General features: G+C 47.4%; 1 protein-coding gene and 1 pseudogene across 2 annotated transcripts; both read right to left on the reverse strand.

The window, feature by feature from the left end:
* Window positions 1-6,489: 6,489 nt before the first annotated feature.
* LOC308347203 (putative spermatogenesis-associated protein 31C2) lies at window positions 6,490-9,475 on the reverse strand (annotated as a pseudogene). Its single transcript has one exon. The product of its transcript is annotated as a putative spermatogenesis-associated protein 31C2 (transcript).
* Window positions 9,476-10,349: 874 nt separating this feature from the next.
* Window positions 10,350-59,517, reverse strand: LOC308347139 (serine palmitoyltransferase 1-like; the record flags this gene model as incomplete). The annotated part of the gene is given in 14 exon segments (XM_080810278.1): window positions 10,350-10,537; window positions 10,786-10,839; window positions 12,362-12,515; window positions 25,615-25,704; window positions 28,868-28,997; window positions 35,676-35,807; window positions 42,410-42,482; window positions 43,037-43,122; window positions 43,125-43,129; window positions 52,763-52,857; window positions 54,524-54,631; window positions 58,555-58,740; window positions 59,029-59,419; window positions 59,501-59,517. Coding segments are annotated over 10 exon segments (1,095 nt in total). The 3' UTR covers window positions 10,350-10,537; window positions 10,786-10,839; window positions 12,362-12,515; window positions 25,615-25,704; window positions 28,868-28,995.
* Between the last annotated feature and the right edge of the window lie 12,572 nt (window positions 59,518-72,089).

Below are 72,089 nucleotides of genomic sequence, written 5' to 3' on the forward strand. Positions count from 1 at the left end.
TCATAATCATAAAAAGATAATATCAGGAACTCTGATTGTCCTTTTTGTAAAGCATTCTAATATTATATACGTTAAATTACATTTACTTAGCACACACTGTCTTCTTAAAATCGGTCATAGATCGTGAATGATCTGAGGGACTGGCCCGCTCAGACGGAGCTGCATAGCCTACTGTGCTAGATGTCCTGACATCTTCTGATTCATGTTTTAAGAAGTTTCGTAGTGTTTTAAGAGACTGTGGCAGAAGTATGACTTCATCTGTCTCAATCATTTGTCAGGCAAGGTCCTCCTTCTAGTGTATTTTACACAATCGGAATTGACTAGTCATAAGCCATGGCTGATTGTCATGAGAACAGGGTCAGTCATGAGCAGAGAAGCAAGGATTTGGTGTGGAGAGGAACTGAGCTGTTGTGATCCACTGTGCAGGAAAAGGGCTCTCTGAATTCATCAGGCATCTAGGATGCAGGACACCTTCTAGAAGTCTGGTTTAGTAAGTCACTTAGCTTTCCCGGACCACATGTATTTGTAATGAAGATTCTGTTTTCTGCCAATACCACTGTGTTGTGAGTGGGGGAGGTTAGTCCCCCTTGTGGGGTCTTTAAGGAACATTACAGCGTGGTTGTGGAAGTCATGTGCAGGAAAGCCAAGAAATGACTGGATTTGTTATGCTCACAGGTGCTTGGGCGGGAGGCACAACCGGCACTCCTTGCTGGTGTCCGCACAGCAGGCGGGCCCAGGAGGTGACCATATCCAGCAGGTGCAGACCTAAACCACTGAGAACCCCTGGGCAGGTCCCTGTATTCCAGGTTGGGATGGCCACAAAGCCTTGAGGGGATTTCACTGTTATGTTTGGAGTCTCTGGGTCACAGACAGTGGAGGGTGAGATGGGGACCTTGTGACAGGGGCCAGCCTGACCACCCTGGTGAGTGCTCACCAGGAGGGGGCTCACAGCCTCTGCCTGGCGATGTTGAGTCATCAGGGAGAGAGGAAGTGCTAACAATTTACGATCTGTCTTCACCCTTTATTCTCATATTCAACCTTATTTTCCTTCTCAGGTAAGAGAACCAAGACTCTGGTACTGCCAGAGACAGTTCCAAAATATATAAACAGTCTTTCATCACCTGCAACTGACAGAGAGGAAACATTTCTGTTCATTAATGGTGACGTGGAACTGAGATTTGTGCATTCTGATGAGGCTCAGGGGTCCATGGTGTCCGCTGGGCCCTGGACCCCAGCTCCTGGCCACCTTTCAGACTCCTCGGTGCATGTGTTACTGTCTGAAAGAAAAGGACACTGCACCATTTGGTTTTCGTTCCTTCTTTTACTTCTTTCTTCCTGGCCTGGTTCCACAAATCATCAGCCATGGGATACCTGTGCTTTCTCTCAGTCTACAAATCACAAGCACCCCTTCCCTCCTCCATGGTGGGGGCTAGCCAGGGCGTCACTGTCCCCTCAATTTTGCATGGAAGGAGTGGAAGTCCATGAAGAGTCAAAGATTTACGCACGGATGTTGCAGGACAGTCAGGAACTCTGCATTAGAGCTACTTAACAGATACTGTTTTCTTCCCTGGTCCATCACTGCCTAAGATTACATGTATGTCACTTGTGGGCAGAAGGCTCTCAAAACCCTAGTTTGTAGCAGCCACCACTGTGTCCTGGGAGTGGGTAGCCAGGAGCTGAGGTGGGGTGCTGCCCCTGGCGAGGGAGGCAGGGAGCCCAGGGGAAGCAGTGCTAAGCGTTGTCACTGCCTTTGATCTTCTCTGTTACTACCCTGGGCTGTGGTAGGACTCTGTGGGCAGATCATGTGGTCTCCAGGGCTCTCCCAGTGGGTCCAGCTGAGAAGCCAGGATCCCAGAAGACAGACCCCCAGCGGTCCCGTAAACTGTTGGCCGCATAGAGCGGGGCAGGTAAGCCCAGTGATGGGACAGGCAGAGCCTGCACAGAAGCAGCAGAACATGTCAGTGGCTCCTCTGGGCTGAAGTGAACCTTTGAGTAACAGGCATTGAATGGAAAACACCACCCTTGTGTCAGGACACCCAGCACACTTAGGTCACTTTCAATATACAGCATTCTCAAAAACAAACTAAAAGGCTTCGAGGCATGAGAATGTAACGAGAAATTATATCTTTTAATATTTCCACAATATTTGAAGTGTGTTTGTAGAGTGAAAAAAGGTAGTCCAAGTATTTTTTCTAAATCACTGCTTAAGCAGCTATAAACATTGAGAAGAAAAATAGCCCAGGACGGAAATATAATAGAGACTGCACACATTCATGAATCTGTCTGACCCCTAACAAGCTTAGCTTGGGAGGCATGGAGCATTTCCTACATTAGAAGCAGAATTATAAAACGCTAAAATGCCCACTTGATCACAGTACAGAACATTTTTATGGCTTCACTTGAATGATCACTTAAGAATTTTCTCTGAGGGGCAACTGGGTGGCTCAGTGGGTTAAGCCTCTGCCTTCAGCTCAGGTCATGATCTCAGGGTCCTGGGATCAAGCCCCGCATCGGGCTCCCTGCTGAGCAGGGAGCCTGCTTCCCCATCTCTCTCTCTTTGCTGCCTACTTGTGATCTCTGCCTGTCAAATAAATAAAATCTTAAAAAAAAATTAAAAGAATTTTCTCTGAAGTGTACTCAGAGAGAGACAGTTAAAGAATAAAAGTGAGGTATTGTAAGACCATAATACTAACTTAGGAATAGTTGTGGTAGAAACCACTTCCCCTGGCTCAACCTTTCCTCATGTTTTGTTTGTTTATTTTTCGGGTGGTAAGTTTTGAATGAAGGAAGTGTGGTCTTTCCATGCTTACAGGAAGGAGTGCCAGAATTTTCTGCCTTCCTTCCCATGCAAAGCAGGCCTGTGAGGGGCTAAGCTGTACCTTTCTCCTCCAGATGTCCCTGGCTTCTTCAGATGGGGAATCTTGGCTCTCTCTGCTGTCCTTTAAACTCCTGGGCATTAGTGAAACTTGTCATGGGGTCTTTCTTTTAGTCAGAGTTTGTAGGGCTTCTGAGCCCATCCGTCCAAACCCTCTGCATTCTGATGGGGTAGCTGAAGGCATGAGACAGATGAAGGATTGACTAAAGACAGTCATTCAGTACCCTATTCTCAATGTTTCTTTTTTGGTGTTTCCCCTGAGAATTCCTACTGAGTGTTTCTATCACTCAGCAGTCCTATTTGGTAGGAAAACCGAGGAGTATGTATAGATAAAACCTCCCATCAGCAAGTGGATTCCTCTCAGCATATGCCCTAGTGTGGGGGATGTTATTCCGGAAACCTCCCACGCTCAGTCTCAGGGGCAGGCCTCTCGGGGGATGACCCCTTGGCCAAGAAACTTTCCCGACCTCAACATCTGTTTTTCTTTGTTTCCATAAAAAACAGCCTGATTAACCTTAACAACCAGGGTCATGGCATGGATTTGTTGAGATCCTGCTTATGAAAAAAATCATGTTTAGTGTCCTGGAAACAGATCCCAGCACAGATGAGCCCCTTTTCTTCAGGTGTCTGTCTGGTTCAAACCAGCAGAGGCTGATGGGGGGGGGGTCCTCTTCCAGGCTCCATGCCAACCTTGTCTGTTTGACAAATACCTTTGGATGAATAAATGAAGGAGAGAAAGTGACTTAAAAGAATGGCACAAAAGGGTAGTTCCATTTCAGAACGGGACTTCTCCACACTGAAAACCTTTTACGACTCATGGTAAATCAAAAGTTCGAGGCCTCACCGGCCCCTTGGACTCTGTGGGAAAGAATAGGAGGGATGTCTTGAAAGACAGTGACCATTTCTAGGATTTTTTCAAATCCCACATCATAGTTGGCCCCGTGATTGCAAAGTCGTCATCGCTTATTAGTATCGTCCTTATCTATAGTTGATCTGCTGCAGGTCTCTGCTGGTCTGCTTAAGCCTCAGGTGTGAGGCTTCAATCACTAATTCGCTATCTTGCTTTGTTAGCATTTACATGAATGAGATAAATCTTTGATTTTATTCATTTGTAGAAAATATTATGTATTACATTGGCATTTCTGAAATGTTTGTAGGAAAGGTTTGTGATAAAATGTGGGAGGATTCAATCTCCTAGATGAGGGAGAACTTTCTTCTAAAGCTTTGTCTAATGTCTGTGAAATAATCCAGAAGAGCAGTGGCAACAATCAACCTTGCTTTACAAAGCAGACAACAGCAACAAACTTTCCTGTTCTTCGTCACTTACATGGATTGATTCCTGTGCACGTGGGAGCTGTTAGAGGAGTAGTTAGGGGAGTGGTTAGAGAAGGGGTTAGGAGGAGGGGTTAGGGGAGCAGTTATTGGGCATTGTTAGAGGAGGCTTTAGGGGAGAGATAAGGGGAAGGGGTTGTGAGCAAGATTGTGAGCAAGGTGCTCTAAGCCAAGGTCCTGACTCAGGGCTTCATGCAGAAGAAACCTTCCACAAGCACAGAACATCACTGTCATTACCATTTTGTGAATACTTCGGTAACGTATTTTCTCCTCTCTTGCGTACTTCGAAAGTTAGTTAAAAAATGTCAGGGGCACCCGGCTGGCTCAGTTGATTAAGGCACCTCCTCTCGGTTTCAACTCAGGTCATGATCTCAGGTCCTGAGATCCGGTGGCCTGGGCTCACCACTCAGTGGGGAGTCTGCTTGTCCTTCTCCCCTTCTCCCTTCCTCCTTTGCTCCTCCCCCTCTGCCCCTCCCCCCCAATAGATAGAATCTAAGAAACAAAATTTTTAGTTAATGTAACTTTCACTAAATTTTAGAAACCGATGGTCTTCAGTTACATAAGTGGTCAAACACCATCAGAAATGGATGGCGAGGATGCGTAGCAAAGCTCCTCTGTCAGAGGGGGAAGTGTCCGTAGTGGTGTGCACACAAGCTTCTGGAGGAGATCCTCCTCATAGGAATTGGCAGTGCAGGATGCCTGCCCTCAGAGCGCCCTCCCCACTCCCCTATTCGCAGTGGGCATTCATGGCCCCTGCCATGGTGTTTGTCACAGCCCAACAGCAACAGCTGCCAGGGGACTCTCAATACAGGATGGACTTGGTCTTCGGGTGTTTCTGAGAAAGCCCTGCTGTCTACAAAGCGGATGATAATTAGTAATCGTAACATAAGCAGAAACTTAGCCCTGCCCCTGTGAGTCTCTGGTGGAGATCTCTGTGTAGGCTTGTGCTGAGGGGTCTCTGTGCACCATCTCTGTGTGGGTCTTTGTCAGATGTCTCTGCACGTGGTCTCTGTCAAAGGTCACTGTGTGGGGTCTCTGTGTGGGTCTCCACCAGAGCAATGTATGGGGGGCCCCAGAGGACGATGTTGGGCTGGAAGCAGGGCACGCAGGGGGGCAGCCCTCCTAGACTCCACCCTCTTTCTGGACATCTCCCTTCCAGCCGGGGGTGGGACAAGCCCCATCCGAGGGTCTCCTGCCCCTCCAGACTCTGGGGTAATCAAGACCGGGAGCCAGGCCAGTCCCTTGGCCTCTGAGTTCCCACCAGTCCCCTGGGAGCCGTCCTTGGGCCACATGTGTACGTAAAGGGCACAGACCACAAGTCCGCCCTGGGCCTCCAGTCCTACAAGTTTATCAAATTGTGTAGAAGTTAACTTCTCTGCCTGAAGGCCTTGCTGCCTCTGGGCACCTGGCCATCCAGGTGGGAGCCCAGGTGGCTTCTGTACAACCCCTACCCCACTACCCCCCCCACCCCTGGGCTTGGCAGCTGGAGTGGGGCCGAGACCCTGCGGGGACAGCCCTAGGGCCTCTAACTTCTCCCCTCTGGGCCTTTGGGTAGCAGTGGGATACCAAGGGTCTTCAATCATCACAGCAGGCATGAGCATACCCTGTCACTCAGCCTCCTTCCTGGACTCCCACCCTAAGTGCAGGGTCCCCCCGCCCACAGCCACACACCCTACATCCCCCAGAAGGGGAAGGGGGTGCTGGTGAGCAGGCCTCCTTAGTGCCTGGGGATGGGCAGGCTCGTCCCTGGGGGTCTCTGTGGCACCCCCCCACACACCTTCAGAGCCGGGAGCGAGCTTGTCCCTTGCTGCTCCGAGTGTGAGAAGAGGGGATGCATGGAGCTAAGATGGGACTCCCTGGGGAGAGAAGGCTCCTGGGGTAGCCGTCCTTTACTCCCCGAAGGAGACTGGGGGGGGGCAGGATTTCTCACCTCTCCCTCAGGGCCAGCCTTGTGCCTCCCAACTGCGGGCCCTGCTCTGACCTAGGTCTCCATGTTCCTGGAGACTGAGCAGGATTTCTGCTTGGCAGACCCTCCCTACAGCCACACAAGTTCCAGGTGGAGGGAAAGCAGGAGAGGATGGGCAGAGCAAGGTTCTGTTCTGGGTCTTGTTCACCTTGTCGTGGAAAGCAAAGGAGAGCGAGGAAGGGGGTGGGGGTGGACCCCTAGGTCACCCATCCTCCAAGGCCCCATTTGTTCTAGAAGCCAAAACAGGCCCTTGGGGAGAGCAGACCCTGATCCTTCCCCCCCACTGCAGCAGGGCACACAAAGAGGCCAGTAAGACTCATGAGAAAAACACAAAAACCATATGTTTTGAGGAAGCAAAATAATTGTGGCACAGAGAAGCCATTAGCTCACAGAGCATGTACCAATGTGAGAAAAAAAAGTTTTTCTCTGCATCGTTTGCAGTTTTCCTTGGAGGAAAGTTGTCCTCCCAGGAAAGGTGTGAGAAGCACACAGTGGCTGGCCAGGTGAGATGTATCTTTGAAGGAGGCAGTGCCTGGGGCAGTGGGGCTGCTGGGTGCGGCCTGAAGGGCCCAGCACCAGGGACCCATACTGGCAGGGTCTGCCTGGGCACCCCGGCACACTGGTGATGAAGGGCAACCAGATCCACTTGGTCTTGTTGCCATAGCTGCGGCTCCTGGGGGTGCCGTGTCGACTGTCTCCCTCATCACTCTCCTCTTCTCTTGCTAGGAGAGGACACTGTGGTAGCAGTCACTGGGGTCTGCCAAAGCCTGGAGATCGTTTTTGTACCAGCTGAACACTGGGGCCCTTAGCCCCTGGTGAAGGCATCATTTTCTCCTCTAGGATCCACTCCAGTGGTCACGACCACCTGAGCCTTGGCAGAAGCGCTGTCCATGGCTGACCTGCCCATGACTTGTTCCCGGCCCTGGGATGATGAAGGCTTGCCCTTTTGAAGGGAATCTTCCAGTCTTTTGCCTCTACTGGGAAAGAACCACTGTAGCAAGTGTTTCATCCTTCTCCTGAAGTAGTTTTCCAGAGAGGCCGTCTTCTTCAGCAACATCTCACAGACCTTGCTTCCCGAGGCCTCTGCTGACTCCTTGCTCTGGATGGGACGTCTCACCTCACTGATCTGGAGGACCTTCAATTATGACAACTCTTTGGCAGGCTCTCTCCAGGGGGACCTCCTGGAGCTCTCTCTCCTGGGGGGGGGGGGAGGGGAACACATGACCTGCTCAGGCTCTTACATTGGTGCCACAGTCCCAGGGGTCCTGGCTGCCTGTGGGGTCTCTGGCCATTGGATCTTTAGCCATGCAGCACCTGGGAAGTCGATGTGTCTTCAATGGACCCGCTCTGGAAGCCAGACAGAGATCCCTGAGAAGCCAAGACGTCGGCAGTGAGGAACACGGACTGACAGTCTTGGAGACTCTCAGTGGCACAGTACTGAAGGAGGACCCCATCAACCTCGGGGGCTCCGATCCCATGCTGTGCCTCTAGGCGTAACTCTTCTGGGTCTCGGGCAACCAACTTTGTAGGTTGCAGGGGCTGTCACTTTTCCCTGAAGACCCTGATATTCTCAGCTCGCCATGGAGGCCTTGGTTGTTGGCCAGCACATGGGGTTCTAAGATGACTCCCCAGGCGGGGGCCTCCTCAACCTTCCCAGCCTCCCCGGGCTCTTTGGCACTCAAATCGTGGGACGCTAAGTTGAGCTCTAGCATTGTCTCATCCTGTGAGACCCAACCCCTATTCACCCTCCTTGGCACCTTCATAGCCGTTCCTGGACTTGGACTTGATGCCAAGGTGCTGTTCATAAGAGTCCTCAAGGCAGTCTCACTGTGCCAGATTCTCCCCACAAAGCTGTATGTGAAGGTCCGAGAAGGTAGCCTGAATTCCTGTCCAGTCTGAGGGCCACCACCAGGTGAGGTCCCTTCCACAGCCTGATGGATTTCCTCACATGTAGGCTGGGGAGCACCGAGGGGAACCCCCCCCCCCCACTCCTCAGGTGGGATAAGACTCTTCATCACCTCTCCTTGAAAGGACTGAGGAGGATTTCCCACGAACTTAGGCCCAAGCTGGCCTTGGATACGCAGGTGGCTGAGCCGGGAGGGGAGGACCGGGAGAGGAAGAAGCCCTTCTTCAACTTGAAGAGGTTTATAGGCTTGAGAACCCTGAAGTGGAGGCCCCACCAGTGCTTCACCCCAAGCCTTATGATATGTGCTTCTAGCATCCACTGAGTGTATGGACTGAGAATGGAAAAATCGTGGGAGGTGGTCATGCAGGGTTCCCAACCCTTGGAAAGTGCTGGCTTTCCAGGTTTCCCGTGACGGCTTGGCTTTCCAGGAAGGTCCAAGGAGTGGTGGGCAGTGAGCCTGGAAGTATGAACATCCAAAGGGATCCAAACCTCTTTGAACTGCCCCAACTTCCTGAAATGGGCTCTCAGATCCTTCTCTGGGCGCTTCTCGTCTGCCCTGCTTGTGGAGGGCTTCAGATCTGTGTCTGACTCCTCAGGATTTATTCCTGGAGCACTCCCTGGAGAGATCGTTGCACCCCTGTGTAGATGTTTCCGGATCCTCCCTGCACTGGACCTTGAATCCTTGCCCAGGCTTTTCCCTGGGACGGTCCTTCCTGGCTACTTGGATCCAGTCTTCTGTGCAGCCTGGCAGCTTCCATCCGTAGACTCAGACGCAGACGTGGGACTGTGCCAGCCGTGTGCCTGAGACACCTTCTGGAACTCGTGGTGAGGCTGTATCTTCAGGGATAGCTGGATCCTGCGGGGCGGGCCCCTTTCTTGCTTCATGAACCTCTTCCAAAGGTGCCACTCCAGTTGCTCCCAGAGTGCAGAGTCCATCAAGTCCCCAGAAGGACAGAGACGGACCCTTGGCCTTCGGAGGAGTGGCTACTCTGGGGAAGGTCGGGAGGACCTGGGCTAAAGACTTCCTGAGATTTTGTCACCACAGCGGGTACCTTGCTGCTTTCTAGTTGCTTCTTCAGAAAGTGACATTCCAGGTTTTGAATGGCAGTTGACATGTAAGACTATGTCTTCTGGGCTACAGGGCAAGACACCTCACAGGTTCTCATCTCCAGTGGCAGAAAAGGTGGTCCCACTGGGACAGAGGGTGCAAGGTGGGCCTGGGATGGGACTGAGCTAGAGGCCGGACCTGGGCCTGGTCCAGAAGCAAAGACTGGGATGGGGACAAGCTCAGAGTCAAGGGTTGGGGCAGGGCCAAAGTGTCATGTAAGTCCTGGGTCAGTGAGAGGCGGGGAAACACAATGGCCTGAATCCGGACTGGCAAAGCATGAGAGAGCTCATTGAATGTGATGGGCGGGAACTCCAGTGAGGTTATCGGTCACCCTGACAGTGGCCACCACGGACTCACTGTGCAGAAAGGGGAAACCCCAGATGAGCTGGCTGCATTTCTGCTCCAAATTGTCCCCTGGAATCTTGGGATGTAGGGGATTCTCAGGACCAAGCAGGTGTTTTGCTTTGCCCCTCATGTTCCAGAAGGACGGGCAGCCCATGGTGTCCTGCCCATCACCTGGGGACTTGAACATTCTCCCGAAAGAGGTCAGCTGGTAGTTTGACCTTTCCTTCTTTTCCTTCTCCTTCCAAAACTTCAGTTCTAGTCTCTTGGCGATGAGTATCTCCAGAGGCTTCTGGACGTCTGTGTTGACAGGGGGGTGGTGGTGGGGGGATCTAGTCTCTCCCTGTGTGTGTGGGATCTCCCCAGAACAAGGCCTCTGGTGGGCCATGGGACAGAGGCGCTTGATGGGACTCCAAGTGTGTTGAGGTGGACAGGTTATAGGCTTTGGCAGCTACCTGCCACCAGGACAGAGCTGAAATGGGGCAGCATGAGCGGCCCAGGCCCGAGATGGCTGGGACAGGAGAAGCTGTCCTGTCAGCTGACCAAGGCGTGTGTGGAGCTGAGTTCTGTGGGATATGGCACAGCGAGGGTGCCCTTGAGTCACACTGAGGGAGAGTCAAAGGAGAGTCCGGCCGCTCTGGAGCCAAGGAGGCTGTCAGAGGCCGAGGGGAGGCCTCCGAAGGATGGAGACCTGGTGGGGAAGGGGGAAGAGCAAGTGGCTGGTGTGAAAAGCTATCCAGGGGGAGGAAAGGCTCTGCCAGCCAGGAAGTACACAGGGAGGAGTGTGAACCAACAGAAATTGAGGAGGTCATTGGTCCTGCTGGCAGGGTGGAGGCAGGAGGCCGAAGGGGCCCTGTCAGTGGAGCACGGGCAGGTGATGGGGCCACGGTGGGAGCAGCATCTTCCACAGGATCCCTGCATGACTGATGGGCTTCTACTGGCAGTCCTCAGTGCACCTGTCCAGGGGTTGCTTGCCGTAAGAACTGGTCAAAGAGCCTCACCAGGTCGCTGCAGGAGACAGGAGGCGTGAGCTGCTGCTGTAGCAGCTGGGGCTGGGAAGGGTCCCCATGGCCCTCCACATCCCACACCCATGTCACAATGCTCCTGCTGTCCCTCCCCCCTGGCTTTGGTCACAGTCTGTCGCCACAGCTCCTCCCAGCCCCCCGAACAGCCCCAGAGGCCATTCCCTGCAGCCCAGGTGTCACACCATAGACTCGGGGAGGTCCACCCAGGGGAGAAGGGGGCAGATTCTTTACCTCTGCAGAAGGGAGAACAGGTCCTGAACCTCTTCCAAATCTTGCAGGAACTCTCTGAAAACGAAACAGGAAACTGGGTCACAGTGGAAGGCAGGGCCCAGGGGTCTTATGGGAGGCTGGGTACAATGTGCCTTTAGGGGAGACCTTTAGAGGATTGGACTCGGGAGCCCCAAACAGCATTGCCCAAGGCCACATGCCCGCATGGTGATTACAGGATTCATGATGGGGATCGCTTTGTCTTTTCCAAAGTGCTTCCTCGTTCATGACGTTGTTGGGCGAGGAAGGACCATGTGGCCTCACAGAGGAATCTGAGCAGAGTTGAACAGCTTGTCCACAGTGGGAGCGGGAGGTCCTGCCCCCAGTCCAGGCCCTGGGGCCCCTGCTGGGCATCACCCATTTCCAGCTCCTCAGGGCTTTGTTCTGGCCCAGAATCTGGGAAGCCTCCAGGTTCCCCTCTTCCTCCCAGGAGCCCCCCACCTCCCACCCAGTGCTCTGCTTCCTGAGGGAGGGGCTCAGTTCCTGGTGTCCTGGAAACAGTGGGGTGAGCCCTAAGAGCAGGGGTTCAGTGTAACTGGGGCACACTGGGGTGAGTAGCAGATGCTCACCTACCAGAGTCTGGTTTTTCTTCCTTTTCTTGCTCCTTCTCCGTGTCTCCCCTTCGTACTGATATAAGAGAACATGGGGAGGCTGGGACCCCTGCCCCAATAGCAGGAGACCCAGTGCTCAGGGGCCTGACCTCCGCTAGAGGGGTAGCTCTTAGCCTCCGGTCCTCGGCCACCGGTCACTGCATTTGGGATGCTGTCCTGGACCCCTCCACCACACCTGGGCTCCGGCCCAAGATCTTCAGGGAGAAATCCTCATGTCCCTCTAACCCCTGCCCGGTCTGGCTTGTCCTGGATAGATGGTGGCCTACTCTCTCCTGAGAATACATGTTCTATTCTTTCCCATCTCAGGAGTCTCTCCATTGACTCAGAAAAGTGGAAAGAATAATAGAAAAGAAGATAGAATCACACTCTGCTGGGTCTGGGCCAAGGGTCCCTTACCTTCCTGCTCTTTCTGTATTTCTTGCGTGGTGGTGAGGACGGATCAGGCTGCCAATGCGAAAGTAATAGGAAGAAGTGCCCCAGTCCACATATGAAGGCAAGGATGGCATTAACTGCCCAGGAAGTGGGACTGGAACTCAGCCAACCATCAGTAAAGAATTTCTGAGGAAAGAGATAATTCTCCATCTCTTTCCTCTGTAAAGCATTAGTGTCCGATCGCACTGCTGCCCTCAGGTAACTGAGCCCTGAGAGTTAGTGACCGATCGCACTGCTGCCCTCAGGCAACTGAGCTCTGGGTGTGTCCCCGCAGACACAAGCCCCATGCCCACATCACAGAGCTGTGGTCTAGTCACAAAGGGCCCTTGAGGGCAGGTAAGGGACACAAGTAGCTGGACCACATCCCCTTTCCACCACCAGCCCTGTAGCTCTGTCATCCCTCCACCCTCCGAGGCCTGACACTCCTACCTGCTCACCGTGCTACAGACAGAGCTTTGTCAATTTGCCTTTCATTCTGCGTGGAGCTCAGAGAATACCTGTTCCCCTTGAGATCTCCAGTTGCGCTCCATCAGCGTCACAGCTTTTAAAAATCTGGAGTTGTCCTTGGAATTTTGGTTAATTCCCAGGAACTTCTGTCCTCTGTCTGCAGCTCCAGTCTCCCCATATAGTACGTTCTTGCCTTGCTTCACCCTAGTATAAAAGAAACTCAAATTTTTTTTTGTGCTTCTTTAGCCATGTGCATTTTGAAAACATCTTAAGATGTTTTATTTCAATTAATCTTCACGAACTTCAGCTAGAGAGACTTAGAAAATTAATGATTATTCAAAATTTACAAAGCTAAGGAAGTACAAAACAAAGTGAAATAGTGAAACCTCCCAGGTATGTTTCTCAGTCCTTTGTAGTGTTTTTCCTTCTGAGATCAGGAGAGAGTAAACTGCAGAAATACTTTCACGACATTCTGTATAGGCACACATGCACATGCTCGTGCACATTCCTCAACAAATCCAGCATTTTCAAGTCTTGGAATCAAGTTTTCATTGTGTTTTGCTTTTGTTTTTTTTTCGGTTCAAAGATTTCCTTTAGTAATTCTTGTAAGTTTGTGTATCTGGGAATATCTTTATTTTGCCTTCATTTTTGAAAGATTTGCTAGGTATGGAATTCTGGGTTGACAATTTTTTTTTGAAGGTTTGAGAGAGTATGTGTATGTGCACGAGCAAGGAGAGGAGCAGAGAGATAGGGAAGGAGACCCCCCACTGAGCAGGGTGCCTGACATGGGGCTTGATCCCAGGACCCTGAGATCATGACCTGAGCTGAAATGAAGAGTCAGATGCCCAACAGAATGAGCCACCCAGGCACCTGGGCAAGTCTTTCTCTTTCAGCTTTTTGACTAGTGTCATTTCAGGGCCTTTCCCCGACTTGTCCCGATTGGAAGTCAGTGGTTAATCTAATGTGGGCCTCTGTATATGAAGGGACGTTTTTGCCTTGCAATTTCAAAATTTCTCCTTTGTTTTTCCATGGTGTGACTGTGTTGTATCTAATAGCAGATCTGCTTGTTTTTATTTTACTGCAGGTAAATAATGACTCTATAATTAAGGGTTTCCATCAAATTTGATAAGATTTCAGCCATTATTTCTACAAATATTCTGTCTTCCTCCCCATTTCTCCTTTCTTTCTGAGAACACTCCTTTAAGTAGATAAGAACTTCCAAATGAGTCCACATTTCTCCCAGGCTTGCAGGGAACTGCTACCCGAGAGCCCGTTTCTCAACATTCACATCGGAGTCAAGAAAGTAGCTTCAATTGAGAATGTCTTGGGTATGGAGTGTTTTGCTGATATCATGGAAAGATGCCTGTGTGATGATGTCATGCCTGTGCCCATGGGCTCTGACTGTGGTGGGGCTGTGAGTTAGAGCCATCGCTTTGGCAAATGCTTCACTATGACCTGGTACAGGCTCAAGAGAGCAGGCCTTTTGAAAGAGTGACTCTGCTGCTAGAGCTAGAGAAAACCCACCATTTTGTAGTAATAATAAATGGGGACCAACTCAGTCCCGTCTAGTGGAAGGTATGTGCTCTGCAGTATTGTGCTCAAGTTACAATGAACTACAGCGAAACATTGTAAGTTACGTAGACATGCTTCCAAGGAAGAGATAAAAGCAACTTGCAGAAAAAGTGTGCAGGATGGTTGCATTTGTTCTAGTTTCAAAACTATATAAAATCAAACACAATTTAGTGATGCATTTACTTTGGTAAAAATATAAAGAAAACACAGAGAATAGTGAACAGGACTGATGGGACAGAGGGAGGGATGTACAGATGACTCCAAAGATGTGGATGATACCGCATTTCTTAGAAAGGTTAGGATGTGTACAGGTTTCTTTTCCTTATTCCTTACATCCTCTATATAATTAAAAAATGTCAGTTTGTAGCTTTTTTTTTTTAAAGATTTTATTTATTTATTTGATAGAGATCACAAGTAGGCAGAGAGGCAGGCAGAGAGAGGGGAGGAACAGGCTCCCTGCTGAGCAGAGAGCCCGATGTGGGACTCGATCCCAGGACCCTGAGATCATGACCTGAGCCAAAGGCAGAGGCTTAACCCACTGAGCCACCCAGGCGCCCCAGTTTGTAGCTTTTAAACAAAAGATACACGATAATGTAAAGAACCCCTTTGGAAATAAAATTAGACATAGCAAAAATAAAATGGCCAACAGGGAGGGAGGAGAAAAACCGATTGTAAGACGCTTTGTGCCCTGCAGGGGTCTTTGTTGCCAAGACCTTAAAGATCCCAGTGTGACTTTCAGTTTTGAAACTTCCCCACTGCCCTGTTTATGACAAGGTGAGTCCAACTAAGATCACTTTCTGATGGTTCCCAAACCTAAAAGAACAAAATGCAGACCTGTGATTCTTAGTGGACGGCACTTGCTTCCTCCTGGCTGGAGATTTTCAGCAGTAAATGAAGGTATTGAGCTGTGGCTGTTAGCGGGCTGCATTCTGACTGTGCCAGGCAGCAGGACCTGGGTCTGGCTGGCCCTGACCCACCACCCAGGCTCATGGAGCAAGGTGATGGTGACTCGACAGAAAACAGATCAGACCAGGCCTCACACTTGTGGATGGATTTTAATTAAAGCAAAGAAGAGGTGGTGAAAATATCTGAATTTAGGCCAGGGACTTTCAGGCTATCAAGCCCTGAGCATGCCTAGTGATGGAGAAAAAGGAGTTTTTCATAAATAAAACATGGGGAAAAGTAAACATTTGAGATACATAGCACCTTTTGAAGAAATTTAGATGGAGCTTTCAGGTTTGGAGCATTTTGCTTGTTTAGTTATAAACAATGATCTACATATTTATGTGTAATATGTATCTTTTTGTAAGAAAAGCACAATGTTTCCATGTATTTGTGCTGGGCAGACACCTGCACTATTACATGCCTTGTAATGACACTGATGCTCACAGAGATGGATTCCACTCCTGTTTTCCTCTTCCTTGTGCTTCATCTGATACATTATAAAATCTCCAATGACAGAACACAGGGTGTACCACCCTGCCTTTTCTGTGATGAATGCCAAGGTTTGAGAAATGTTTTACCTGGGAGTGCTCACTCAATAGCCCAGGTTGTAGCAGTGAGCACATTTGTGCCTCTGTGTCATCTATTCAAATCCGGGAAGGTCAGTTGAGGACCTGCCCAAACTGTGGACAGGAGAGACACAAGCCCCAGATTATAGAACATTCCCTGAAATAGATAAGAACTTCCAAATGGTTCTGTATTTCTCCCAGGCTTATGGTGAAACCTTCTTAATATTTATGTTAGTATCTAGAGAAGGAGTTTAGGTTCCAATATAAATATTTTTGTAAATAAAGCCAGTTCAGTGAGACCTGAAGGATTTTTGTGGTCCCTTTTACTACACAGAGGATACTTCTGCTGCATATGATCTCTAGCCTTTTAGCTTGCTAGGATTATTTAAGTTGCAACCACTTTGCGTCCTACCTGAGTCTTCCATCGACAGAGCGAACTGAACACATTGGAGGATATGATAATGCATTTCAATCATCAGATTGGCTAAGCTAAAAAATGATGCTGGGGAAGGAGCAGGATCACAGGTGCTCTCATATGGACTGGTGAGGTGTGAGTGGTGGTCATCCACTCCAGAATATTCCAGGAAGAGCTACTGAATTTTAAAAATGGGCTTACGTGCATGTTCTCAGAGCACTGAAAAGTATGGTGCACAGAAAAGGAAACCATCAACATGATGAAGACAACCTACCAAATTATCCCAGGATCAAAGCGGGATATGCACAAATGTTTCAACAATATGTTTTATTGTCATCTTTAATTGACAAGGAAGTGACAGTCCCTCTCTAGATATGATATTGGGAGATTTTTTTTTTTTTTAAGATTTTATTTATTCAATTGAGAGAGAGACAGAGAGAGAGATAGAGACAGACAGAGGGGGAGGGAGAAACAGACTTCCCACTGAGCTGGGATCCCAACACAAGGCTGGGTCCCAGGATCTAAAGATCAGATAGAGGCAGACACTTAACCATCCGAGCCCTGACCCCCCCATTAGGAAATTTTTATGAAATGGTACTAATTAGCTTCTTGGATCCTCAGAAGTCCAAGCAAGTTCAAGTGAACCTGAAGCAGGCTTTACTAGGATACTGGATCATGCTGAATGTCAAATTGATAAGACCTGTTCTATTACCAAGGCAGTTGTAGATTCTGATTCTGCCATTTACGAGAAAACAAATGATGCATGGCTCTTCCTTGACAGTGAGACAGTCACTGGTATTTATAGGGGGCAGGAGTAGGAAGTTGTCAGGGCTCCTCTCTCTGCCGATGTTTACACCCCATTACAGCAAGTTTCCTTTAAAATGCACTTCCATGGGCAGACTTGACTAACTCCCTGGTCCCAGTGACCCCAGCTACAGTCACTCGCCCGACTGGCTGGCCACGTGTGTTTCCACCTGCGCTGTTCGTTACATGAAAGTATGGGAATGCTGTGTGGTCACGCTTTGTGGATCACAGTGGTGCTCGTCCTTCTCTGGAGAACACAGAATGCAGAATGTGAGTTTTCCCAGGGCATAAATCCGTGCTGTGGCTACATTGCCTCTACCCCTTTTTAAAAATGGCCAATGTGAGCCAGAAAGGGACTGAAACTGGTTCCTAATACAGTTTCACTTAAAAAATTATTTTGAACAAATGTGTGCTTCTCTGAAGCTCCTAGAGGTTCTTGCAGCTTTACTCAACAGCAAAACCCATGGGTCACCCCGAGGTTTCCCACGATGCTAAGTGCTGACTGTCCCTTCAGGTGGTACATAACATCCGAAATGGAAAACAGTATTTAAACTCTTCTAAGATTACTGCTTTAATAAAAATGTACAATTTACTTAACAATTCTGAGCTCTCGCCCTCTCTCTAAACAGACCTGGGAAGATAAGCTGTACTCCATGGCTTGGCCCCTGAACCATGTCCGTAAGTAGACAGCACCCCACAGACACCATCACGGTCACAGCCAAATTGACATCCAGCCCTGTTGCCCAGAAATCCTGGAGCACCGGACATTGCCTTACCAACGTATTCTCTGATGCCAGGTTCATTGCTCCTGCCTGTTATCATGTTCATGCTCTATGTAACAGCATTCATTCCATACCTGTGCCATAAATATTCAGAAGAAACCCAATGAGTGGGCAAGAGAAGATGTCCTTGGAAATACTTTCCAAGGGAACATTTTTTAAAGGCGACAGATTCCACCCCCCCCCCCCCGAGTTTGGCTTGTTTTGGAGGATGGGTTGTTCTCCACTTTCTTCATTATCATTTTGAAATCTGAGATGTCATGATGACTCACTGGCCGTTCACTTTGTTTAACTCTGCAGCCTTTCTTATCATTCTTTTTTAAAAAAAAGATTTATATATTTATTTGGGAGAGAGTGTTAAAACCACAACAGGGGAGGAACAGAGAGAGAGAGAGAGAGAATCTGCAGCCAACTCCCTGCTAAGTGCTGGTTAGCCCAGCTAACCCTGAGATCCTGCCCTGAGCTGAAATCAGGAGTCAGGCCCTTAACCCACTGAGCCATCCAGGTTGAGTATCAGCCAGCCACGAGTGTCCACGTTTATTTCTTTGTTATGCATCTCCACCCTGCTCAATCTGACCCACTTCTTAAGCTAATCAGGGAGCTAGTCAGATCTCCCAATCCGGCCCGGGAACAGCTGACCCCAGAGTCATGCGCCCTGGACCCGGTGTGAATTCCAACGTGAGTCACCTGGCTTCCGAGCTTCCTAACCAGGCTCTTCTCTGTGAGAGGATATAGCGCTAGCTTGGGGGTGAGAGTCATTCTTAAGAATCATAATTGTGTAATTGTGGCTGACACTGCTCTTCTTTATGCTCAGGCTTATGCTTAGTGTGTGACAGATGGTCTATCAGCAATTCCCCGAAGGAAAGAAAACCACGGCTGAGCTCTTCAGCGGGTAGCTCTCTGCTGGAGGATCAGACCCAGACTGGCTTGCTCAGAGTTTGGAGAAACCCAGCATCCTGGCTCCATTGCCTCCAGGAGAAGCAAATCCCATGCTCAAGTTTTGTTGATGTCTGGTTATATGTCCCTTCTTAGCTGCAGTTGTGTGTTTCTTATTTGATTAATTTTATTCTTACGATCACTTTGCCTACTACTTCATGCAGCTACTGGATTTTCATTTTTTTTTTTTCTGGGATTTGGTATATAGCCTAGTCCTTTTCTATACTTTCTTTGAAGATGCTTGTTAAGAATTTACTAGAGACTTCTGTTAGAATTTTTATAATTAATAACCAAGGCACATGCCAATAATTTCTGAGTAAATATGGTACCCATCTTCCATTCTTTATTCATCATTTTCTTAATTACAAATGTGAAGTACTTTCTGTAGTAGCGTTCTAGAATGTGTGTTTGTGTGTGTTTACTGAGAGAGAAAAAGAGAGATAGAGACAGAGACAGACACAGAAAGAGAGAGATTTATTTTAAAGAAATTTGCTGACTGTGAAGGCTGGCATGTTTGAATTCTGCAGATTGGTGGCAGACTAAGCTGATGTGGCAATTCGAGTCTGAATCCTGCCTGGAGGCAGAACTCCCTCACACTTGGGGGACCTCAATCTTTTCTTTTAAGGCCTTCAACAGATTAGATGAGACCCACCCACGTTTATGGAGCATAATCTGCTTTTTTCAAAATTTAAGTGAAAATCACATATAAAAAAATACCTTTGCAGTTACATCCAAACATGTATTTGATCAACTGTCTGGGTCCTCTGGCCTACACAGTCTGTCACATATAATTAACCATCACAATTAACCCTTCTCAATTTTGGACCTGTACACGTCTCTTCAAGTCATGCTTAATCTCCAAAAAACAGAATAACAAGGTTATACTTCTGTCTATCATGATGCAACTATCTTACATACAACTTAGAATGCACTAATACATTCCCTAGCAGAGGATACAAAGTCCTTGGAGATGTTCCTTCTTCTCCCTGATAACCTGTAACTTCAATACTATGGTGTAAACTCCATATGTCATATGTTCTCTGATAAGAGACCAAGAGAAGGAAGAGAACAGATGGACCAACACAAAAATACTCATAACAAAATAAGGAAGAAATACTCATAAGAATTAGAGTCCTTGGGCGCCTGGGTGGCTCAGTTGGTTAAAGCCTCTGCCTTCGGTTCAGGTACTGATCTCAGGGTCCTGGGATCGAGCCGCGCGTCTGGCTCTCTGCTCAGCAGGGAGCCTGCTTCCCTTCCTCTCTCTCTCTGCCTGCCTCTCTGCCTACTTGTGATCTCTGCCAAATAAATAAAATCTTTAAAAAAAAAAAAAAAAGAATTAGAGTCCTGGAATGCCCAGGTGGCTGAGTTGGTCAAGCATCCGACTCTTGGTTTTGGCCCAGGTCATGATGTCAGGGTCATGGGATTGAGCCCCACATGGGGCTCTGTGTTCAACATGGAATCTGCTGGAGATTCTCTCTCTCCCTCTGCCTCTGTCCCACCCCCCACCTGCACTCTGAACAAAGAAACGAACGAACAAAATCTTATGAAAAAAAGAATTAGAGTCCTTATTTCTCTAACTGGTCACATAGTCATAGCTGGTTTTCTACCTGCTACTTTGGCTGCTCATTCTACATTACATTTGCTGTGAACAAGCACCTCAGCTGGTCATGATTCTTTTTCTGGTGGAGTGACCCACCCCTTCATTCCTGAGTTTTCTGGACTACCAGTAGTCCTGCCTGGACTGGGCAGTTGTCATTTTTCATTGACTTTCGTCCCAGGGCTTGGTGATTCTAAGGAATGTCTCATACTGCAGACATGCCCTGCATTTCCTCCACGGTGGATTAACAGTCTCATTTTTCTGCATAGTCAGGATCATTAAACACCTTACGTCTCATCTTTATGTGTTTATTCAAAGGCATGAGGAGCCCAAGGTGGCTGAGTAGCCGTCTTAAGTTCCACTTTAATGGAACCACAGTATGTCTCCTGGTGGTAGCATTCTTCCCTTTGAATGAGGGTCTCTAGATCCGCAGGGCTTGAGGTCACAGAATCAAGGAGCAAAGATTTCCTAGTGACGTCACTAGGGTAATACAGGTGTCCCTCCATTTCTAGCCCTAGCTTCCTGGATCCGTGAATCCTGACTATGGGAGAAAGAGCATCACATGCGGACGCATTGATTCAGAGCATACCCAGCCTCCTAAAGAATGTTGCCCCAGGACAAATTTTTCCTGCAAGTGATTGCCATCCAGCCAGCTCTGTAACTGAGTCTTCAAAAGGCCATTCTGTTGTTCTAGCAAGCCAGTTGCTTCGGATGGTGGAAAGCATGGTACGACCATGAATTCTACCATCATGGGTTCACTGCTGCCCTTCATCTGCTATGAAACACATTCCTTGACCAGGCGCAACACAGTGTGAGACACCATGCCAATGAGTAAAGCATTCCATAAGTCCAAGGATAGTAGATTTAACAAAGGCACTGTTTGCAGGGAAGGAAACTACTTATCCAGAGCAGGTGTCTATTACAGATGTGGAACTGAGATTTGTGCATTCTGGTGAGGCTCAGGGGTCCGTGGTGTCCGCTGAGCCCTGGACCCCAGCTCCTGGCCACCTTTCAGACTCCTTAGTACATCTGTTACTGTCTGAAAGAAAAGGACACCTCACCTTTCTGGTTTCATTCCTTCTTTTACTTCTTTCTTCCTACCTGGCCTCATTCCACAAATCATCAGCCATGGGATTCCTGTGCTTTCTCTCAGTCTACAAATCACAAGCACTCCTTCCCTCCTCCATGGTGGGGGCTAGCCAGGGTGTCACTGTCCCCTCAATTTTGCATGGAAAGAGTGGAAGTCCATGAAAAGTCAAAGATATATGCACGGATGCTGCAGGACAGTCAGGAACTCTGCATTAGAGCTACTTAACAGATACTGTTTTTTCCCCTGGTCCATCACTGCCTCACTAAGATTACATGTATGTTACATGTGGGCAGAAGACTCTTGTAACCCTAGTTTGTAGCAGCCACCACTGTGTCCTGGGAGTGGGTAGCCAGGAGCTGAGGTGGGGTGCTGCCCCCGCTGAGGGGGGCAGGGAGCCCAGGGGAAGCAGTGCTAAGCATTGTCACTGTCCTTGATCTTCCCTGTTACTACCCTGGGCTGTGGTAGGACTCTGTGGGCAGATCATGTGGTCTCCAGGGCTCTCCCAGTGGGTCCAGCTGAGAAGCCAGGATCCCAGAAGACAGACCCCCAGCGGTCCCGTAAACTGTTGGCCGCATAGAGCGGGGCAGGTAAGCCCAGTGATGGGACAGGCAGAGCCTGCACAGAAGCAGCAGAACATGTCAGTGGCTCCTCTGGGCTGAAGTGAACCTTTGAGTAACAGGCATTGAATGGAAAACACCACACTTGCATCAGGACACCCAGCACACTTAGGTCACTTTCAATGCACAGCGTTCTCAAAAACACAAACTTAAAGGGCTCCAAGGCACAAGAACGGAACGAGAAAATTACATCTTTTAATATTTCCACAATATTTGAAATGGGTTTGTAGACTGAAAATAAGTAATCAAAGTATTTTTATATTTGTATATTTATCTGTAGGTTTTCTTATTATTCATGTTACTTTTTTGTTAACACAGCGGGAAACTGAACACATGCATGCTTGCATCCGGCTTTCTCCCCCTCCAATGTTTACCTGATTTACCCCGAAATACTATGAACGTGATCAGTTTCACGGGTGAATTAAAGTATAGTAATTATCAACCACTAAAATTTCGGTGGATTTTTATTAACAATGGATAAGCTAATCTGGGGAAAATTCTATCTTTTCAATACTGTTTCCATCCATTAATATAAATGGAACGTTTTATAAGTGAGAAATTTTCTAAAAATCATGTTTTAGAAAGTTTTTAATAGTATCATGACAATACTGGTACATAAACACACAGACCAGTGAAACAAAACAGAAATCCCAAAGTCAAACCCTAATCTGTATCCTATCATCTTTACATACTCAATGCTAATATGTATCTGACCTGTCCCTTACACTTTGAATTTCGCTTCACGGCTTGGTTGCATTATCTGTCCATTGGTACTGCTCTCCCACTGCTGCAGTGCTAACCACGCAATGCTGCTATCTTTTGGCCACTGTCACCCCGATATGCTTCTATCGGCCTTTGGCGTGAAAACAGGAAAAGGAAAACGGATACATCTCTTCCAGGATATTTAAAGATGTATTTAGATTTCCTCAAGAAACAGTGAAAAACTTTAAAAACAAGATATGAAACCCTTATTCTGAATCCCCATTCGACTGATGGACTCAGATTCCAGTTTCACTGGCTGAATGCAAAGGCAGTTCACCGTAGGATAATCTCGACTCTGTTAATAGGATGAAGGAAAACCACATGATCGACTCATCAACTCATGCAGAAATAGTACCTGACAGAATCCAAACCTGTCATGGTATAAACACACAACACATTAGGACGAGGGGCAACTTCCTCAACCCGAGAAAGGGCATTTATGGAAAACACGCAGCTAATATCATAGTCAGTGGACGTAGCCTGAAAAGCTTCCCCCTCTCGCCACTCCTAGTCAACACTGTGTGGGAGGTTCCAGCCAGAACAGTCAGGCAAGAAAAATAAAATAAAAGGCATCCAAAATGGAAAGGAAGAGGTAACACTATCTCTACTCATAGATTACAGGAGCTTACATACAGAATATTCCATGATACAAGATCAAATCACAAAATCCAGGGGTGCCTGGCTGGCTCAGTTGGCAGAATCCAACTGTTGTGAGTTTGAGACCCATGCTGGGTATAGTGAATACATTAAAAATAAAGTCTTAAAAAAATAATAACAATGAATTAAAAAATAAAAAAACCCATAAAATCAGTTGTATTTCTACAAACTAGCAGTTAACAATCCCTAAAACAAGTCAATTTATAACAGCATCAAAAAGAATAAAATACTTAGGAATAAACTGAACCAAAGAGATGTCAGACCTGATAGTGAAAAAAATAAAACACTGCTGAAAGAAACTAAAGATCTAAATAAATGGAAATATTTTTGTGTTCATGGATTCAAGGACTTAATATCATTAAGACAGAAATACTTCCTAAAGCAATCTACAGATTTAATACAATCCTGATTCAATACAATCCCTATCCAAATTTCAATGGCACTTTTTTTTTTTTTTTTTTTTTTTACAGAAATGGAAAAGCTGATCCTAAACTTCAAAAGGAATCTCCAGGGACCGCAAATAACCAAAAACAATCTCGAAGTTGGAGAACTCACATGCCTTGATTTCAAAATTTACTATAAAGCAAAGGAATTGAGATGCTGTGATACTGGCAAAAGGCTAGACATACAGACAACAGAACAGACAGAAGAGTCCTGAAAGCTAGAGAGCTCGTCTCTCTACGGGCAAAAGACCAGGACCACCAATGGAAGACCACAGTTCCTTCAGCAGATGGTCCACGGACAACTGGAAACCACATGCAGAAGAACGAAACTGGACACACACAAAAATTAAGTCCAAATGGATCAGATGGGGCGCCTGTGGGGCTCAGTCGGTTACACGTCTGTCTTTAGCTCAGGTCATGATCCCAGGGTTCTGGGATCAAGCCCTGCATTGGGCTCCCTGCTTGTGGGAAGTCCGCTTCTGCCTCTCCCTCTGGGCTCTCTTTCTCTTTCTCTCAAATCAATAAATAAAATCTATAAAAACAAAAACAAACAAAAAACCAAGATGGATCAGGGCCCTACAACAAAGCTAGAACTACAAAACTCTCAGAAGAAAACATAGGGGTGTATCTTCATTACTCTGGATTTGACAACAAATTTCTCAGCTAGGAGACCAGAAGCACAAGCAACAAAAAACTAGACAAACTGGCCTTCATCAAAATTAAAGACTTCAGCACATCAAAGGACACGAATCAAAGAAATGACAAGACAACCTACAGAACTGTGGGGAAAATACTTGCAAGTCATGTATCTGGTAAGGGTCTAGTATCCAGAACACAGAAAGAACTCTTATAACTTCACAATAAAAAGACAAACAACCCAATTTGAAAATGGGCAAAAGACTTCTGAAGTCTCTTCCCCAAAGATATACAAATAGCCAACAAAAACAAGAAAAGAGGCTCATCATCAGTCTTCCGGGAAATGCAAATCAAAACCACATGTTTCACACCTACTGGTGTGGCAAAATCGAAAACAACAACCGAGTGTCAGTGAGGCTGTGGGGAAACTGGCACCCTGCCCCGCTGCTGGCGGGGCAGGGGGTGTAAAATGGTGCAGCCACTGGGGAAAAATGTCTGGCAGGTGCTCAGTAAGTTAAGCATAGAATCACCATTTGATCCAGTAACCGTACGGCCAAGAATACGCACAAAGGACTGAAAACAGGGATTCAAACAAGTGCTTGTACACGAGCTCACGGCCGCCCTCCCAGCAGCCAGAGAGCAGCAGCGATCCACCCCATCAGCACAGGAGCCATGCAGCATGTCCACACAATGGACTGCGACTCGGCGCTACGAGGGAACGAAGGACTGGTGCACGCTGCAAACCGGAGGCACTACGAAAACACGGCAACTGGAGGAAGCCAGACACAAAAGTTCATAGATGGTATGATCCCGTTTATCAGAAATCTCCAGAATGGGTGAATCCATAGAGACAGAAAGCGGACTGGTGGTTGCTAGGGGCTACGGGCAGGGGGAAATGGGGAGTGACCGCTTAGTGGCAGGGGCCTACTGGGAGAAAACTAGACAGCTGATGGTCATGTAACACAGTGCCTGTGCCAAACGCCAGAACCGTACTCTCTAAAACAGCTAATTTTATCACTGAGCTTCACCTCAGTGAATGAGAAATCTCAGCAGTAATGCTTTCTAAAAACAGTATATTGCTTTTCCTGTTAAAGGAGCTGTTTGGGGGCACCTGGGTGGCTCGGTTGGTAAAACATCTGCCTTCAGCTCAGGTCATGATCTCGGGGTCCTTGGACTGAGCCCCACATTGGGCTCCCTGCTTCTCCCTCCCCCTCTGCCCCTCCCCATGGCTTGTGCTTTCTTTTGATCTCAAATAAAGTAAATAAAAGTCTAAACAAAAAAACTGTACGCTTGTAAGTCAATTACACCTCAATACAGTAGGTTTTAAAAAGCTGAGTCTTGATTATTGCTTAAAGACCAGGGTGGGCACGTAACGCTCATCTGCTTCCTGGATACGTCAGAGCCCGTTATGCAAGCAGTGCAAGCGTTAGACATGAGAAGTGCACATAAACAAACTGCAATGCTTGGTGAGCGTAGTGGCTTACCAGTTCTGGGAGAGGACAGATAGTCCCAGTGTTCATATGTAGCCCTTCCATGATGATGAAACATCGGGTGACCCGAGCCTTGCGAGGATTCTTTAAAAGGAAAAAAAAAAAAAAAGACATTTTAAATCTCAGTAACTCCAAATGCAGAATCTGTTAGATGCTTCCTAGCACTCCACCCGACAAAATCTATTCATCTCAATAAGTAAATCAATAGACAGTCTGGGTGAGTTTCAAGTTCAAGGTTTTATACCCTGTTATTTTGAGACAACAGTGCTGTCTTTTCTCATGTTTTCCAGTTCATTCAATCCATGAGGTGACTGCACACAAGGCACGCACACACGCAATTTAGGTGCTCTGAGAATGCCAAAGCACAAACAAAACTCCCCAAACCCAGAATGACTGAGATAGCCCAAGGGAAATTTCTAGGGAGATGGGCACATTTTAGGTCACAACGGGGCCATGATACCTGGATTATCCACTGGTCAACATGTATGGCCAGGATTTGTTCACTTCAACATCTACCAGGTTTGCCTAAAACAGAGCTACATTGATGATGGCAATCATCACAGATGGGGCGGAGTTTGACAGAGGCTCTGATGACAGAAGAAGGGCAGAATGTTGATAAAAGGTTGGGAGAAGGGCACGAGGCTTCTTACACTACTGTATTTCCTTTGAATATGCCTGAGATTTTCCATAATAAAAAGTTGAACAGACAAACCCTGTTCTCCTTCATCTACCAAACAGCAGATAAAATCCTTCCTAACCACTGGGTCACGTAAAACTGAACCATGACCTCATCCAGGCACGTCTGACGCAGTGGCGGAGGGCTACTTCAGACAACACAGAACCTTCCTGCATCCCGCTGATGGCAGGTCACTAATAATAAGCCACCCACCCTGGAGAATTTGTAGATGATTTAGGCGTGCAAGTTTGAAAAAATACTGAGATCCTTGGGTAGAACTTTCACCATCTTCCGGTGCAAAGGTTTCTTGCCTCTAAGCTTCTAACGAGGGACATGCCAGAACCCACGGCTGTAACACTCAGAGCATGTGGAATACATGCCCCTGAGTTGGCTTGACCACCTTCACTCCACTTTTTTTTTTTTTTTCTTTTCAGCGTAACAGTATTCATTGTTTTTGCACCACACCCAGTGCTCCATGCAATATGTGCCCTCCTTAATACCCACCACCTGGCTCCCCCAACCTCCCACCCCCCCGCCCCTTCAAAACCCTCAGGTTGTTTTTCAGAGTCCATAGTCTCTCATGGTCCACCTCTCCTTCCAATTTCCCTCAACTCCCTTCTCTTCTCCATTTCTCCATGTCCTCCATGTTATTTGTTATGCTCCACAAATAAGTGAAACCATACGATAACTGGCTCTCTGCTTGACTTATTTCACTCAACATAATCTCTTCCAATCCCGTCCATGTTGCTACAAAAGTTGGGTATTTGTCTTTTCTGATGGAGGCATAATACTCCATAGTGTATATGGACCACATCTTCCTTATCCATTCGTCCGCTGAAGGGCATCTTGGCTCTTTCCACAGTTTGGTGACCGTGGCCATTGCTGCTATAAACATTGGGGTACAGATGGCCCTTCTTTTCACTACATCTGTATCTTTGGGGTAAATACCCAGTAGTGCAATTGCAGGGTCATAGGGAAGCTCTATTTTTAATTTCTTGAGGAGTCTCCACACTGTTCTCCAAAGTGGCTGCACCAACTTGCATTCCCACCAACAGTAGAAGATGGTTCCCCTTTCCCACATCCTCTCCAACACACGTTGTTTCCTGTCTTGCTAATTTTGGCCATTCTAACTGGTGTAAGGTGGTATCTCAATGTGGTTTTGATTTGAATCTCCCTGATGGCTAGTGATGATGAACATTTTTTCATGTGTCTGATAGCCATTTGTATGTCTTCATTGGAGAAGCATCTGTTCATATCTTCTGCCCATTTTTTAATATGATTGTCTGTTTTGTGTGTGTTGAATTTGAGGAGTTCTTTATAGATCCTGGATATCAACTTTTTGTCTGTACTGTCATTTGCAAATATCTTCTCCCATTCCGTGGGTTGCCTCTTTGTTTTGCTGACTGTTTCCTTTGCTGTGCAGAAGCTTTTGATCTTGATGAAGTCCCCAAAGTTCATTTTTGCTTTTGTTTCCTTTGCCTTTGGAGATATATCTTGAAAGAAGTTGCTGTGGCTGATATCAAAGAGGTGACTGCCTATGTTCTCCTCGAGGATTCTGATGGATTCCTGTCTCACGTTGAGGTCTTTTATCCATTTCGAGTTTATCTTTGTGTACGGTGTAAGAGAATGGTCGAGTTTCTTTCTTCTATATATAGCTGTCCAATTTTCCCAACACCATTTATTGAAGAAACTGTCTTTTTTCCACTGGATATTTCTTCCTGCTTTGTCGAAGATTATTTGACCATACAGTTGAGGGTCTGTATCTGGGCTCTCTACTCTGTGACTCAGACCCGAACGCCATGGGTTTGCTGGGGGTCACGGGGGAGGACATGAAGAGAGGCGAGCCTCCACCTACCTTTCCAAAATGAAGTATTTTTATTACAACTTAAAAAATACTCGATGTAGGAATCTTGGGAAATGGGAAAGTGCACAAAATTTTTAACAGATCAGGTAGTTACAAGACCCATTGATAGTGACTGTCCTTCTTATAAACTCTGTTCAAATCAGGATTTTACTGCCATAGTGTTAGAACCTGAGTTAAAAAAATTATTTTAATTAATAATTACTGAAAACATGATTTCGATGGAGATACACTACTCTGTTGTGGATACACCCTATAGTAACTATTGCACCAGCGCTGGGTATAGGTGGTTTCCCTTCTCTTGCTTTTTTACATCACACTGTGACCATCTCTGAATCTCTAAACCACATCTGATTCTCTTCTGAAGACAGCGCCCCCATACAGGTATAAGCACTAGTGCGTTCTGGCATTACTTCTGTAGACTGGGGAGTACACCCCCAACTCCCCGACGTACACGCTGCCCTTCTCTTCTAGAAAGCTGCCTGTGTTACCTTCCCCCAAAGCTGCCATAAGTAATTACGGTGATGATGAGGCGATTACAGTCAGACCTGCCTTTCCAACACGGAGTGCATTTAATAAGGAGGAATGCCCTCACTTCATATCCAAAAGTGATCCGCAGGCAAGTTTTCATGACAAATTACCATTTCATATATAATTTAGCTGGTTAGCAAGCACAAAGAACTGTATAATTTTCTTCAAAAGAATCATACCTTTTGATCTTCCATCTCTTGTTCCTTCAGCAGGTGCTCCAGGTCGGCCATGTCATTATGCATAAATAACTTACTGTCACTCCGTGATGCCTGCAATCCTTTCTGAATGGCAAAGCAGGCAGCTCTGTCTCTGCAAGGAAGAGAGACCCACCAAATTGGGGTTTTAAAAGGTCTTGTCAACATTCTCGGAAAAGGAATGCTTGCTTTCTGTAGCTGCTCAATGCGCACTTGTTAACACGCAGATCAGTAAGAACATCTGACGGCTTACACGCCACTGTTTGTGCCTCACTCTGCACGTCTTTTTCAGAGCGACCACGCTCACTCCTCTGCACGGAGCACACCCCTGCCTCATTTTACCCTCTCAGAAGTCAGCGTGCACATCTGTTCACCCACAGCAACTTTTTCTTTCTGAGAAACACACACAACGCTGGTGATCTCACCCTTGGTGGCGTCTTGGATTTGACCGGCACAGACTCTGCCCTTATTTTGCCATGAGAAGTGATACCGACTGTTGACTCTGGTTTTGGCGGCTGAAACTCCAGTAAGATATTCTAAACTGAGTTAGTTAGGGAGGATGTCTGTGACATTAAAAGCTGCATTATTTTAAATCCTTTAAATTTTAAAGGATGTCTGTGACATTAAAAGCTGCATTATTTTAAAGAAGGCAAGCCTTCTGCCACGAAGACGGAATAGTCCTATTTTCCCTGTTTTTTCTAAGTACAAGCCCAAACCCCAGACACTATGTATAAAACAAACATAAGAAGACTCTGAAGAGTGCAGAAAAATGACAGGCTGGCTGAAGACCTATGAAACGACATCTCGTGGGCTTCCCTGACTTGGAGCTGACAAAGCTGACCAACTCCAAGTGCCAAGGGGCACGGGCAAAAAAGCTCACAGAAGCCTGCCCTCTGTGGCCAAAGGGACAGGACAGGGGTGGCCCAGCAAGCAGAAATGACTCCACTGCAGCCAAACCACAGAAAAACCTGGGCTCCTCCCCCGACACCAGCGAGGGCTGAGGGGGCCCAGATTCGGACCACTGCAAAGCTAAGAGGCACGCCAACAGCCGCCCCAGCGGCCTCAGAGAAGGGAGCTGGGACTGGACCCCGCGAGCCAGTAACAAGGGCCCTCACAGTGGCACCAGTGAAGACCACATCGAGAGCCCCAGCCTCCGCTCCCCTGCAGGGAGGGACAGCCTCCTTTTCTTGGCTTGGGCTGTGCCAGAGGAGGCTCAGGGGAAAGTGGGACTCTTATTAACACCGACGGAAATGAAAACACCCCCGCCTGGGTGTCAATGGAGGCGGAAGGGGGACCCTGGCCTTGTACCTCCACCTGGCAGTAATGAGGCAGTAGTGAATGCCCCCCCCCCACCCCTAATGGAAGAGTGACAGAGAAAGCCGACTAAAACCCAAGGTTTAAATAAAGCATAAACTCTGATAGAATATGAAAATGTCCCGATTTCGAGTGTCACTTGTCATACCAAGAATCAAAAGATATCAAACAGAATGGAAGAAAATAATCAACAAATACCAATGTTGAGTTGACAGATGTCTGGATTATCTGAGAGTCATTTTAGAGCAGTCATGATAAAAATACTTCAGTGAGCACTTATGAACATGCTTGGAACAAGGGAAAAACAGAAAGCCCCAGGAAGGAAATAGAAGACAAAGAATCCCATGGGGAAGCTAGAACTGAAAAACACAATGGCCAAAAGAAAAAAAAGAAAGAAAGAAAGAAAGAAAAAGTACAGTGGATGGGCTCAGCAGCAGGCTGGGCGGGATGGAGAAAAGAATGGGAAAAGTGACAGACCTAACAGAAGCTAGGCAATGGAAACCAGAGAAAAACACAGGACAATGAAAGAACAGAGCCTTAGGGGCCTGCGGAACTACAACAAAAGCTGCCACACTGGCCTCAGTGGAGTGCTGGAGGACAGAGAGATAGCGGGGCTGAAAAGTATTCAAAGAAATAAGGACGGAAGATGCCTCCAATCTGGTAAGAGGCTGAGCAAAATTCATACAGGTAAACCCAAACAAATAAACGCCAAAATTATAGTAAAGTTTCTGAAAACTAATGATGATGAGGAAATCTTGAAAGCAGCCCTAAAATGACACCTTACATAGAAGGGAAAAATAATTTGAGAGACCAATCAGAAACCGTGGAGATCAGGAAAAAGTGTTATATCCCAAATACTTGGAAGAAGAGAACTCTCAAACAAGAATTCTGTAACAAGCAGAAAGATCCTTTAGGGAACAGGGGAAATGAAGGCAAACGAAGGAAAACCAAGAGAAGATGACCCCAGCAGACCAGAGGAAAAGGAATGGATAAAGGAAGCTCTCCACATAGAAAAAAATAAGTAAAGAAAACGAAAGAATTTTAGATTATCAGAGAGGAAGAAAGAACACAGTAAGTAAAATTATGAACAAACACACTAGGCTTTTCTTACCTTCCCAAGTTTTCTAAAATTATTTTGGATGATTTAAGTAAAAATTATAACACTGTCTGATGTGGTTTTCAATGTATGTGCAGGAAGTACTGAAAACAATTATAAACAAGGAGAGTAGAGAAGTGTAAGGAAGGTAAAGGTTTCTCTATCTGAAACGGTAAAATGACGAGACCAGCAGAAGGTGATAACTTACGTGTATATGTAATGTCATATTGAAAGCAATGACTAAAAACAAACAGAACTATGCAATGAGAAACACTCAAAAAAACCATGGATAAGTAAAAACAGAATCCCAAAACATGTTCACTTAACCCCCAGAGAGGCAGGAAAAAGAAAACAGAAAAACAAAAAAGAGATAACAAACATGAAACAAAAAATAAAGTGCCCTCACATGTCCAGTAATTACTTTAAATGTAAATGGCCAAAATACACAATTTAAAGACAAAGCCTGGCAGAATGGATCAAACACGTCCCAACGGTATCCTGCCTATGAGAAAATATACAAGGTATATAATAACGTGGTAGTGGCTGTATGTGTGATAGGTACAGAAAATACAGCATGCAAACATTCATTAGGAGAAAGCAGAATACCTATGCTGTTATCTGATGAAGTAGACTTTGGAACAAAGGAAATTACCGGAGACAGAGAAGAACATTATACAGTGATAACCAGGATCAATTAACCAAGAAAATATGCACCGAACGATAGAGCTACAAAAGGCTGAGAAGAAAAACTGAGGTAAGAGAAAGGAACACAGACAAATCACAACTACAGTAACTGTAGAACTACCAGACGGAAAATCAGCAAGGCCAGACCAGACCTCAACACCACCGTAAACTAAGAAGATCTAAGTGTCACTTATGAAACACATGACTGAGCAATAGCCAAATACTCTTCTTTAAGTGACCAGGGAACATATTCTCACATAGACCACATCATGAGCCATGACACAAACTGCAACAAATTTAAAATCTCTCAACACTTGGAAATTAAACACACTTCTAAATAATTTGTGGGTTAAAGAGAGTCTAAAGGAAAATAAAATATACCAAACTAAATGAAAATAAACAGACCAAGGTGTGTGGGACAAGGCTAGAGGAGCACGTAAGTAGTGCACAGCACTAATACATTAGAAAAAAGGAAAAGTCTCAAATCAATAATCAAAATTCCCAACTAAAGAATCTAGAAAAAGAAGAGCAAAAAGAAGCCAAAAAAGAGCAGAGGGCAGGAAACAATAGCAGAAAGTGATAGAATTGAAAACAAAAATACAATAGAGAACAATCATTGAAACAAATAGCTGATAAATAAAATTGAACAACTGGAGCAAAACTGACTAGAAAGAGAGGAGACAGAATACCAGACAGGAATGAAACGTGTTATCACTTCAGGCTCTGCAAACGTTTAGAAGAAAAAGGAAATACTATAAAGAACACAACGTAAGTTTGACAACTGAGAAGAATGAATTCCTTGAAAAACACAAACCATCTTAACTCATCGATATGACACTGACAATCTGACCAGCCTTTTAAGTACTAAGGGAAATGAATTCAGAATTAAAATTCTTTCAAAAAATAAATCTCCAGGTCTGCTTGGCTTTACTGGAGAAATCTACCAAACATTTAAGGAGTTAACATTAATTTTATACTATTTCTCCAGAGAACACAAGAAGGAATCCCAGGGGATTTTATGGACTAGTTGCCTAATGTCAAGACCAAAGTCCAAAAAATCCAAACATCATCAGCCATCAGGGGAATATAAATTAAAATCACAATAAAATCTCTCTGTACGCTTATCAGAATGGCTAAAATTAAAAAAAAAAATGACGATAGCAAATGCTTCTGAGGATGTCGAGAAACGACATCACTTAAATACTATTTATGGGAATGCAAAATGGTACAGCCGCTCTGGAAAACAGGCAATTTCTTAAACAACTAAGCAATGCCATGTGACCCAGCAGCCGCACTCCTTGGCCTACGTCTATACAGAAATGAAAACCTAGTTTTAGAGAAAACCTGTGCATAAATGTTCACAGCAGCCTTCTTTGTTCTAGCCTCAATCAGGAAAGAGCTCAGGAAAGAGCTCTGTCGGTGAGTGGTTCAACCAACTGTGTTGCTTCCAGACCATGAAGTACGACTCAGTAATCACAAGGAATGAATTCGCGATTCACACAACACAGGTGGACCTCCAGAGAATTAATGACGAGGGAAAAAGCAACCCCCAAACACTACTTAGTGTACGACCACACTTGTATTAACAATCTTGAAATGACAACATTACAAAAAGGGAGACTGGATGTGGCTGCCAGGGCATAAGGAGTGGGCAGGGTGGGAGGACCATGGGTACGGCAACGTGAGGGATCCTTGTGGCGATGGAAATGTTCTGGATCTTGACTTCATCTGTGTCCATATCCCAGCTATGAACAAGCACTGGTGGAGACAGGGCAAAGGGCCCACAGAATCTCTGTACTATTTGCCGTGAACAGGGACAGACCTAGCACATGACCAAGCACTCCACTGAGATTACTGCTGGCAAAGCTCTCCCACCATTTACTGAAAGTCAGAGACTAAGCCCTGCGCCTAACTGTCCAGGCCTAATGAATTCATCCAATAATTTACTAAACACCAGCATCACCTCTAGTGCTCCTACCTCTGGATGAGTTCTAGGAGGAACGTTTAAAGTGATGTGTCAGAGCACAGCAAGTGGGAGCGAGCGCAACCCAGGCCTCCCGGCCGGTACCACAAACAAGGCAATCCCTTACTTGGGACCTGACGAGGATGCACACGAGCTCCACGCAACCGCATGCTGGAGGGGCAAGACGGGCTACATACCCCCAGCCCTGGCCCCCCCGAAGCCCAACGGGGCTGGTGCTGCGTCGTGTGCCCAAACTTGCCGTGCTGGCAGGAGCCCGCCGGGGAGAGACAAGAGCCCGGTGCGGGGGCCATGGGAAGCTGGGCTCTGAGCCTTGGCGCCCGGACCCCTCTTCTAAGTGCCAGTCTCTGTTCATTTATCGATTGAGCTGGTGTTTTCTGAGCACAACTGAGCGGAAATGCGCTCCTAGGCAATGAACTAGTTAGAACCGACGGAAGTGCCGCAGAAGCAGAGCCCAGCGAGCATGAGGCGGGACGAGCAGGGGACAGTGGGGCTGTGTGCATGTGTGTGCACACGCACATGTGGGAGGCCTGACAAGCAGGGGACTGTGACAGGCAGTGTGAGCACCCGTGTGATCATGGGTTCCCAAGGAGACCAAAACCCTCTGGCTTTCCCCGCATGTGGCAGGTGTCTGACAAGCAGGGGACTGTGACAGGCAGTGTGAGCACCCGTGTGATCATGGGTTCCCAAGGAGACCAAACCCCTCTGACTTTCCCTGCATGTGGCAGGGGTCTCAGCTTGGTCCGCGAGGTGAGGGAGGGTGGTCCTGTAGAAGCACTACCATGTGGGGGGAGCAGCACGAGCCGGCATCAAGGAGAGGGGAAGACTATTCTAGGCCAGGGACTGGGGTGTTCAAAGGCCTAAAAGCGAGAGGAAACTAGCATATAGGGCCAATGAGTCTACAGCACGAGCACCTGAAGGAAAAGGGGACAAAATGAGCCTGGAAAGGTAGTCTAGAATGCAGAAGATTGTAATAAGAATTTGGATCTTTATTTCAGGAGCGATGGAAGCTCTTAAGCATGACATAACCAGAGGAGCATTTTTTAAAAAAGATTATTCTGGCTATGGTGTTAAAAAGGAAAAGAGGAAACAAAAGTAAATCTGAGACCTAAAATTCAAAGTCACTTAATGATCCACTCAAAGGACAGCAGAGGCTTGGGCTCTGGATCACTTAATGATCCACTCAAAGGACAGCTGTTCCCGCGGTGGGAACAGCTGGTTGCCCAGCTGGGCCAGCCTCAGCCCACTGCTCTCCGCTCTTCCTCTCCACAAAAGTGGAGATGCCACACAGCCAGGGCGCGTGTGCTCGAGTGCGCAGATTTGCTTGTGGCGTCTATGATCCTAGCAAGCCATGACTCAAGGTAAGCAGAAAGCAGGACTCAGGGTGGGATGGTGGGCAATGGAGGACTCCACTGAGCGACTGTGTGGGCGGTGACCATGGACCTTCAATGACACTACGCTGCCACAGAGCCACAGAGGGAAGTAAGTTTGGCTTTCCCAACATCAATAAATAAAACCAATCAATTAAAAAAAAATGCTTTCAGCATCCTTCTAGTGATGGTCTCATCAATGCCACACCAATTACTTCATGGAAATTCCTCTTTAAACAGAAAGTCAGTATTACCTAAGGCAGATAACCTCTAACAAAGGAATTCTCCAGGAAGATCACCATTATCTCCAGAGGCACTCTGACTGCCAACGCAGGTAAAGTTACTCACACAAACATAATGTCCCTCTCTTGGGGTAAGCGGGGATCGCACTGGCTATGGTGGCAAACCCATAGGAGTAGATGACGGCTTCTTCTGTCTTCATGAATTTTGCCAGGCAGTCTTCCAAATCCAAGTGCACATCTACAATAAGATGTTAAGTGGTTAAAACATTTTCTAATTCTTTTTTTTTAAGTACAGAATAAAGAAAATAACGTAAGCAGTTTAGTTAGTAATACTGTCACTTTACGGCCAAAATGAAACCGTCTTTGAGTTGTAAATTTTATGAGATCTACTGAGATCACTCTCGGCCAAAACGATTCCCCAAGCCTGTGAATGGCATCAGCTACTCCTCTGCCCCTACAAGCTTATTAGTGGGGCCGCTCCAATCCTGGCTTTTGCTTCTCTGCCACGCTAGCTCAGCGACACAAGGCCCAGCAACTTCACCTGCTTTAACTTCCCTCAACTAACCACATGGAAGCTTTACTAATGTGTGACACGATATTAAAGCCTTTTCCCATTTAGCAGAAGGTACCACACCAGACACTAAGACAACTGGAAACCAACTTTTAAAAGGAAAAGAAAAGATGAATAGAAGAGCCCGCGTGCCCTGCAGACGACAGCGGCGTCAGCACGTAGCGTGCACCTGCTCCAGCTCCGTGGCAATCGCTCTCCCGTCCGACTCTCCACATAAGCGTACAGGGACTTCAGATGTGTGATACAAAGAGAAATGCAGTCATTTACAAAAGCTGCTTGTGAAGAACGCTAGTGTAACAGCAGGAATGGACTGTGCCCGTTAACCCGGGACCGCCTATCGTGGTTGCTCACTGCCGCGCACCTTCCCAGTCTCAGGCACCGGGCTACACTCCCCAGCAGACAGGCTACATGCCCCAGCAGTGACTAGAATAAACAGTGCACGAACCAGCTTTGAACCTGAAAACTTCGAAGTGGTCCTAAAATGAGGCATTACCCAGGAGAGAAGAGGACTTTTAAAACTTCCTCTAGCTCTTTTCACTATAGCAGGACCCACACCAGGACAATAATCAGAGTTCTGCCACACTCCCTGTCAAGGGTGAGGGAAGCAGACACCTGAAGCGAGCTCTAGCTTACTTGCTGGGTATTGCCGCTCAGTTTTCGTGCTCCTCACTGCAGGTCTCTTGCCATCGAACTGGGGTTTCGCTCAGGGCACCTGCCTACTGCCGTCTGCCACTTGGCGGCAAGTTCCCACCTGCGCCCTCCGTTCACGAGCAAGCGCGCTCAGTCTCCGGTCAGGAAACACGGTGCACGTGTCTGAGAGTAGAGGGACCAAGGTGCTTCAGGCAGGTAGGCCGCAGGCGTGACCTGGCCCCTTGTCTCTTCCTACGGGCTTGGAGTTCTGGAGTTTTCCTATGCCAGCTGCTTCCTGCCTTTCAGTCATGCCCCTCTGTCGGGTGGCACAAACCCAGTCCCCCTCCCTAACCCTATGCTTACCAGACTACCTGGCTTTACCTGACAGCCACTGCACGTCTGATTAACAAATGAACTGAGAACATTACTGGACTTCCCTCATCTAAACACTTTTTAAAATATATTTTTAAAAAGTCCATTCTTTTATTATGACCTGATTGGAATGGGATAAACAGTTCATTTTCACAATTCCTCCAAGACATGTATACATGAAAGACCAAACACGCCTCTTCCTGTTGGCAGTTAAAATGTACACCAATGTAGCCTATTACGAAAAGCACATGAAGTGCCGTTTGACTTCCATTCCTGAGAGGTCACAGTCACTGCAGATGACATCAACATTAGCTAAGTGTGGGACTTTACAGTAACGAAGTTAATGACTGTATCCCATGTGATCCAAATGGTATCAAACAGGTGCTTAGGTCTTGAGCATCAGACCTGTGACATCACCAACACAGAGAACATGATCCTGACCCTGATGGCCCGCCCTCTGCCACATGCTGCCAGTGAAAGGTTTCAGGGAAAATCGGACGAGAACAAGGGAAGCAGCCACATGCTAGAGAACCGGGCATCCCCCACACTGAGCAAGGAGCTCCTGCCTCCTCCTCAGAGTGCTCTCTGCACCATGCCTACAGGCAAGTCCCCGTCACCCCCACTTCTGATCGGAATGAGGGCACGTCCCCCTTTGCACATGACAATGTGGTCTCTAAATCAGGACTATCTACCCCAAATCTCCATGATTTAGTTAGCAGACGAGCCCCAGAACCGCTCTCATCCAGCATCTCCATTTCAAAAACAAAACACCTGCTATGGACACGAACTATTTTTGCTAAATACAAAGAAGATTTTAAATCATTCTATAGACTCCGCTTTACAGGACTCATTTTTTCACTGATGAGCAATGAGGAAGTCAAACAATCTTGGCTTAATCTCAGGGCTTTAGCGTTAGTTATGCAGTGGATGAAAACTACATGTTAGAAACGTTCCCACCGTCATACATACTCGTAACTGCTTTTACATCACTGCCAAAAAGTGGTTAAGAAGAATCTACAGTAAGTCAATGACTTACCGATTCTTGCCTTTCCCAAAAGTCTAACAAAGACTGGCCTCTTTCTCCTCATACCTGAAGACACCAGGCTTTAGCTGACGGCAGCCTTGCAGAGCAGGTTTTGTGACAGGCGGGTGCGCAGCACTGTGTGACTTCTGATGTGTGACAGCTACTCTGTGCAATGAATAAACTCTCAGCCCAAGGGAGGGGGAGGCAGCAAGCAGGGAAAGCGCTAGGCCGTGCTCTCCTGCTTCTGATTTCGGTCTTCTGTGCAGATGAACCGTTCCACCAACTGTTCCACGGATTTGCACAGAGTGCAGGTAGAGCACCACACCCTTGGATTCACCGCTAGGAACACACACTGCAGGACAGAGGCCACGGAGGGAGGTGCCCAGAAAGCTCTGTGTCCCTCCCAGCACTCGCTGCCCTTTCTTGCACCTGTTCCCTAACCAGAACCTAACAGAAGGGATTCGAGGTCGGTACAGGATGTCTGGCACCCACGGCAGGGCCTGGCCACGGCAGTCATCACAGGGGTTAGGGCAGGCCTGAAACAGCTCCGTGCCTCTCAGGTACTTCTTCTGTCAAAGAGGTAATAGTCAGACCCGCCTCAAAGAACTGTTACCAGAACCACGAGTCAATGTCCATGAAACACTCACAGTAACACCCAGCATGGAAAAACCAATACACCGTTTAAGTGTTTGTACAGGTAAATCAATATTTGTAGGATAAAAGGCTTTCTTTTAAAAGGAAAAAAGCAGTTACACCATTTTCTAATTAAGTTGTCCAAACCCCACGTATTTAAGAACCTCATATTATAGTAATTTTTCCATTTGCCTTGCCTTTTATATATCTCCTCTTTTATTCTGCTAAGAGGTATTTTGGCTTTCTTGGTTGTCTTCCAAAGGAAAGACTACAAAATAGTTAACTTCAGAACAGTTTAGAAACCACTAACTACATTTTTTCTTAAGGCTTCTATATTTTGTGTTACATACTGTTTTCTTTTTAATCCCTGGAGACAAGGACAGCTTTTCTTAAAAGTACAAATAATACACTTATGCACTCATTAGAACATAAATATAGGACTGAGTGTTTTCCAAAACGTTTTTACATGCAGCATCTTATGTGATTCTTGCCAAAACGTTCTAAGCTGTGCAAACAAGGAGCGTCCCCTCCTATCCTGCAAAAGCAACCTCGTGACTGGTTAGTAGAAAGAAGTGACAGGTCTAGGAATGTTATGACCAAATGTTCCTCCTAATAAAACACACAGGCATGACTCAGTTGACTGTTCTGAATTAAAGAAAGAATATATTCTGAAAAATAAACTGAACAATTTACTTGTTCACTACTGGCTCCTGAACACAATTAAATGCCACTATCCTTCACCATGAAATCCTGCCACTGACTATATTTTGACTTAGTTTAAAAACAAAGAGTCAAGCAGGCACTGTGTATGCAAAGCAGATACTGGGAAACCAGTGATGACCTCCAGCAAAAGAGATCTGAACGTATTCAAGGAAAACCGAGAAGCTGGATAAGAGAAATTGTCCAAGCGCGCAGCCCGAGCCCTAGAGGAAAGTCCTCTCTACGACCTGACAAATCCTCTCATGCCGCTCTCAAACACACGCTCTGACAATAAAATAAGAAGCTGGAAAACTCCTTATCACATGGTCCTGACGAGATGACCAGAGACCTTGAGGAGTTCTACTTGTCAAAGGCAGAACATTCAGCCCAAGAAACTAGACGAATTTTAACTCAACTGTCATTTGACTTTTTTTTCTGTATTAATCATCTAATGTCATCTAATACGTTACTATGAAATAATAAAAAGGAAAACATTTTAATAAAGAAACTTATTTTTACTAGTGATTTACATTCATTTTTGAAAAGCTGAAAAAAGAGCTAAACAAGGAAGTCTCTTCATCTTTGAAAGTAGATGCCTGAATGTGTTACTCCCAGGGGGAAATGACATTAAAAAAATAACTTTTGCAGGGGGGGGCCCTGTGTGGCTCAGCTGATTGAGTATCCAACTTCTGATTTCGGCTCAGGTCATGAACTCAGGGTTGTGAGACTGAGTCCCGCGTCAGGCTCTGCGCTCAGCAAGGAGTCTGCTTAGGACCCCTAAAAATCCAAACCCAATTTAAATTTCAAACTCACTCCAACAGCAAGGTACAGAATACATGGAGGCTATGCTGCCATTTTTGTAAAAATAGCGGGAAAACGTATGTACAGAAGTAGTTTGCATTTACTGAAAAACGTCCCTGGAGGAATTAATAAGGAACTACTCATAGTAGTAGTTCCTTAGTAGCTGCCTTTTGCGGGGGAGGGGGTGAGGGTGGCTGCGATAATGGTGGGGGAGGAGACAACTTTCACTCTCTGTGAACCTTCTGAAGCTCACATCATGGGCTGAATTATTCAATCAAAAATACTTAGAAATCATGAACTTGGGGCACCTGTGTGGCTCAGTCGTTAAGCGTCTGCCTTCGGTTCAGGTCATGATCCCAGGGTCCTGCGATTGAGCCCCTCATCGGGCTCCCCGCTCAGCGGGAAGACTGCTTCTCCCTCTCCCACTCCCCGTGCTTGTGTTCCCTCTCTCGCTGTCTCTCACTGTCAAAGGAATAAATAAAAATCTTAAAAAAAAAAAAAAAATGAAACTGTGAACTAAAGATCCCGCATCTGGAAGCACACAAGCTGTTACTGCATATTTCAGTCCGGGGGAGCCACACACAAAGCTGACTGGGCTATTTTACCAGCTCTGGGAAAACTGGTTTCGAAGAGTTGAAACCTTTCTTTTTCATGACTTGATTCAGCAATAAATCTGCTATTTTCTCAAATTAACTCCCAAGCAGAAGCCAAGGCCACACATGCAAATAAAATTCCCTAGAAAGAAATGCTTTTAAGAAAGGAATTTTTTTTAACCCCAGCAAGCAAATCATAGAAATTCTTGTTGATCAGATTACAAGCAACCCATAAAAAATGTCTTGCCTAGCTCTCTAATACTACTTATCTAGGAAATAATTCCTTACCAATAACAACCAAGCAGACAACCCGTGTGTGCACTAGACTGAACAGGGGGACTGACCGGCGCTCTGTAAGTCTTTGGTCCTGCCATCAGGGCTGGCATCAGAGTACCTGGCTCCTCGTTATAAGGCTGAAATTAATGACTGTGTGACTGTGAGGAAGTCACGTAACCTCTCTGAGCTTTCTACAACACTTCTGAAGGACTGGGATGCTGGAACACAAGATATTTCAGACCCACTCCAACTTAAAATACTGGGACACCTACTCTGTTATCTGTTTCTAATACCAATAATTTAATACTAAGCTAGTTACAGAATAAAGAAAGGTTCTCCCTTCAATAAAAACACCTTCACTGTTTAAGACAGACAGACAGACACACACACACACACAGGCTTAGACATGGAAACTTGGACAGAAGACAGAAGAGATTTCCCAAGCTCTATTTTCCCTATATGCTGCCATGTGGAGGCCAGAACGTTACGTCCCGTACAATATTCACATGAACAATCATTTAACAACATTTTCCCTGAGGACTCGGAGTTGGGGACTTCGTACTGTTTGGAACCACACTCATCCTAAGACACAGCTGGTCATCATGACCCTCTTCATTCCAGAAAGAGCCACATCATTAATCCTTTGCCACCTCCCACCCCATCTGTCCTATCTCCCTTCGTGTAGGAGGTGGCTGCCCAGCTGGAGCCATCCCCCAGCCCACTCAGAGCAAGGCTCGAGCCAGGTTCTGGGCTCCCCAGCAGAAGGTGGGCAGAGGCATGTGCAACAGCCCATGCCTGCTTCAAGGGCTACTGCAGCCACACAGCCTGCTCCTCCACACCGGCCCTCGGCTGCACTCTCGCAGACAAGCACAAGGACAGTGGGCTCAGCACTGGAGGAAGGGGATGGGGAAGAAGTCAGTTCCTGCATGACTGTGAAGAGCAGGGCCATCTGCAGCAGGACCCGTCCGCTTCCAACAGGCAAATGCAACAGAAACAAACCGGGTCTCCTCGTGCCACGGTCCTTGGGGCACCTACAAGAGCAGCTCGGGCTCCGCCGGGCTGACGAGCTGGCCCTGGGCAGCAGGTCCTTTCCTCCACGAGGACCAGGGCCCCTCACGCACACAGACTCAACCACTCAATGCCACAGTTAATCACGGATCTCTTCTCCGAGGAGTTTTGAAATTAAACTGAGTCCGTCGTTAGACGCAGGTGAGTAGTATGAAGGAGACAGCGGTACATACCAAACGTGCCATAGAATCCTCTAGGTCCGCAAGTCCCCACGCCATACTTCTTCAGAGACGCCAAAGCTGCCGCCTTTGTGGGAGAAAAGTCAGGTCTTAATGCTTTATCTTCAGGGTTCAAAACTGATGTTTCCTACTCTTTAGCCCTCCTCCCAGGCCCCCCCCCCCCAACTATGTTCCTTTCTTTCTTAGAAGCATGGCAATTTGACTGGACACAAAGAGCAGATACATGCGAACATGTAGGGACAGAACTTAAAACATGGAAAAGTGTGTTAGTCTGATTATCCAAACATGGTTAACTCAAGGCCTTTATGATTTTTGGCATTTCTGGGCAGAAGTCTTTCCTCTGAACGGCTCACTGTCCTCCCAGGACACAGAGCCATTTCCGAGGCACACCTCTGAATGTGACCTGGGGGCTGGCTCACAGGGCTCCGCGGATGTCATGGCCGCCGAGCCACACCACACACCCTGACTGCCCACCTTCTCTGGAACCCCGGTCACAGCGCTGCCAAGAAAGAGCAATGGCCAATGGCCAGCAGAGGGAGCCCCTTCCCATGTTCTACGTTGGTTTCGTCTCTCCTGCCCAGTTTTTTAAGTAATCCTCGGTTACACACAGGACCTACTTACCTTGACCCGAGAGTTATCCAACAATCCCAGGAAATAAAAGGAGGCAAAGTTGACACATTTCTTTCCATTCACCACAATGTTGTGGCTGGGGGTCTGAGGAAAGAGAGGACAGAGGTAGTTTTGAGCAGATATTCACGTTCCAGGGCACGTGCTGTCACAACACCCTGGGGCCACACCAGACACAGAACTGATGTCACTCTACCCTGGCTGCACACCGGTCTCCTAGCTCTCTGCTCAAACTAACCGATGAATCATTTCAGATTTATTTCTAGAGAGAGTGTGAATACACACGCGGGAACGGGGGAGAGGCAGAGGGAGATAGAGAATCCCAAGCAGACTCAGAGCTGAGCGCGGAGCCTAATGCAGAGCTTGATCTCATGACCCTAAAACCATGACCTGAGCCTTAATCAAGAGTCAGCCGCTTCACCGACGGAGTCACCCAGGCGCCTTCTTCTCGTTATTTTTAAAGTGTAAAATTAGGAAGTGGTATTTATGAATCAGCCACTAGTTTTAGTATCAGGCTAATTTGTAGTACTTAAAAAAAAAACAACAACAAACAAGTGAGCTATAATTCCAACACAGATAAATGGCAAACCTTTATTTGATTTTAAAACTCATTAAGAAAGAAGTAGCTAAATGAAATGAAGTACCTTGGGAAAAAATTTGGAATAAGACAAAGATGAAGGAAATATAAAAACATCAAAATCAAAAGCAAGAATGGGCAGAAAAGGTTTGTCTTTACAGTTAAATAGTTTGCAAATACACGTTAACTACAGAAAGAGACAACAGCAGTCAGTGGGCTAGGTTTCCCAGGTCTACAGTTAGTGCTGGAATACTGTGTAAGAAGGATCCTGCCCCAGCCCCGGGAAGAAATAAAGCAACAGGGTGTCCAGTAGCCTGGGAGCCCAGGTCTCAGCTAGGCTGGGACTGGAGACGGGCTCTTGAGACGACCACAAGTGCTCTGCTAATGATACTTCCATAGGAAGACCAGAAAACCCTGCTCTCGGGCCAGGTTCAAAGAACTGGTTTTCGAGGAGAGAAACAGACGATGCTGGGCAACCTGGGAAGGAAGAGAATGACCACCGGAAGCAGGTGGACCAGTACAGAAGGCAGGAGGCCGCTGGGAAAAGAACATGGGGCGCACCTGCATTCCAGCTCCCCCTGGCTTCTGGAGCTCGGGGAAGCTCCCTAGACCAGTGAGTCTCTGTTCCTTCATCCATGAAGTCAGGAGAGAACCCACCTCTCCAGAGAACAGCTCTAAAAGTGCCTGGTCCATAAGAGGTGCTCTCTAAATATTCCTTCCTTTTTCCCTACGGCCTCAAGGGCTTCTCCTTCCAACCACCTGCTCTGACTCTGAACCTACCATGTCATTCAGTGGCCTTCTTAGGTTTCCCGCTCCTGCTGGCATGGAGGCGCTGACGCTCAGGAAGAGAAAAGATGGAGCCCCAATGGAGACGAGTGTGTAGTAAAGGCTGCTGCTGGCAAAGTCAAGGCTGTTCTACAAAAACTAATAAGCAAAACCAAAACAAAATGAAACAAAACCACTAACAGAGAAATCAAACCATCCAGGAAAAGTACACCCCAAACCACTGAGCATAGCTGATAAGCTGTCAGGAGGCAGCATGATGTAGGAGTCCGGGACCTAGTTCCTGTCGGCACCTGGAGCAGGGAAGGAGCAGCTATGGGCAGAAACGGAAGGATCCCACCCATGCTCCGCGCAGCTTTGCAGAGATGTCACACTCGGCCCTTACACGGAACACCAGAGAACGGGACCCTTCAGGAAATCTCGCAGAGGCAAATACAGCCAAGCTAGAAAGACAGTCCACAATGAAGGCATCAGAGGACAGAAGGTGGGAAAATAAAACCCTACCCAACCAAAAACCACAACCTCACTGTTAGTGAGAGTCAGTAATTAGAAAGTGAACTTAGAAACACGGAGGACAGTGTTTTAACAGAAGGAGACTAGGATTACAGAACCGCACGAACAGTGGGTTGGGTAGCAGTGTGAGAGCAGCTATCTGGAGCAACAAAAGACTCCAGAGCCCAAGAGAACTGTGTGTATACGAACACCTGGCGAATGACGGCAAATGCACCACAAACTGCCAAATCACACACATTTCTTTGTCTATGGAGCAAAATAAAGTTGGATAAACATGCACAAAGGTGAATTCCAGGCATATTAAAAACCTAGAAGATATTTTGGAAGAGGTAACAAAAGAAAATGTGGAAGAATGTCCGTGCGACGCTGGGGAGTATGGGGAGGATTTCTGCACAAGTCCTCCCACACACTAAGAGTGAGACCAAAATGGACGAATTGGAGTCAAAATTAAGAATTTAGTTGGGGAGCCTGGGGGGCTCAGTCAGTTAGGCATCCGACCCTTGATCTCAGCTAAGGTCTTGGTCTCAGAGTCGTGAGTTTAGGCCCTGTGTTGGGCTCTGCTGTGTGTGGAGCCTACTTTAAAAAAAAAGAGAGAGAGGGAGAGAATGTGGTTCAGTGATGACACCGCAGACAAAGCTCACAGGTGGGCAACACTTACCACACTTCACCGAACCGAAGATGCCATCACCATTTTTAAAGGAAGGAAAACTGTGCTGAAGAAAACGGGAGGATGTTTTCTTGTGATCTTACAATTTCTGAGTTTACACTGAATGAGAAGTTCTATTAGGTATCTCAGACACAGATTTTTGTCGCACTACGTCTGCACGACTAAGCGGGAAAACATAACAGAAATCCGTCAACACATCCCTAACCTCTCCACCGGAGCCCCGGCTGTTTGCTCCATGCCGCCAAGTCACGGACCGCACGGGTGTGCCCACAAGACTCCTCTCTGCTGTCAGGAGTGCCCCGTGTCATGCAGGGTGCTCCCTCATCATCGCCGAGCTTACCCGACAGGTTAGCATCTCCCACACCTCAAATTCTGATGCCGAACTCTCTCCCTGGACTGAACTCATCTTTCCCCCGATGGAACTGTGTTTCTAAAAGCCAGCTGCAACCACCCCCAGGCAGGAATTTGACAGAGGGAGGCTCAAGCCTCAGTCACTGCAGCCTCTGCTCACTGGTTGGGAGGAGTCTGGGCCTCTCCCAGGCTGGCCACTGGTTTCCCTGCCAGCAGCGCGCTCAGCTCTACGGAGGAGCCGGCGGTAAGTGCAGCCAGGACCAGTTTACAGGGACAGAGGCAAGGATGCCCCCGCTGACAACAGCTCTCAGGGGCCCTAAGATTCACCCCAGTTCAGAAATCTGATGATAGGAAGAACATGTCCTGAAACTGACATACAGAGTACTACACTGAAAACGGACCACAGAGGAAAGTCTACAAGGCACACGGGATTCAGGCTAATCAAGACATGCATTAGGAATGCGGCAAGAAGAGGTGAAGACATGAAGAGGCATTCACAGAATGGGAAAACCCTAGTGGCTCCTAAGCAGATGAAATGATACCCAAAGGCCCAAATAATCAGAAAAATACAAAATAAAACAATGTTGCCCAGCAGGGCTGTGGGAAGCTGGGCCCCCATATCCCAACTCAGGGGAGCAGAGATGGGTGCACCACCAGGTAGGGAAGCCCCACAGGGAAATGAGACAGGCATGTGTCGGGACCTACTGCTGGCTCCAGAGACTCACGCAGCTGCACAAGGGGCCAGTAATCACCAGATTTTGTGTGGCAGCGGGGAATGGGTGCAGCTGAGGGACCCAACATGAGCAAAGTGGCTAAGTACACAATGGAGGCCTACACAGCAGGTGGAAGGAATGAGCGAGAAGCACATCCAGCCCTCCCCATCTGGTCTGCGCTGCGCGAGATCTCTTCATTATCCCTTAATGCCAGCTAACGTTCTATTTCACTGTTGGTTTGTCTGCCCCAGAAGAGCTACAATTTTGATTCACTGTATGTGCTCAGCACATTCCTGGGACACAATGGGTACCCAAACATATGTTAAAAAAAAAAATGAGTGTGAATAAATAAGAAACAGAAAGAAGTCTGGAGCACAAAATTTAAAATGTACGTTCATAAAACGTTAAGATGTATTTCCAAACATAGTGTGACAATTAACACTGGGAAACTGCACAAAGCAGACTTGGGGTGCTGGAGGGGAAGCTGGGGGGAAGGCTGGAGAGGAGGCTAGGGGAAGGCTGGAGGGGAGGCTGGGGGGAAGGCTGGAGGGGAAGCTGGGGGGAAGGCTAGAGGGGAGGCTGGAGGGGGAGCAGCACGGTTCAATGCCAGTCACAAGAACTGGGGATTCCAGGCCCCTCCCAGAGGAAGCAATCTTCAACTACAGCCCCTAACCGGGAGAGAGGGGCACAGCATCTCCTACAAGAGACCCACCAGCCCTGCAGCTCAGCCAGGGAAAAGCCCTCACGGGCCTGGACTCTTGCTTGCCTCCAATAAACTTTCATTAAAACAACCCCTCTCAACAGCCTCCTCCCTCAGAAAATGACATTCCTCTCCCTTGTTTGCTGGACTTACCTACGGTTTAGCCCTAACTTGCTGGTCCCAAATTGTCATTGTTATTCCCAAATCAACCCATTTTTATTGGTAAAAATAACTTTTTAAGGTTAACAATACATGCATAATAAAATAAAATGCATCATTTTAGTAATTCAGACATATAGGACATCAAGTGATGACTGAAAGTTCAGTGGAAGTATTTCAGGGGGTGGCCAAGTGGGGGCCTGGGGGGAGGAAGAAAGGAGACAAGGAGTAAAACACCAGCATTGCCCTGTGCAGGCGCTGACCAGAGTGGGACAGAGGAGAGGGTCAGCACCTGTGTCCACAAGGCCCCAAGTGGAAAAACTAAGACGGAGCATCCACCGAGTCAGAAGACGAGACTCTGGCAGAGCTGAGTGAGAAGTGGGACCCGAGCAAACACCACCTGCGGGGGAAACATGACCCCGCAAGTGCGCCGTCATACACGTCTGTACCTAAAGGCATGTGGTCAACGCAACCCGAGCAACTGCTTCAGGCCAATTCACCCAGAAACAGTAAGAAGAAATGGACAATTACTAACGGACAATAACCAAAACTCACTCAGTTTGAAGAACTCACTGAAGACAGGGAGTTTGGAACTAAAAATCTAGGCTCAACACAACCAACAGTGCGACCCATGCAGACCTGTTAGAGGGCGGTGGAGGGTCAGTAACGCGTCCTCCAGACTGAGCAGCCCCTCCATGACTGAAAGCTGAAGCCGGCCCCCATCGTGCTGACGGAGCTGTGGGGTAACTTACCGACGGGGAGCTGAGGCAGGTGGGCAGGCAAGGCGGTGTGCAGCCGCTCTGCACCCAGTCCAGGCGAGCCTTGCCCTGGCTCTTCAGGAGCACAGGGCATGGGGGCACGGTCACGGGGTAGTCATCTAAACCGGGGCGTTCTGCTGGCCAGTGATCCCGACCAGTTACCTACGGTGTCTTCTTCAGGGAAGATCCGAACGAGCCTCCCCCCTCCTGGTCGGGGCATACATTAACCTCCACGGGGCCCAGACCAACAGAGCCCTGGCGAGGTCACTGCACAGGCATGAAACTGGAGGGCCAGAGACAGAGTCAGTGTTGTCAGCATGCCTACCACACGATGACTAAGAGGAGGGCAAGGCCGATTTTATCTGATACGTGAACTGGACCAGCAACAGGAAGGGAAAAGAAGAAACAAAACTCTCATTGCAACATGCAGGTCAAGAATCCCAAACATTAGCAAAACAAACCAGCAACGTATAAGAACTAATCAAACAGCCTTATTCCAGGTGTTTAAGAATTATTTATGAATAAAAAGACCTACCAGTGGCCTCTGGTAAACAGAACAGAATGAACAAAACCCATTAGCCTGTGGTCCCTTCTAATGGGACATAAGATGCCTCTAAGGTCTAACTATCTGATGCTACTAAGACCAGGACACAGGGAGGGACAACTCTTGGCAAATGGACAGGTTGTATCTAGGAAGTCAGAGACCAGAGAGAAAGTTGCACATGAGCCGGCAGTGAGCAGCTCAGCTGCTACTCCTGGAAAACGAGCCCCCCTACAACCCCGGGGAACAGTTCCCTGTGAGCACGAGGGCAGCTGGAAATCTGGTAAACAGCAGCCACTCGCTCAGATCCCCTTCCTACTCTGCAGAAAGACAGCAGACTTCCTCCCTGGAAAAGCCTGAGTGTAACTTTAAGTCCTACAGACAGCTGCGGGATGGCGCCGTGCTGAAAACAGGAATCGAGTACAAATCCACATGATGAAAAATGGGACGCCGAGCCCTCCTCCTGGAAACAAAGAAGGAAACCTGAATAACCTCAGATCAGGGAAGGATTGTAAAGCTAATACAAAAGCACAAGCAACCAAAGAACAAAACAGACAATTGGACTTCATTAAAATTAGAAACATTTGTGCTTCAAAGCACACTGTCAGAGAAGCAACAAACCCACAGAATGGGGGAAAATATCTGCATGTCGTATTTTTGATAAGGGACTGGTATCCAAAATATACAAAGTGCCCTTATAACTCAATGATAAAAAGACAAATAACCCAATTAGAAAATGGGCAAATGACTTAAGTAGGTTATTCTCCAGAAAAGACGTATAAATGGCCGATCAGTGCATGAAAAGATGCTCAGCATCATTAATCATTGGGAAATGCAAATCTCAACCCCGGAGGGTACCACTCCCCACTTGGCAGGATGGTCATAATGAAAGACAGCGTTGGCCAAGACAGGGAGAAATTACAACTCTCATGCGTTGCTGGTGAGAATGGAAAATGATTCAGCCACTTCGGAAAACAGACTGGTGGGTCCTCAAAAGTAAGTTCCCACAAACCTCAATAACTTCATTCTCAGGTGTATATTCAGGAGAAATAAAAACATATATCCGCAGAAGAAATGTGTACATAGAGGCGCCAGGGTGGCTCAGTAGGTTAATTGTCTGCCTTTGGCTCAGGTCTTGATCCCGGGGTTCTGGGACTAAACCCCTGGAGCGGGGCTTCCTGCTCAGTGTGGAGTCACTTCTCTGCCTCCCTCTGCCCCTCCCCTGCTTGTGCATGCACTCTCTCTAATAAAATCTTAAAAAAAGGTGAAATTTTTTAAAAAAATGTACACAAATATTCATGGGAGTTTATGCACACATATAATTTTTCTCCTTTCATATACTACCGTGGAAACAACCCTTAATGCCCATCAACTGAGGAATGTACAAAGTATGATATATTCAGAGTGAAATACTGTATTATTCAGACACAAAACTGACACAAGCTACTATGACATGGACAAACCTTGGACATGTAATGCTAAATGAAAGAAATCAGACACAAAGGGCCACATACTGCATGATTCCTTTAAAGTCCAAAACAGGCAAACACACAGATAAAGTAGGTTAGTAGGTGTCAGGGCAAAGTAGATGGGGAACGGGGGTCGTTAGGGGTGAGTGACCGTGGGTGTGCAATTTCTTTCTGGGGTAATAAAAATATTCTGGGGGCGCCTGGGTGACTCAGTGGGTTAATGCCTCTTCCTTTGGCTCAGGTCATGATCTCAAGGTCCTGGGATGGAGCCCCGCATCGGGCTCTCTGCTCAGCAGGGAGCCTGCTTCCTCCTCTCTCTCTGCCTGCCTCTCTACCTACTTGTGATCTCTGTCTGTCAAATAAATAAATAAAATCTTTAAAAAAAACTATTCTGAAATGAGATGGTGGCAATGGTTGCACAAGTCTGTGAACATACTAAAACCCACTCAATTGTGGTGAATTAAAAGACTGAATTTCATGGTCTGTGGATTATGTCAATAAGGCTATTATTGAAAGAAAAAATCTCTCCAATTTAAGTAAATTCACTTACTCTTGTGTTAACCCAGTACTGAATGAACAGCACTAGTGCGTTCACTGAAAAGTAGCTACATTTTTTTTCTATAGATTTTATTTATTTATTTGACAGACAGAGATCACAAATAGGCAGAGAAGCAGGCAGAGAGAGAAGGGGAAGCAGGCTCCCTGCTGAGCAGAGAGCCCGATGTGGGGCTTGATCCCAGGACCCTGAGATCATGACCTGAGCCGAAGGCAGAGGCATTAACCCACTGAGCCACCCAGGTGCCCCAAGACAAGCAGTCTTTATGAAGAAAATTACACGTCTTTACTGTAGGACATGAAAGACCAGAGCGACACACCAGGCACACAGTAGTTTTCCCACGAATCCACATTAGTGCACTGCCGGTCACAACCCGACCTCATTTGTCGGTCAAATGTGGTAAGTTAAACAAGCTCACACTGAGGAACTGAACTGCAAATAGCCACACAGTTTGGAAGGACAAGGAGGTGAAGGGCTCACTCTAGTCAAGGCCTATTCTTAAACTGTGCTATTTATGTGAAGTTCTGGCACCAGGAGAGACAGACACGCCGGCAGAGGAGAAACGAAGCCAGAAACAGACCTGTTAGAAGGGCAGGCACTATACAGAAAAAGGGAAATTTCTACTCAGTAGGTAAATAATGGACAAGTCAATGCATGCTGGGACAGCTGACCACCGTACTGACACCGGCACATTTGACCTTGGGGGGCAGGGAAGGACTTCTTAACCACGGCACTGATGATGAGTAAGTCCGCGTTCAGAACGCATAAAAATTCCGGATGACCACAGCAATGCACGGAGTGAAGAACGCAAACCTTCCTTCCATCAGCGTAGGAGTAGAAGGACACACTCAGAGAAATATGCTGCATCACATTTTTAGACAAAATACTCAATAATTTCATGGCGTCAAGGATACGTGTTAAAAGTATAGAGGGACACCTGGGTGGCTCAGTTGGTCAAGTGTCTGACTCTTGATTTTGGCTCCTGATCGCCGGGTCTTGAGTTCAAGTCCCACATCAGGCTGTGTGCTCAGCGTGGAACCTGTTGAGGGCTGTCTCCCTCTGTCCCTCTCTGTTCTTGGGCACGCTCTCTCTCTCTCCCTCTCTAAACTAAAGAAATGAAATCTTTTTTTTAAAAGGTTTAAATGTAAGTGAAAGACATCCACCAACTTCATGAAAATGGTTGTCCTTTGTGGGTGATAAGAGTAAGTGGTAGATGGGAAGGCGTTTCTTAGCTATAACTGGAATGTTTTATTTCTTTCTTAAGGCAGATTTGAAATAAAGATAGCAAAACGTTAATGCCTATTTATCCTGCATGGTGGGTATACATAGGTCAGATATTTCCTACAAACTTAAAATACTTCTTAATTTAAGAAAGCATACATGGTAAAGACAAGCAACAGAAAAACTAAACACAAAGACAGATCAGACCTTGGAACAAGCGGGGAGAGAGGCAGCACAAGGAAGGTCAAGTTTCAGAACTCGAACTGTCAAAGTCAAGTGCTACTGTCTATAGCTACCTCACTAAGCAGAAGTGTGAGCACACTATTCATATCTGGTTACAAAGGTAACCTACAACAGATGTAAAATCAGAAACAATGAAGCTGAGAAAAAGCAGGAGCACTGCTTTTCATTTCAAGTCTATCTCACTCTTTGAAGTATTACCAGGAGCATGTATAATTTCGCAAAACAAGGTTTTTGGTTTTTGGTTTTTGAATGGAAGAAAGGGACAAACTGCAATGCCCAAACTAGAGACCATAAAACTGTCTGTACGTCCTTAAAAGAGTCATATATTGGGCACTAAAACAGTTTCTGAGCTTCTGAGATTTCTCACTGTTTGATTTCTGCTAGAAATACTACATAAACCTCTGTATGCTTTGGCGAGTATACCTACAGGAGAGCAAATACTCATCCTTCGAGAAGCAAATCACTTTACCCTGAAACGACGTTGTAGTTGAGAGCAGGATGGTCTTTCGAGATGGGAGGAACAAGAGGTTCTGGCTGCCACTCTTCAATCAATTCTTCCCTTTCCTACGGGAGAGAAGGAAACAAAATACAGCAGGGTGCTGGTCACCGGACAGTGACTGTTTTGTTCCCACACTTCCGTTAAAAGCAACCAGTAAGTTCCTTATCTGTTCCTGAACAGCAGCCCGTGAGGCCACGTCACGCATACTGTCCACCTTTGACCCGGGGCCAGATGTCAGAAGCATCTCAGGATCCCCTTGTATTCAAGAGACTGCAGATCTGTAAAACCGAAGGACACTGCATCTATGTTGCCAGAAGTTGAGCTTTAAAAACAGTTTTTTTTTCTTCCACAGCTTTTAGGGTAAGATGTCCATGATTACTAAATCTTGCTAAGTTCAGCTTTCAGAGGACGACTCTAGAGTTATGTCTAATCATTCTCTAAAAAATATAGGTATGTGTGGACTGCCAGCTTTATAAACAAAAATTCAAAATACCAGGAATGACCAACTGCTTACAAAGCTGAGCTAAAAACCAGCCACCTGATCATTCACAAGGAGTTCTGAAATGCCAGGGGAAAAAGCTGAGACAGGACCTCTGCCCTGGATGGCCCAATCTTACTGCAATGCTATCCAGAGTGTTCCACAGCATGCTAATCCCACAAGACAGTCAGAACAAAACGGTGGGGGAAGGAAGAATCTGTGGTCAAGGTGAGGGCATCTCTCCAAACAGAGGTTCAACTATCCACTAGCCTAGTAAAGGCTACATGAAACCATGTGATAAGACATGCCCTACTCTGCATTAACCACGTTTCCCAAATATATTGGCCCTAAGAACCGTATGCCTCATGGCCTTTGGGGGACACTGCCTGACTGTCCTCAATGAATATGAATGATGAGGACGGCGGCAGCCAGTCAGCACAGCATGGGAAGTGATCACCGCACTGCTGCCTTAATTCTGCCCCATCTCCATGCTGCACCCAGTGCTGCCTTGTGAACCATAGTTGTAGAGATTTTCATGGAAAAACCTTTCGCACAGTCATGGGTCTCTCTGAGCATCCTGGCCCAATGCTACAGGGGCTGGAGAGGAAAAGCGCCTGAGGGACGGAAACCACGGTGTGGTCAGAACTGCTCTTCCCTCTTGTACTGGAGTGCCATTCCTAGGTGCTCCCATTGAAGTGAGAGGACAAGCTTCTTTTCCACAAGCCCATTCATCCTTCAGGTGAACGGGACGCCATGTGGGCGGTGCCACAGTCCCCGAGATACTTCTGCTTCCTAAGGTTCGCCTGGCTTGGGCTTGGGCTGGGTCCCTTACCACAGGAAATTCAGTTTGGGGTGGGGAGGTGGGAGAATTGTTTCCTACTCCGAATTTCCTTCATGAAGAACCCAGGGAAAATTTTGTTTAGGTTTCAGAACCAGTGGTGTTCTTCCTGAGCAGCTCACGTCACTCTGCACGTTGATCATCGAAATCCTGTCGCTGCCCAGGCTTCCCTCCTACCATCTGTCCCTAACACTGCTGCTTCCCTAACACAGTGCAGCGTTCTGCGGCCAGGGGCCCCTCTGGGTGGCTACTTTACCCCTGGCTTCTCCACGTTCTGCTTCCCTGATATTTCCTTTCCCTTGATTGTTTACATGACAGAAAATATTTTAACATATATAGGTGAGCCACAAGTACTTTTTGGAAGGGTGTACCAACTATAATCATACAGTGAGTAATAAAAGATTTAATTTCTTATCTTGACTGTAAGATCAGATCGTTCTTGTAATTTGTACATTTTAGAGAACAGAAGTCTGATTATCCAGAGAATTAGAATGCCTTCCAAAATAAGGTGGTAAGCAGGAGCCTAAGAATGAGTCAAAAACCAAAAAAGAAATGAAATAAACACTTACAAAATCTGCACATAAATTGTGATGCACTCATATATTGCCTCCCATTACCTTAAACCTATTGCTTCTTAAGATTTATTTTCAAAACTCCTTTCATTTCTACTCATTCCTCTCACCATTTCTTTTTTTTTTTTAAATTAAATTTTTTATTTATTTTCAGTGTAACAGTATTCATTGTTTTTTCACCACACCCAGTGCTCCATGCAATCTGTGCCCTCCCTAATACCCACCACCTGGTTCCTCCACCCTCCCACCCCGCCCCTTCAAAACCCTCAGGTTGTTTTTCAGAGTCCATAGTCTCTCATGGTTCACCTCCCCTTCCAATTTCCCTCAACTCCCTTCTCCTCTCCATCTACCCTTGTCCTCTATATTATTTGTTATGCTCCACCAATAAGTGAAACCATATGATACTTGACTCTCTCTGTTTGACTTATTTCACTCAGCATAATCTCTTCCAGTCCTGTCCATGTTGCTACAAAAGTTGGGTATTCGTCCTTTCTGATGGAGGCATCATACTCCATAGTGTATATGGACCACATCTTCCTTATCCATTCATCCGTTGAAGGGCATCTTGGTTCTTTCCACAGTTTGGTGACCGTGGCCATTGCTGCTATAAACATTGGGGTACAGATGGCCCTTCTTTTCACTACATCTGTATCTTTGGGGTAAATACCCAGTAGTGCAATTGCAGGGTCATAGGGAAGCTCTATTTTTAATTTCCTGAGGAATCTCCACACTGTTCTCCAAAGTGGCTGCACCAGTTTGCATTCCCACCAACAGTGTAAGAGGGTTCCCCTTTCTCCACATCCTCTCCAACACACGTTGTTTCCTGTCTTGCTAATTTTGGCCATTCTAACTGGTGTAAGGTGGTATCTCAATGTGGTTTTGATTTGAATCTCCCTGATGGCTAGTGATGATGAACATTTTTTCATGTGTCTGGTAGCCATTTGTATGTCTTCATTGGAGAAGTGTCTGTTCATATCTTCTGCCCATTTTTTAATATGATTATCTGTTTTGTGTGTGTTGAGTTTGAGGAGTTCTTTATAGATCCTGGATATCAACCTTTTATCTGTACTGTCATTTGCAAATATCTTCTCCCATTCCGTGGGTTGCCTCTTTGTTTTGATGACTGTTTCTTTTGCTGTGCAGAAGCTTTTGATCTTGATGAAGTCCCAAAAGTTCATCTTTGCCTTTGTTTCCTTTGCCTTTGGAGACATATCTTGAAAGAAGTTGCTGTGGCTGATATCAAAGAGGTGACTGCCTATGTTCTCCTCGAGGATTCTGATGGATTCCTGTCTCACGTTGAGGTCTTTTATCCATTTCGAGTTTATCTTTGTGTACGGTGTAAGAGAATGGTCAAGTTTCATTCTTCTACATATAGCTGTCCAGTTTTCCCAGCACCATTTATTGAAGAGACTGTCTTTTTTCCACTGGATATTTTTTCCTGTTTTGTCAAAGATTATTTGACCATAGAGTTGAGGGTCCATATCTGGGCTCTCTACTCTGTTCCACTGGTCCATGTGTCTGTTTTTATGCCTCTCACCATTTCTAATAGTCAGCAATTTCTCCTTCACACGAAAAATCTCTGATAGCACAGCTTTAAAACCTCCATAGGAAAGAAATGTAATTCTTAAAATAAAATCGGATTAGAAGCCCAAGACATGGAACAATATCAACTATCAGATCAGTCGGATAATGTACATTTCTACTGGTGGGAAAGGACAGCAACCAACACTTCACAGCTTTGCTATTCTTCCACCCCAGTGAACCATGGATGAGTTAGGAGAGTTATCTGAAATTCAGTTTCCACAATTCTTGGCGTTTTGCACATCTTACTCTATTTTCCGTATCCCTGATAAGGCTCTTTAAATCCTTCTTGGAACACGGCTGAGAGAAAAAGACTTTATAAATGCCTAAAGGAATGGCAGGTTTTTTTTTCTTACAGCAGTTCCCCAAAAGTACGCAGTGTGTTCCACGTCAACAGGCATAAAGACACCTCACTGAAATTGTCCATGCCAGGTCTTCTTTCCACTGTACATTTCTAAGATAAAGGCTGGGCTGGCTTCTGTGTTTTGTACAACTAGACACACTAAGTGCATGTGGAAGATTCCACACAGTGACTAAACCCCAGTCAGCTGCAGAGTGATCTACTCCAATAAGCTGTCAGGGAAAGCCATTTAAAAGAGGTATTTAGAAATGTAAATACAAGTTATGTGCAAACATTAGACAAAAAGAAAGTGAAGATGATTCACCGCAGTTAAAAACAAAAACCCAGAATGTGGAGACAGGAAAACTGCAGAGAAACTGATAGGTTAACTTCTAAGTCAATATACAATTCTCTAACTTCACACATATGTTACAACCACACACTATTATTTCTCTTTTGGGTGTAAGACTCCTCAAATTCTATACACTAACCGTAACAAAAGTGGGAGCAAGAATGGAAATCTCTGTTTAAGAAGATTTTTAAAAATACTGGTTTCCCTTGAATATAATTCATTTAAGAGTAAGGACTCTAGTCTAAATATTCTTTTGGTTTTCTTGGGACATCTGGGTGGCTCAGTCACTTGGGCCTCTTCTTTTGGCTCAGAGTCATGATCCCAGGGTCGGGGGATCTGGTCCTGTATGTGTGTGTGGGGGGGGGGTGTCCTTGCTCAGCGGGGAGACTGCTTCTCCCTCTGAGGCTCCCCTGCTTGTGCTTGCTCTCTCTGACAAGTAAATAAATAAAATCTTTAAGAAAAAAAAATTATTTTGGTTTTCTCAGCACTTGTACTCTAGTAGGCAAGCATCTCGCTCTACAAAGAAATCGTAAGAAAAACCGAAATACTGATTGTCTAGTGGATTAATCAAAATCACAAATGCGGCTTCTTTTCCTGGAAATGTTACATCCAAGAGAATGCCTCACTCCTGATCAGTTGTGCAGTCCTCACAAAGGAAGCAGCAGCACAGAACAGGAAATTGTTCATTTTTTAAAAAAAACTTTTTTAAAACGTCCTGTCAGTGGCTTTTATCTCTGTTACTACAATGCGGATCATACTGGCCATCGCGTACATCACATCTGTTCTGTCAACTGTTTTTCAATAGTTCTGAGAAGTCTCGCAGGGAAGACAGCGGTCTCCCCCGCCAGCAAGCAGCTACGTCAGCTTTTACAGAACTGTCCGAGGAAACCCGGGATTCGCGGCACTGGCACCGGAATTCCCGCCATTTGTTCCCGGCGCCCTCCCTCGCACAGACGCCGCGCCATCCCGCCGCACAGCCACAGGGCGCACGAGGCTGCGTAAACACAATCCCAAGTTAGGGGCCCCTCACTTGCTCTAGCCGCGTGGCTGGCGGGCGGCCACCGCACCGACCCCGCGGGGACAGAACGTGCGGAAAGTCCTCCCGGCCCGGGCGGCGGAGCTCCGCGGACGCCGGTGGGGGGAACGCTCGCTCTCAGACCGCGGTTCTGCTGCCGAGCCGCCCGACGCACCTGAAGCGGCCGGCCGTTCGGGAACGCGAGCGCTCCGCGTCCAGGAACCCGCAGGAAGGGCACGTTTACCGGACAGAAAGTGGACAGACGGGGGAGAACGGCGACCACTTCATTTTCCCGTCCACTCGGCTTCCGGGACCCCTCGCGCCGACAGGAGCAAACTCCCGCACTCGGTTCCGTCCTCCCGTCTGCTCCCGTCTGCTCCGCCTCCCGAGCACCCCAGTTCCCTGAGGCCGACGGACCGAACTCTCCCACCGCAGCTTTGCCACCCCGATTCGCCACCCGTCCCCGGTCGAGAGCGTCAAGAGCAGCCTCGCCCCTGCGCCCCCCGCCTGTTTCCCTCCCAGCGCCGAAGGAGACCCTCGGTTCCCGCTCTCCCCTCCAGCGAGCCGCTCGAGCGCTCCAGCTCACCTTGTAAAGGGCCTGGACCCTCTCCACCAGAACCCACTGCTCCGCGACGGTCGCCACGGTCAGCCACTGCCGCTGCCTTCCGGAAGGCGGGTCGCAGTATGTCACGCGGCGCGCGGCGCAGCCCAGTGACATGAGGCCTGGGGCGGGGCGGGCGAGCGGGGGGCACCGCCTCTCGGCGCCTGCGCGCTGGAGGAAAGCAGGCGGCCTGGGCCGCAGAGGCGGTGGGTGTCCGCCTTGGGCTCTTCCAGGCGGCCGGGAGATGGGGAGCAGGTGTTCTGAGGCCATGCGGTGGCAGGACCGGTGCCGGGCTCTCGGGAGAGAGGCTAACAGTAAATGCCTGCCCTGCACTCGCAGGCCTGCTCTTTTCTTCTCCATGACAGAAGGAACCCACGAAAGCACTTTCCTAAATAAAAATTACAGAAATGCCCAGAAACAGCGGCCTCTCCTGCAGCACTTGCAGTTTTCTGCTCGGACCAACGCTGGCGGGGCGAGGTCCTCCAGGAGTGCGGCGTGCGGCTTCCACCACCTCCGCGGGCTCCTGCGGACGTGGTGCGGCTTCCGGAACCCTCGCGGGCTCCTGCGGACGCGGTGCTCGGGCGCTCGCAGCCGACGCTTCAAGCTGGCGGGTTGGGGTCTGCGGCCGGACGTGTCCGTGATCGCCCCGCAGGCCTTCCTGCGCTGGCGCCTCAGCCGCGCGTCTCTGATCCCGGGCAGGCCCTGCCTCGGAGCGCCGCGTCGCACATGCGTCCCGTTCCGGTGCACGGACTCTCGCACGCAGGCACCGGGCTGTCCCCCGTGGCTCCTCGGTCCGCAGCAGCGTACGGGGCTCCTGCCCTCACACTGACCTCGGCCGCTGAGCACCGCGCTCTTGGGCCAGTGCGGCTAGCGGCCCACTGGGCGGTGCATCCCTTCACTCCGCGGGAAGCGCAGCCAGGCTCTAGCTCACCGACGGGTATACGCCATCGTTCTGGAACTTTCCCCAGCTTAGTGGCGTTTAAAGGACGTCTCGCTGACTTCTCGTCTTGATGCTTCTGGTTGTCCGTGACATTTAGCGACTTCTCTCGGCCTGTGCAGCACTTCCAGGAATCACCAATTTACATTCTTTGCCCATTTTTCTTTTGGTGATTTTCATCTTCTTACGGATTTACAGGAGCTCTTTCTACAGGCTGAGTATCTCATATTTTTCCCGTTTCATAGGTAACATTTTTGCCCGATTTCTTTCTGGCTGTTTATGCTGTCTCTGTCACACCTACCTTTTGGACTTCATGTCACGTGTCACACTGTCCCTGACTGCCTCTGGATTCAGATCCTGCTTGCAAAGGGCATCTCCGTGGGATCTGTGCTATCCTCCCGAGCTTGTGTCAGCCTGTTGCCGTGCACACTTAGCTCTTGACTCTGTTGCGTGTCCTTTCCTGGCTCTGTGGAGGTACTTCAGTGGACCCTTCAGTCCCCTGCTTGGATCTTCAGCAGGACGTTGTCCAGCCACATCCTGGGCCCTCTCTCTCTGTCTGTCGAGGGCACTCCCTCAACAGTGAAGCTACTCATTTTTCGTTCCTTGCCATATGGATAAGCCAAGATTCTCCTGAGTCATCAGGCTGATTTTGTTTTTGCTTAACCGTGCCTGCTTCAACTTAACCTCTTTCTTCTCCCATTTCACTATCAGCAGGAAGGGACCTGCCGTACTTTCCACACTTTGCTTAGGAATCTCGGCTGATTATTCAAGTTCATCACCGACAGGCTCTACTTTCCTTGGGACTGCCCAACACAATTCAGCCAAGTTCTTTGCCGGCACAGCGCAAGCATCACCTTCCCTCCAGTCCCCAGTAACACGTTCCTCATCTCCTTCTGAGCCCTCAACACACGTCTGTCACATCCATATTGAATAACATGCTGTTTTTGACGAGCTGTGCGTTCTGAGAGGACAACCTCCTCTCCCGTGCTCTTCATTTCCTTCTGAGCCCTCACCAGGCTGCCTTTAAAGTCCATATTTTTACTAATAGTCTCTTCAGAAAGTCCAGGTTTTATTTCTCGTGAAGCTCCCAAACTTCCCAACTTCCACCCAATCACCTAATTCCAAAGCCATTTCCACCGTGGGGGGCATTTGGTACGGCAGCACTCAGCCTCCCAGGACCAAAATCTGTAGGCGTTTCCTAGGGTGGCCATAACAAATTATTGTACACTGGGTTGCTTAAAACAAGAGAATTTATTCTCTTAGAGTTCTGCAAGTCAGAAGTTCAAAATCCAGAGGTCCGCAGGGCTGCATTCCCTCTGAAGACTCCAGGAGAGAGACTTCCCTTGCTCCCCCTTCTAGTTCTGGTGGCTCCATGGGTCCCTTGGCTTGTGGCTCCATCGCTCCCGTCTCTGCCTCCACCTTCACACGGTCTTCTCCTCTTTTTCTAAGTGTTTCTCCTCCGTGTTTCCTATAAGGACACTTGTCATCAGATTTACGCCCCTGAAGATAGTCCAGGATGATCTAATCTTGGGATCCTTAATTACACGACAACCTCCCTCTCTTCCTGATTCGATCACTCAACTAACATTGCATAATATTATATAGTTATTGTATAATACTATATAGAATATTGTATAATATATTATATAGCCAATATTATATACCTATATATACAACATAGGATGTACATACTACAACATGAGTGCCTAACATTCAGCCTCAGATTGCAGAAGCATCTATTTTCAAAAGTCATCCATCCCGAATAATAATACCTCCAGCTGCATCACACAGCGACTAGCCACACAAGCAGGAATTAGGCTGTCCCCATGGATTAGGGCTAGGGCTTCTCAGAAAGCCCTGGAGATACCTGACCACGGGTGACCCCACTTCTCCCCCTCCACACCCTAATTCCCTAATACTTGCAAACTGTGTATCTGATGAGAGCTTAATATCCAGAATACATGAAGAACTGCAACTCAGTAACAACAACCGAAACAACCCAAGTAAATAATGGGCAACGGACTGGAACAGACATTTTTCCAAAGCAAATATGCAAATAGTCACTAAGCACATGAAAGGGTGATTAATGTCCCTGAATCGTACACTTAAAAGTGGTTAAAGAAGTAGATTTTGTCAGGTAAGTGTTTTACCACAGTAAAAAGCAAAAACAAAAACCCTACTATTTATTTATATGAATATATTTATCTTTTATGTAAATTAACTTTTTTTTTCAAAATTTCCAACTTTCGTCCTTTTGTGCTTCATCGTGGTAAAATTTCTCTTGTCAGCATACCAGCCCACTAATTCTATCTTGTATCCATGCAGCCTGTCTGATCAGTGGTTTCAACTTGAGTTTTAGTGATGGTTTCTAGGAATGTTAATTAGAATTCACGTCATGCATTCATCAACAGGTATTTCCTGAGCACTCCCTTCAGCACTGGAGTCACAGGACCCCAGACAGGTGATGTCCCAACCTCCTGGAGGTTACAGGGTCATGGGAAGACAGACCCTAAATGTATACAACTAAAGATGTGGCTTAAGGTCATGAAATGCTATGTGGGAAAGGACAGTATGGATGGAGATAAGGAATTACAGAGAGTGGACAGGACACGCCTCTCTGAAGACATACCATTTGGACAGAACTCTAAAGCGAGGGAAGGAGACCCATGAGTGTTTTGTGAGGGAGTGATGCAGGCAGAGGGAAGTAATGGGGAGATGCTCAGAAGGTTCACGAAGCCCCAGAGTGTGGCTGACATGGGATGAGCATGGCTCCTGCTCAGGCCCCGGCAGCAGGGGTGGGTGAGGTGGGAGGTTCTCGTGCGTGACACAGTTTGAAGGTGGAGCTGATAGGATTTGCTGCTGTGAGGTGGGAGAGAAAGGGGATCAGGGATGCCCCAAGATCTCCTGCCTGAACTACACTTTGTGACTGGTGTCCCTGCTTCTAATAAGGGGAAGATGGGAGGAGAGCAGCTTTGGGAGTGGGCACTGGACCCCCATGTGGATACATGCCAGGGGCAGGTGGGTGTTCGGGTCTGCGGCCAGAGGCAAGGTGGGGAATCAAATGGTACGGGCTGATGGTCTAGTGGCTGGAAGAGATTCTGAAACTCCAGGGAATGAGTGCAGACACAGGAGAGAAGAGGCGAGGGCCTCTGCCTTGGGGTGCCCCTGATCTACTGAGGCAGGCTTTCTCAAGACGCTGCTGGGTGATATGCAGCTCCCAAATGAGAGCAGACAAGCAAGAAGTCGGTGTGGGACAGCTCATTCAGAAAAGAAGGGGAGGAGATTGCCCATGGCAGCTGGGGACAGGCCTCCCCACCACGTGACCATGTCAAGTTGGGTGAAGGGGAATGGACTTGGGTGGGTCTGTCACCCAGCAAATTGAAGGGAAAAAGGCAATTACGCTTGCCCAGAAGAAAAACGTTACAGAAATCAATCACTGTTTGGCTTAGCAGTGAACCACATTTAAAGTCATGTCGTCATGAAAACATGCAGAATGACCTTTAAAAAATGGGTCCAAATGACACTGAGAAGATGGGAGCTGGTGCAGTGTGTGCATGGAGTGAGGCGAGACCCGGGGATCCTTGCCTTCTGCGGTGGGGGGTGGCGGGCAATAGCGAACTGAAAGCGTCACAGTTGGCGGGTAGCATGCTGATGAAACCTGGGAGGTCTGTGCAAGAAGTAACTACAAGAAACGGTTGGCTTTTGGATTGGGAATCTGGGGTGGGGAACAGGGGCCAGGACTGATTTTTTTTGTTATAAACTTTGTGCTTTTAGTTGAGTTCTTAAGCTATAATGTCTGTACTACTTGGGGAAAATAAAAATTAAACCAAAGTGTATTTTTCATCGTCCTTTATAATTCTTCACCTAACCTGCTTCGTGTTGTGTGTCAGTCACGGTTACTATTGATTTACGTGTAGGAACCAGTGAAGTACCACGGAGAGATTTCAATTTAGATCTACAATCAAAAAGATTTGTTGGCATAATAAAATTAACTAAAATCCCTTAATCCTCCCATAACCCAACAGCATGTCAGACATGTAGTTTTGTATACACAGGTTTTTTTTAAGCTTTTATTTATTTATTTGAGAGAGAGCAAAATGAGAGAGATCAGAGGCAGAGGGAGGCACAGACACACCGCTGAGCAGGGTTCCTGATGCAGGACTCCATCCCAGGACCCTGGGATCATGACCCGAGCCCAAGGCAGACGCCCAGCTGAGTCCCCAAACGGCCCTGCATACACACTCTTGAGTCCATTCCTTCAACTCTTCCTTTAGATAATTTCTTAAGGGCTTTTAACTCATTACTGCTGTATCATGGCTCTAAGTAGAGTCATCCAGACTGCTAAGTTTACAGACCACTTCTAATCCATCCCCCTGTTCATTTCTCCATCTTTGCCCCAGCTCCCCACTTCCACTCCCATCCCTTAACCTTCTGGATACCTGCCCTCACGTCTTTAAGTATACTTGTAGCCTTGCAGAATTTATGCAGTGATGCGCTCCATTCAAATCATTTGTGAAAAATTTTTAAAGCACGGTTCAGGTTGTCTCTGGAGAGCTCCGGTTCTGTGGATCAACAAAGCCACTGGAAATCGGTTCTTCTGAGAACTTTGCTCCATCGCCCACAGTATTCCCTTCTTTTTAAGTCCAATAGCAAGATCACTTGAAGACCACTACTCGACTCCTTACTGGCCATAAGACCTCGGTCAATGATAATCAGTTCTGAATGATCCCACGTTCATGTCTGGGTGAAGAGAGATGGGTTTCCTGGTATTTTTTCTTAACAGCAAGGAACCAGCTTTCTCGGGATCCTGAGAGCTCTGCCCAAGTCTCCCTGGCCAAGTCTCCCTGGCCCATAGGTCTGCCCATTCCTGACTCAGTCAGTGTAGAGCGGAGAAAGGATGACTCACGGCTACACAACAGAGGGACGGAATGGATATTGGGAGCTAATCACGACACTCTAAATCCAGCTTGCTCGTCCCTCCATTTTATCTTTATTTGGTTTTTCCTCCAACCCAGTCAACACAGCAATCATCTGACCATGGCACCCATCACTTCAAATGCTGTGATGGTGCGGTAGCTCGTCCTGAGAGATGGCCACTGCATGGAATTACACCTCCTGCTAGTCTCACCTTGAGTTTGGCTTTTCTCTGTCGTTTGCTTTTGACCAATGATGCTGTGTGACTTCTGAAAGTACCTCATAAAAACTTTGCTGTTTATGCCTGCACCTCTAGGAATACTCTTTTTTGGAGTACTCACTCCAGGAAACCAGCCACCATACTGTGAGACACTGAAGACACTCAGGAGGCCAAGTGTGGGCACGACAGCAGACCGCTTCGGCTCAGATCCCGCCAGCAGCCTGCCAGTGAGCTGCCTTAGGTATCCAGCCCAGGTGAGCCTTCAGGACATCGCAGCCCCAGTTTCCCTGTGACTGCAACATCCTGCAAGATGGGCAGTCAACCCACCGAACCATAAGAGAGAACGACACGCAGGTGTTCATGTCATTAAGCTCTAGAGTGGGCTGTGACTTAAGAACGCATCCCCGAGATGAATGCCTTCCCACGTAAATGAGTTTAAGCTGCATTCAGTTGTGAGGAAGAGAGTACCCAGCTGTCAATGACTCCCACGAAGGTGGGTGATGACCCCGCAATACAGGGAGGCTGGGGAGGTGGTTCCAGGATTTGATCAGTGACCCAGACTCTCTTTCCCATTGAGCCATCTGCAGCAAGATGGCTTTGTGTCTTTACAATTGTCACCAATTCCAGATGATCTTGGTGCCATGCAGTCACAAGCAATCAGGATGAGAGAGGCAGGGCAAAAGTCCTCTTCTCTTGAGCACTGAGGTTTCATCTGGAAACCGGATTTTCCCAGGAGTTCTCTAGCATTCTTCCCTTTATACTTTATTGGGGTTAGAACTAGCCAACCAATCACGATTCATCTTCTGGGTCTATGGTCTGTCCTCATTGAGATCAAGGGGTCTCTGCCCATTGCCTGAATCAGCTGGGATTCTGTTTTGCGGAGAGGTGGGTGGGACGGGATGTGCCATAGTGTCTGCCACCCCATTAGATAAAGCCCAATCCTTAGCCAGGCCTGTGTTCTGAGCCCCATTGCCCCTGGCTGTTCCCTTCCTCCCCTCTGTGCATCTTGGCTCATGCACCTGGGAGGTACGCTCTGTGCCTGGAATGCTCCTTCTTCCATCCAACATCTGGGATTTGCATGCTTCAGATGGTGGTTCAGACACCACTTTCTCAGGGAGCTGCCCGCTGGGTTCCATGCTGTCTTTGAACTCTGCATTCCTTGATTTCATGTAATAAAACCGAATTACAGAGGTGTACGTGTCTGGATGAATGTCTGCCTTCACATCTCCAAAGACGTTGTGCTGTGGCATTCCTCTCGCTATGCTCACAAGTAACCACAACTCAGTGAATAGCTAGTAAATGTCTGAACAATGGGGATTCCTCTTCACCTTCTCCCACACCGCCTTATGCTGGTGCTGTGTCAGTACTGAAGGTATTTTTAAGAAGTTATTTTGGACCCTAAATCCTGAAAAACTTCAACGGGGTGCTCTTAAATTGTGCATATGGTGAGTTCCATTTTGCTCACACAGGAGTTTATGCTTGGTGCACTTTGTCTCAGTTCAGGATACCACAAATAATCAATATGTAAGGATACAGACAGAATCCTATCCATCTTTCGAGTTTTGGATAACTCTCCTTATGGATGTCCCCCTCCTACATGGACTGGCTATGTGACCTTGGGTGAGTTGCTTAACATCTCTGTGCCCCAGTTTCCTCAATGGTCAAAGGGGAATGTGCCGTTGTGAGAATTAGGCCAGGTGGCACCTGCAGAGTGCTGATAAGAGTGGCCGGGGCCCGGCAGTTGCTGTCCCACTGTGGCTGGTGCTCCAGCGTCTAGCATAGCCATTGGCTCTTGGCACAGAGTCGCCTGGAGCATGGGGTTCAAGGCTGGAGCCACACTCCACTTCCCCGGCTCTAGGCCCCGCCTCTAAACTTCTGTACTCTCATCTGTGTAATGGGGGCATTAGTATCTACCTCAGGAAATGGGGTTAAATGAGATCACAGGTGGCTCTAAGCACTCAGCACACGGTACTGTCCCCGCCTGTCCCCTGGGCCACCGGCAGGCCAGCGCACCCATGATGGCCTTTGAGTTCAAGTTCGGTCATTTTTCTAATGAAACTCCTCAGCACCAGAAGGAGAGGGATAGAGGGACTTGCTGAACATCTCCCAGCTGGTTAGGAGAACAGGATAACCCGGCTTATGAAAGAGGAGACTCTGGGTTTTAGGAGGATATGCTTTGTTTCCTTATGTTTACCTTGTGCTCTGATGCAATAGCCTTTTCTATTAGCAGGTCTTTCCCGAGGTCCTGTTGTGACCCAGCGAGGCACGGAGCAACAGGAAGAAACTGGTCCCATGAGCCAGGACCCCTAACCCGTCACTGGCCTTTGGGTGCCCGGTCATGGATGATGAGTCTTCTCTGGTCCTCTGCGGAGGAGAGCTGCTGTGTGATGGTCAGGCTGGCTCTGGGGGCCTGGGGCAGAGGCTACCCTGGTCTGAGGCCCTGTGCGGCCCTAGGGCCAGAAGTCCCAGATCCTCAACAAATCTCTCTGTTCCCTACACCAGGCAGAATGTAAAGGCTTAGTCAATTGACTGCACTGGTTTTTAGTTGAGAGTCTTTATCAGTGACCTTTAATATCGCTATTGTGAGCCTAGGGTGAGTTATTTACAAAGGGCCACAGGGCCATATCAGAGAAGCATCTGGAATGTGGAAAATGCTCCAAGAGCCTAATGTTTCCTGAAGGTTCACTGAGCCACGTAAGGTTCCCAAGGAGCCCTGTGTGGCCCAGGAATGTGCTGGTGGGTGCACGGGGCACAGCGCTGGGCCGACGGGGGCCTCCCCGAGGTGGCAGTCCTGGGATTTTCCTCCTCGGCATGAAGTGCTGCCTGGGGCAGGCCACTCCTGAATCAGGCCAGACATGGGCCTGGCACCCGCCCTGACTTCCCTCTACCTCCTAATAACTGTACCTGTTTCTCCAGGGTGGACCCTCTCTGTTCTTCCAAAGGGAACAGAATGTAATCGAGATAGAATTTCCAAAACAAAACAATATGGGGGGAAAAAAAAAACCAATATGGAATCTGATTTCCTAAAAAGTTAAAAATGTGAAGAGAGAACCTGGGGTCAGAGGAGTCAAACAGAACAATGAATTAGAACTGCTGAAAGTGTACACATGAGAGGGTACGTGTGTGTGGCAGGCCAGGGGTCTGTCCTTGCGCTGGGCTGTTGCGGGGAGCCCCAGAGCGCTTCGGGGACACAGATGGTACAGTGAGCTGGAAATGATCACTGGCCTTGGGCCTAGAGCAGAGACATCACTGTCTTTGCTGTTTAAATGGGGACCCTCCTTACCCTCCAAGATGTGGGCATCGTGTTAGGGACAGCAGGGGCGTGGAGTGGCTAACGGGGATGGGGTCCAGCCCCAAGTGCCCCCGTGCTGCTGTGTGAACTCGGGCTAGTTGCCAAAGCCAAAGCCCTGTGCCTGCTTTCGTCATCTGTCGGGCAGTCACCTCCTGGTGTGACCATGTCCGCAAAAACCTGGTGTTTGAAATGAAAAATTTCTACCAAAACCCTTACATTTTCCTTTTTTTTGGCTTCGTGTTCTATGTTATTTTCAAAACCCAGTCTGACTGCTCATTTCTGAGCACCCAGCATGCTTTAGACACGGCGCCGGGAGCTTTCAGAGCTTGTTCTCGGAGCCACTCAGAACCACCTCAGCAGCCACAGCAGAGGGTCCGCGCCGGGTCCTGCAAGGGTTACGGACGAGGAAAGTGGAATTGAGCTTGTGCTGCTGGGAGCACCTTCCAGAAGAGACGTGAGCTGGACCACTGACGGGGGCAGAGGTGGGGGAGGAAGGAAGGGAGGCGATTCGGGGTGGGGAGTGAGGCTCTCAGGGGAGCAAAGAGCGTGGGTCGAGGATGGGCGCTGTCCTCCTGGCACACGCAGTCACCGTCCCTGGTGACAGGGAAGAAGAGAAGGCAGAGCTGCTCAGATCCCGCCAGGAGGTTGCCGGGTTCCCAAGCGGCAGCCAGGCCCACGCTGCCGGCCAAGGTGGGTGACTGGCAGGTTTCCTTCAGGAAGCAGCTTTGGAAACGGAACATGGCCATCTGTCTCAAAACGACTCATGACCCAGGTGTGCGCTTGTCATGAGCAGTGCGCGGTGCTGTGTGGAAGTGCTGAGTCACTAGATCAAACCCCTGAAACTAGCGTCACCCTGTGTTAGCTAACTGGAATGTGAACTGGCCCAATCTGTTGGTGCTGGGGAGGAGCCCCGAGAAGTGGTGATGGAACCCATCACCTACCCATGCCCCACATTTTCTCCATCTGGAAAGCCAGCTCCTTCTCCATCTTGTACAAACTGCCTTACAAAGGCGAGGCCCAGACCCTTTCAGATGGGAGCCTTGAAGTCGATCCTTCATCACAAATCCAGACTGAGTTGGGTTCAATTAATGTGAAACTCTACTGTGTTTTCTGCAACCTCAAGCTGTCAAACAGACTGTCACAGACTGAAGGAAATTAAGAACCACTCTTTCTTCATTCCAAACATGTGTGCCAGGTGTGTGGCAATGCCATCTCGAGCCCAGAGTGCATCTCGTTTGGGTGGGAAAGGGTGAGGAGCCAAGGAGGTGGGAGTGTCCCATGCCTTCCTGGATATCTCGATGAGAATTAAGTGCAGGGTTTCTGGAGTCAAACATTCTGGATCCACAAGGAGCAGGACAAGGTTGACAACATCACGTCCTCCTCTGCTGGACTCCTCTGGGCTGGCTTTCTCAACAGCGGGTTTGCACAACAGCGGGTTTGCACAACAGCACTGATGATGCCCACACTGCTGTCTATTGTAACACTCGGTTCCCTGGTCATTCCTCTGATTAAATGTGGATCTGAATCCTGGAACTGCATTTCTAGGGGCGGTAAGAGGTTTTCCCAGTCCAAACCATGCTTGTTGACACACAAGTTCTGACACCTTTTAGAATCCCTGAGGAAACTGGAAGGTGGTTAGGAATGTACTGACTAACCTACCTAAAACACGTGCTCCTCACTCCTGATAGGAAAAACCAGCCAAGAAATCACCACAGAGATGACTGCTCATGTCTGTGTTCCCTGTGGTTGTGTTTTCTCTAAATTAATGAACTATTTTGGGGGAGCCATTTTAGGTTCACAGTGAATACTGAGAAGAACGTACAGGTATTTCCCAGATGCCCCTATGTCCCCCCACCATAAACATCCCCACCAGAGTGGTACGGTCATCACATTTGGGGAACCTACAGTGACACGTCATAATCACCCCATGTCCACAGTCCTCCTACGGTTTCAGACCAATGTGCGATGACAGGTTCTACCCCTGCAGTAGCAGTGCCACACACAATAGTTTCACTGCCCAAAAAATTCTCTGAGCTCTGCCTATCGTGTCCCCGTCCCCTCCTGGCAACCACTGCTCTGTTTACTGTCTCCACAGTTTTCCAGAATGTCATAGGGTTGGAATCATACAGTACGTCCCCCTTTCAGACTGGCTTCCTTCTCTTGGTGATACACATGTAAGTTTCCTGTTTTGTCTTTTCGTAGCTTGACAACACTTTTCCTTTTATCGGTGAATAACATTGCATTGTCTGGATGCAACAGAGCTTATCTATCCATTCACCTACTTGGTCGATTCCAAGGTTTGGTAATTATTAATAAAGCTGCTATGAACATCTATATGTAGGTTTTGGTGTCACAAATTTTCAAATAATTTGAGTAAATACCAAGGAGCATGCTTCTTGGGTTGTATGGTAAGAGTATTTCTACTATATGCCCCTCCATAAACATCCATAAATACAGAGTCAAATACATAATGGCTGTTATTTTTTTGAACAAACTGCTATCTGTTACATCAATTAAGAATCAGAAGAGCAGGGGCGCCTGGGTGGCTTAGTCGTTTATCGTGTGCCTTCGGCTCAGGTCATGATCCTGGGGTCCTGGGATGGAGCCCTGTGTCTGGCTCTCTGCTGGGCAGGGAGTCCGCTTCTCCCTCTGCCTGATGCTTCCCCTGCGTGTGCTCTCTCCCCCTCTCTGCCAAATAAATAAAATCCTTAAAAAAAGAATAAGAAAAATGAAAGTTTTTACTTCACCTTCACTTATTCCTTCTTTGATGCTCTTCTTTTCTTTATGTAGATCTGAGGTTCTGACCTATTTCATTTTCCTTCTCCCTGAAAAACTTCCTTAACGTCTCTCATGAAGCAGGGCTGCTTGTAACACGTTCCCTCAGTTTCCGTTTGCTTGAGAAAGTCTTTTTTTCCTCCCCATTCTCATACGTGTAAGTGTTGTTGTTCTGGACATTTACCTACTTGTCTTCCCAGCTTCCTGATCTGCGCTTCAGAGCCTGATGATAATCTGGGGAGTGTTTCCGTCATGATGGCCTCAGATTTTGCTGCTGTTCCCTTGTCTCTTCCTCTTCCTTCTGATATCCCCATTACACGTGTGTCACAGCTCTGTGGCTGTCCCACGGTCCTTGCATATTCTTTTGTATTTTTTTTCCAGTCTTTTCTCCCTTTGATTTTCGGTTTTGGAGTTGCTACGGTCACATTCCCAACTCAGAGAGAGATTCTTTCCTCAGCCGTGTCCAGTCTACAACGAGCCCATCAAAAGCGAGCCCCAGTTCTGTCAAAATATTTTTGACCTCTGGCTTTTCTTTTTAACCTTTCTTAGAATTTCCACCGCTCTGCTTACACTGCCCATATATGTTCTTGCATACTGTCTACTTTTTCTATTAAAGTATATTATCAGAGTTGTTTTAAATTCCCCCGTCTGATCATTCCAACAGCCCTGCCACACCCGAGTCCAGTTCTGATGCTCTCTGTCTCTTCAAACTGTGTGTTTTGCCTTTCCGTTAGGCTTGTGATTTTTTCTAGATAGCCAGGCATGATGCGCTGGATAGAAGGAACTCCCAGAAATAGGCTTTAGTAATGTGGTTCTGAGGTGTCGTGGGGAGGGGAGATATTCTCTAGCCCTGGGATTAGGTCCCTGGCTTTTGGTGAGCCTGTGTCCCGGAACAATGAATTTCACCAGCTTTTAAAATTGCCTATACATTGACTTTATTGAAATCTTTATTTCTCTATGTGGCTTTGAGTTACTGGTTGACCCTTCACTGTACCTTGCAGGACTCTGGTGGCCGTTTTTTTTTGTTTTTTTTTTTTTTTTTTTTTTTGTAGGGAAGGTCTAGTCACAGCCCCCCAGCTGTTGTTTCTTTCAGAATGTCTTGATTTCTCCCTCACTTACAAAGAACACTTGAACCAGATATGGGATTTCTTGATGATGGTTTTCCTGTTCTCATGTTGCGTATCAGCCCACGGTCTCCTGGCCTTCCAGGTTTCTGATGAGAAATCTGCTTGCAGCCTTGAGGACCCCCCTTGCCCTATGTTGACTTTTTGTTGGCAGCTCTTGAAAGTTTGATTATAATGTGTCTCATTTGGGGTCTCTCTCAGTTCATCTTACTAGGAAGTTCACTGAGCTTCTTCGATGTTTATATGCATGTGTTTCTT

Source organism: Martes martes (genome assembly GCF_963455335.1).
Source record: "Martes martes genome assembly, chromosome: 8".
NCBI lineage: Eukaryota > Metazoa > Chordata > Mammalia > Carnivora > Mustelidae > Martes > Martes martes.